Here is a 69,488-nt window from a genome sequence, read left to right as displayed (position 1 = left end):
CTTTGGTGGCTACTACGACGAGATTGTACGAGGAACAATTGAATAAGATGGTGAATCACATAGCGAGACTCATCTCCGACGTGACCAGGATGATGGTCGTCAATACGTTCAACTATGTCATCATTCAATCATTCCATATCGATCCAATCGAACATGGCGGCTTCTGGATATGTTTCTCAAATTCTTAATCATATCTTGTGTACATGCGGTATTTTTTGTTTGGATTTGTCACAGAACATGTCTCATTTAATAAAAATCAAAGAATAACTTTCGATGAAGGGTACTTTTTCGTCGGGGCAAATTCTAGCGAAACATTGAGATTAGACATTAAGAATGATGAATGCCCGGTTGGAGCTTAGATACGTGAATTGAAAGCCATTGTTTGCAGTGCCCCAAATATTTTATAAATTCTAGCGCCCTCGTCTTCTTTTTTTTTTTTTTTACTAAATCGTGCAAATTAACATGTAATATCCAACATAAACGCATTTCATTTGCCCAAACATATTATTTTAAGCTGTTTATTCCTCTTAATCTCGCGTAATTTTTCAAAGCTGACTTGACTTACAGGCCGACTCAGGCTGAGCAAGTCGAAATGGACAGGCCCCTTGGTCGGGTCTTGGACGGGGTAGGCTTGGGACGGGATCCTACGAACACGTAGAGGACCCAGGGAAAGGCGCCGACATGGCGACGGTGGAGAAGTCGATCGGGAAGCTCCGGCTGTGGCACATGACCTCGAACAGCCGCGACGTGGTGGTCCTTGCACGATGGTAAGGAGTCGATGGTAGGTGGTGCTTCTTTTGCAACAGCCAATGAGATTATCTCCTGCTGACATTATTTGGACATATTCGGAACTTCCGCCGCCAAAACATCGGAATATCGAACGGGACAAAAGTTGTCCTACCCACCAAACGATGGGTAATACTATGGGCGGGCACAGTAGGCCATGCGATCAATATAGGCAATACTTTGTCTCATCGACTAAGAGAGCACGTTTCCTCTTATTATATTTTTGAAAAATATTATCCCAAAAATAATGGCTTATGAAATAAATTAATCAATAAAGAATATTTTCATTATGGACGATACTTTATGTCATAATATTCCGTGGACAATGAAAATCTTTTTGGTCATTCACTTTTTTAAGAGATATAAATAATTATTTTCAGAAAAATGATTTTTCAAATCGTTTATATTCTATTAAAATAAACGAAATCTAAAGTTAATTCTTCGTACACTAGCTCCATGAGCAATGCATCAACAAAAATCATTCCCCGACACAATCAAGACAAATAGTAACAACCTTTACTAAACGAAATATGTACCTCATGTCGTCTATCGATGTAGCCGAACTCCTCTTGTCTTCCCATTTCCGTCCAATTAAAAGTTACGTGCTTCAGAAGCTTCCGACAAGCGCTCAAGGCAAGCCACGTGTCGCGACATGAGGTCGCGATTAGTCTACTAATTCATACTTATCCACGCCCCTCGCTCTTAAGAATTTAATCTTTCCCGCACCTACCATGCCCAAATTTGTTCAAACGAATAGTTTAGCCAAAAGAACGCGTTTTGGAGGCGCTTAATGGAGCGGATTATTGGAATTTTCAGCACTGCTCGTCCTTATTTAAGAACAATTTTGCCGATCGTTTGGTCAAATTGAGGATTTTCAATATTTCATCCGCCGGTGGAATGGAACCGGACCGGACAGGTAATCGTTCGTATTTTCCGCACCCACCACTAATAATTGTAAGAACAACCGACGTAGCAAAGGACTTGCGTCAATCGGAAAAGGAAAGGATGAAATGACGGGAATTAACTAGAGTATCATCGAATTTACATGCGCCACCATTACCAACACATCTCGACCAACCCACCCACCCACCCAACCCACCAACCGGGCACCGGCCGCCGGCCGACGACTCCACCGCCTGACCCTACCGCCAGCCGCCGTGGCCACCGGGTTCTCTCGCCAACGACGTCGAATCCCCAAATTCCAAATCACACAGATGCAATAAAAGTTTTTTTTTTTGTTTTTAAGTTGGACAATAATCGTTAAAAGAGAGCTTGCGCATCATATCTTATCCAGCTTCTCGGCCTTCACGAGCGGGTTGGCCTTGGAGATCTGTTCTCTCCCCAAGCCTTTGTAGTCGAACCCGCAATCGTGCTGCTCCGGGTACCGGTGCGACCCGCAGAAGGTCATCCCGCACCTGCACTTGAACCCCGTGAGCCCCACGCGCCTCCTGCACGTCGAGCACCGGTTCGACACCGCCGGCGGCGCCGCCGCCACGGCCTCCTCCTCCTCCTCCTCCTCCTGGGGCTTCGCCTCGAAGGCCACAGGGGGGGCGGCCTTGCAGTCGACGGCCGCGGCCTGGGACGGAGCCGACGCGAAGGAAGGGTCGAGGATCGAGGCGGCGGCGGCGGCGGAGGAGGAGGAGGAGGTGAGGGTCTGGGTGAAAGCGAGCTTGGCGTTGGAGGACTGCTGCTCCTTGAGCTGCAAGTCGCGGTAGCACTTGGAGCAGAGATCCTGCGTGGCGGGGCTCCCGAAGAAGCCGCAGTTGTTGGCGCAGAGGCGCGGAGCCTGGCACCGGTGCTCTTCCGCCATTTTTTTTTTTTTGTTTCCTTTTCCCCCTCTCTCTCTCTCTCTCTTTCCCGGGGAACCTGTCAAAAGAAACACATCGGAAATGGAGATCGCGACCTCAACAACACGTACGGAAACCCAGCAAAGAAACAGATCCAGATCTACCGATCTATCAATCAATCAATCAACAACAACAACATCGAGACCTGCAAAGTTCGGGGAGACGGGCTTTACCTCTGGGGTTTCGATACGGGGGTGGGTCTTGATGCTTTCTGCGAGGAGAGGGGATGAATCGAGGGGCGGAGCGAATATGAAGATGGGAGGAGGGAATCTTTTTGGGAGAGCGGAGATTGCGAAATGAAGATTGCGAATGAGGGAGGGGTTAGAGGAGCTAAAAAGCAAAGCGAAGCACCTCCTCCACACAAAGGCGGTTTTTGGGATACCTTTTCCCTCTCCCCCCAACACCCCCTCGGTCCCTCGCGGTGAAGATTCCAGACGCCTTCTCCCTCTCTCTCTCTTCTTTGAATTTCCCCCCCTTTTCTTTTTCCTTTTTTTTTTGTCCCGTTTCTCTCTCTTCCTTTTGGTTAACCTTATTGTTTTTCCTTTCCTACCAAACAAAAGGCCCCCAAAAAAAAAAATGTGTAATTTCCGTGTCTCTTTCTCTCTCTCTCTCGCTTACTTATCTCCGCGTTGAACAATGTCGCTGCCGGGGGGGCTCCTCGTACGGCGTCGTTTTTGTTGGGGGGGACGTCTTCTCGAAGCCGTTCCTGCCACGCCAATGCCCGACGACGAAGAATCAAACGTGGAGTAGTAAAACGCCCGACATTTGTCGTCCTACAGAAAGAGATAAAACCTTATTGAACTTCGAAAATGACGTATTTTTTTTTTTTTATTTTATTAATATCACGAAAAATCTCAAACTGATACATTTACGATAAATTTACCCCAACGGCTATGACGGATGTAACAGTTTGTGATTTTTTTATTATCAAAAATCCTATCGCATAGAAGAAATTAACGTCGAGCTTTTAATTTTTTATTTATTTTTATATCTTTGACAACACCACGGGTTTTGGAACAGAATGAGAACGTGGCTGACTGTTAGTAGATCCCCCACCCTTTGATGGGAAAAATCTTTTCGATCTGTTGTGTGTTGCGATACTCCTGTCCATTGCGTTAAAAATTTGGACAAATGAACTATGATGTGAAGAAATGAATGGGGATCGCCATTATCAGGGACGTGAAATAATTTAAGCCAATCGGTTCCCCAATTTAGAGCCAAGAATCGATGTTTATGATCCTCAGTACCGGCAAAATTAGAATCGAGGATGAAACCGATTGGTTGCCGGGCTTCTCTCGATTCCGATCGCGAAGCCGCCTGCTTCCTTCTCGTTTTTTTGGGTGAACATTAATATGCTGTCTTTTTTACCCCAGAGAATGTTTCCAATTAAGTGATTGTGTCATTGTTTTTGCATATTTAATATCAGAGCCGAGGTCGACGTCTTGATGAATATAACTTCCTCTTCTTCTTCTTCTTCTTTCAGAAAAAAAATGAATCAAATGGTAGTTGTTTATCCCAGGAATTGGCCTGACGTGAACTTTCGGCTTGTTCTGGCTGGCTGTCGAGTTGAATTGACCTTGATGCTCCCACCTAACACTAATAAATCTAATCCTGTAGTGCATGCCCTTTGTTTTGTTTTTATTTCTTTATTTTTTTAACTCGAGATACTTTACCTATTACACTAAAAAAATTTCGATTTAATAAGAGCGTGAATGGTAACCATTCTCTTTTCGAAAGCTATTTCTGATCAAAGCTAAATTTTTCTAGTCTACTCTCTCGACGAGTTTATGAGGAAACGAATGCATTTGATAATGACGAGACGGCGGGACCAAAGACCGGCACCACATGCGCGAGAGAAAGAGAGAGTGAGCAAGTAGAAGAATTATAATTTCCGTTTTTGCTGCAAAAATAGAAAAGTGAAAAATTTCTACTTCTCATTTATCTTTCCAACCTGTTTTTGGGCAAAAAATTTGTTCCGAATATAGAAAAATAAATTTATTTTACCAAACGCATTTCAATTCCAAACCTATGTCCAATATCATAAAATAAGAAAAACAGATAAACAAAATTGTTGTCATTTGCACCCTAAGCAAATCCCCGTACAAGCTGGGGCAAATTCACCTTATCCGACCTAACCGTGGGTCTCTTCCGGCTAGTTTCTATTTTCTTTTTAATTTTCTCTTAAAATCCGTTTTCTTAGATTTTATTACCTTTACTTTCAAAGTAACAATATTTAGATATTAAATTACGTCTTCATCTAACAACTTATGTTTTTAAAAAATTAGTAGTGGTCCCATATCCAACCCCAAAATGATCTACGCATGGGTCTGGTTAGTTTCTCTTTTCTTTTTAATTCTTTATTTAAATATGGTTTCTTAGTTTGTATTAAATTTACTTTTGAAGTTAATAATACTTGCTAAAATATTTGAATATTAAACTACGCATTCATCTACCAACTTAAGATTTTAGAATAATTGCTAGCAGTTTCACAAAAATGGAAGTTTTAGAATATTTAAACATTAAAAGATGCATCCATCTAATAACTTAAGATATAATATGCAATTGGTCTAAGCCTAACGTGGAAATATGCAATTCGCTAAGGCAAATAGGGGACTGTAAAGATTCGAATTGGGACCTCTTACTCTCATACTACGTGATATTTCATGAGATCATTGCTAATTATTCTAAAAACCTAAGTTGTCGGATGAATGCGTATCTTAATATTTAAATATTCCAACATTTCTCATGCATATACTTTTTATGATCAAATTTTCCCTCCATAACTAGTCATGTACTGCAACATGGTCCATCCCCGAGTGATATTGTGGCGTTCCGGGCCTACCACATATGCTGACGCTATGTTTAGATTATCTACATATTGTTTGTCCCTTACATTATTTATGTTTTACGGATCTTCAAGAATAAGTAAACGAAGCAAGAATACTGCGAGCTACCATAAAGTCCATGCTTTATTGACATAAGTAGACCATTACATCACTAGTTCATATCGACTAGGATTGAGTCACTTTTAGTACAATCCTAGGGGATCAACCTCGGGGGGCTTCAAAAATGTGCCTAATGCCTCTACCCGGCATACCCAACTAAGCATGTATGTACAACATCATAAAACCCAAAAGCTCCCTAGATTTGAAGTCGATCAATCTATGGTTCAAAAGTGTCGGTCAACATATACACATAAGCGTAGTCCGGGATCCCCTAGGCCAAACCGCCACTCGCTCCTTCGTCACCATCGCTTCCCACGTAATTGAAACTTAGAGGATCGAAGAGTCCACTCTCCAGCCGGCCGTAGACGGCCATGAAGCGGTGTGGGATAATTCCCACATCTATCCCTCCATGGACCCATAGAGTGCAAGTGAATCGCACGAGTTCGAGTCCCGGAGCCTCAGGAATAGTGAAGAAGGTGAGGTCCCACGTAAGACAAATGGGTGCACCATAGAGGGCAAAGCGGAGAGGTTGACCATAGTCAATTACCAAAAAGAAAAAAATCGATAATAGAGTGAGATAAATCCCGGCAAGTTGAATCTCTAAATCGCTAACTAATCTATCCAATGAGATGAATGAGCAAAGATAAAACAGGTAAGCATCAAGATTCCAAGCAGCCAAACTTAGTGTTCACCCGGAAACATACAATAAGCGGTAACATAAAAGTACGCTATGCTAAGAAATATGATTATGACTATATGCACGGGAAACATGTTAATCGTCACTATCGTGACCCAACCATTTCAGCCATGCAATTGCGATGTTGTCTTGTACTGCCTCCGCCTAGTCATACAGTAGGGTATTCCCATAAACTCCATGGCTTGCATACATCCGAGCATGAAGCCCATTTCCACAAACCTTATTCGGTCCGAATTCATGATATGCGAGACCATGTCTATATTTAGGACAAATGCGTGCCTAATGCCATGCCATGCCATGTTTCACGGTAATGAATTTTTATACCATACAAGCAATACCACGTATTAAGCGAATATAGAAATCTCAACCCATTCGGTCCAGCCGTATTAATGTCATTCACAAGCATTTTCCAAAATGTCAAGCCAAAGGTCGAGTAATGTACTAACAAATGCAACACGGGTAGCATAGAGAACAATCAATGACAAACCTCGTTACTTAACTCGAATTCCACCCCCAAGGGCTTCTCGACCACGAATCCTTTACCACACATCTGCAAACCATCGCTTGACGTACTAAATTAACCCATCAACTCAACCAATTTCAAAACCAAATGAAGGTAACTCTAGCAATAGCAATAGCACAATAATACCACTAAAACCGAACCTATCCTCTCTCGGCCAAGCTATTCGTCACTCAATTTCAACGATCCGTTCTCCAAATTCACAAACTCGTCTCCAAAAGAAACATATCTAGCTAGAGTCTGTGACATGCAACCACTTAAGGCCAATGCCGCCTACACTTCCACCTCAGGTCCTATGCGCCCGAACCAACAATACGTCGCCTTTTACGGTGATCCAACTTCCAACCAGTTCACCCATTGCCTTAACTTGACATGCATGAGGTCAGCTTCACTATACTACTATCCGCTACTCTAAGGCCGAGACCATCCAGAACCAGTCCGCCGCCCAGCTCACCGATGTCGACTCGCATTGCCAGGATTAGTAAACGGTTTAGAGAAGCAACTTGCCTTAGTCCTTGTCGTCACTTCTTGAGCTTGCCGGTTGACGTGGAACTATCGAACGCCTGACCAGACGAAGGAAGCTGAACCAGAGGAAAAAGAGGGCGCTTTCGCTGGTGACGCCACCGAGGGAATGGAAAAAGGAGAAGATGGGTTCACTTTCCTTGCTTTTGTTGCCCAAAATGGGCCATGATTCTAGTTGTAAAATTGGGCTCACTTCCAAACTGGTGGGTGGGGTACTTGGGCCTTGCTATTTTGGGCCTACGGCTGCTAGCAGAAATAAAAAGGCCAGCCATTCAATTGGGCTGGGTCGGTTTTCTGTGGGCCGAGCCCGCCGCACCTCCTCGTTGTCTCGAGTCGGATTGGGCCGTACTTCTTTAACGAGTTCGACACGGTTAGGTTCATTTAAACCGAGCTTTGATGATGGGCCGGACTCAACTTTCTCCCTCTTGATCCCGTTCTCTTTTTAGACCCATTAACTAATTCAATGACTATTAATCCGATTCCGCCTGAGTCGGCTTTCCAATCCGTTTTGGCTATTTCTAGCTAATTTAGATCTTATTCAGGGGCGTTACTTATATGTGCTCAAAGTCAACGTCATGCGACACATTACAAATAATTTCTAAACATGGAGGGCAAATTACAAAAATTGAGTAATCTTTTCCTCCGTTTATTTCACGAAAAATGTGATATGTTTGAAAAATATTTTCCAAGAAGTTGTTTCATAAAAAAATGGCAATGTTTTTCAATCTTTGGCTAAAACATGAAAATAAACTGGAAAATATTTTTGGCCTTTTGGTATGAAAAATCTTATTTAAATTTCCTAAAGAGACATACACAAATTGGGATTATTGACTTACGAATGGGGAGTTAGGGAATAGGGTATGGATACTAAAGTTCGTGTTTTGACCCCAATGGACCCTAACAAGAGAGTGGGATTGGAGCGGGGGCACCTAGGTCCCGGGTTAGGCCTTGATGGACCCGAGCTCGAGTACTAGGTCTCGAGCTTGGCATCGATGGACTTGGGCATGACCTTTGTGGACTAGGACCCGGGTGTTGGTAATTCGAGCTCAAATACTAGGATCTTGCACTTGGCTGTTGTGGACCTACGCCAAGGTGCCGGGGCTTTGGGCCCGGCCTTGATGGACCTTGGTGTGGCCTTCGAGGGCACCAACACCATGTTCATGGGCTCGGACCTTAGCATTGGAGGCTTGGTCTTGGACATTGCGGACCCAAGCATCGGAGACCCGGTCCTAGACATGGGGGACTCGAGAACCATCATTAGAGTTTTTATGCTTAAGCGCACGAGTTTCGGGTCAAGTGCTAATACCTATTTATATTTTAGAAAATAATTATCGATTTTTCAAAGAGGAAATATATTTTTTTTCCTGAATTTAAGCATAGATATTTCATCAACTAGAAGAACATTTTTCATGGACTAATTTTTCTACCTGATACCGAAAAATGAGGAAAGTTTTTTTTTCCCTCTCTTTGGTCACAGGGTAGAAAGCAATTCGCCCTCTTCTATTTATGAAAATCTATCCGAAATTCGAAAATTGAAATAGCATCTTAAATTTTCTAAAATATTTGAAAATAAAGAAGATGCAGTTTCCACAATAATATTCACTTATGACAAAAAAAGGCTAAGGTATTCTAGTTTTAATAAATGTATGCAGTCTCCACAAGTGATCTCTTTCGTCGCGAAACAGGAATCGTGGAAAATCAAACAAGGAAACAGGCAAAAAGTGACCAAAAAAAAAAAAAAAAACACAGGAACTTTCATCGTTCAAGAAGAAATGCTCTTCCGTCACCAATTCCCACAAGCAACTGATTGACGAACGGGCCAAGCAATCGGGGCCCCGAATTCCACTCCGAATTCCGATTCCCTTCGAACTTCGTCCGATCAATCCATCGCCTTCGCCGCCTCTCTCTCCCCTGCGATCTCGAAATCTCTCCGTGAGCGACTCCTACTCCTAGGAACCCTCCACGATCAAGCCATGTACAGCAACTTCAAGGAGCAAGCGATCGAGTACGTGAGGCAGGCGGTCCAGGAGGACCGTGCCGGGAACTACGCCAAGGCGTTCCCGCTCTACATGAACGCGCTGGAGTACTTCAAGACTCACCTGAAGTACGAGAAGAACCCCAAGATCCGCGAGGCCATCACCCAGAAGTTCACCGAGTACCTCCACCGCGCCGAGGAGATCCGCGTCGTCCTCGACGACGGCGGAGGCGCCGCCTCCAACGGCGACGCCGCGGTGGCTTCTCGGCCCAGCACGAAGCCCAAGGATGGCGGCGAGGGCGGGGACGATGCGGAGAAGGAGAAGCTCCGAGCCGGTCTGAACTCCGCGATCGTGAGGGAGAAGCCGAATGTGAAGTGGAACGACGTCGCGGGGCTCGAGAGCGCCAAGCAGGCGCTTCAGGAGGCCGTCATTTTGCCGGTCAAATTCCCTCAGTTCTTCACCGGTAAGTTAGAATTCGTTGACCTTGGACTTTCCCTTGCCCGGTTGGAGCATTTGGTTGCTTATGTCGACTTCGCATTCTTTAATATTTCTGGGCCGGCTCTGCAATCGTATTTTGCCCTTGATTTTAACAGATTGTAATGCTAAATTCGTGTTTTTCTTTGTTTCGTCGATTGATGATCTTATTGCTGAAGTATTGCTCCAGAGCATGCTTCCGAATTTACCGGACTGCCTTTGGGAAGTCATTACTTATCCATCTTAAAGTGAAATTAGCATGTTTGAAGTGTCCTATTTATTTTCCTGGCGTATGTTGCAATTATGGTATCGCTGTGAGATGAATTAAGGTTTGCACATTGCTGTTTTATGAAAGTCAAACCGTGGGGCCGAGGTGCTGGCTAAGTATGCTCAAAATGGCTATCAGTATCCTTGATATTCAATCGAGAAGTGCACTCTTGTTCTGGCTTGCCATGCATTGGTTTTTAATGTTTCTGTATTCAGGAGCACCTGTGTCTGATTGTAAATGATAAGAACCTGAAAAGCAAATGGTATTCCCGTCTTTGCTTACAAGGGCTTTTGCAGACTCTTGTTGGGGAAGCAAGTCGCATCATGCTGCTTCGTGAAGGCTGACAATGTTTAACTTTCAGTTGTTGGAAATGTCTAAGCATGGAGCCCTCTTGGTTATAATAGCTGCCTCGTGAGTCGTTGCATGAACTCTATGGGAGCCTCATTTTTGGTGTGCTTGCTCTTCTGATATGCTGTAATGTAACTTATCTTCCTTAGATAAGTGCAATTTACCAGTTTCATTTATCTGGAGAAACATTGCCAGCCTCATTTTTGGTGTGCTTGCTCTTCTGATATGCTGTAATGTAACTGGGCTTTTCTTTTGATGAGAATCTTCTCATCCGAATTACTACCACAGTTTCAGAATTTTTGCCCGACGAGAACCTCTCTCCGCTGATGTTTGTGAACTCCATTATCTTGTTGACATTGTATTATTTCACATCACAAATCATTGAGTGGGGTATTTAAAGTCACTGGTGGTAATACTTATTGTATTCATCGACTATCATTTCAGGGAAGAGGCGGCCGTGGAGGGCATTTCTTTTGTATGGTCCACCCGGAACAGGGAAGTCATATTTGGCAAAAGCTGTGGCAACAGAAGCAGACTCCACCTTTTTCAGGTAGCCATCATCAGGCATTTTGACTATTTTATCTTTCCAAAAGGGACCATTTACTATACTTTGGGGGGATTTTTGGTTGAAATCAAACTTTAGTTAAGGTACAACGTAGTTTTGCCTACACTCATCCAGATTTTGACATTTGAGATTCTATGCTTGTTCTACAAAGTGGGACTTCACTGATCTATTAGGCACACATTCATATCCATATGATGGTTGATAGGACAACACCATGGTAAGCCCGAATGATACAAGTTTTTGGCTGGTACAAGCATGGGTCTATGTTTCCATTTATTGGAGCTGTTGATACTGAAGTATGTCTTAGAGAGGGGCATTTGATGTTTATGCTCTTGTAGAAGTACATTGTTATGCAGTGTGACATAGTCCAGATTTCTAGTTTATCTTGTTTTCTGCAAATTTTCTTTTGCCATATTAAGTTGCAAGTAATTTGTTCTGTCAGAAAGGCTTACATTTCCCTTATGCACTCAGGTCAAGTAATAAAGTAACGTTGGAACTTGCAACATTCTTGCAACATGAATGGGCATATGCTTTATTATTGAATTCGTGATTTGCAAGAGAAATTGAGAGAAACTCCATCAGTATTTTTCCCTATATCTTATCTATTTGTTTAGGAGGGATAGTTTTTAAGAAGTTTTCTTCACTTTGTGAAATCCTATTAATCCTCCTTACTCTAGAATAGTTCAGACTGTTTTCCTTCTTTTAGTGGTTGGTATAGTTAAACTTTTGCAGAGGCAAATCTATTCTCATCACTTTGCATGTTGGATATTTCATCATCCCTAATAAATCTCCTGGACCCCCTTCCATTAACTCCGCATCCTTAAAAACATCTTTCTGGTGGTCCTTTCTCGCAGAGTTCACTGGCAACTGCCTGTGGATATGTGCTTGATTCTAGTTGCAAGCACATATGATATCATTTTATTCTGCTAATTGAAAAGAGATGGTGAAATGTGCTTCTTTGCAATTAGGAATCTGTTTGAGCTGCACTTGTAGCTTCTCTAATCACCATGGCAACATATACTACGACAAGCTTTTTCATATTAAGCCCACTTCTTTCAGTGGATATCTGCATTTAAATAAGATCAATTTTTGTCTGGTAATTGTAGGTGCATTTGTGTACGTTTTGAGTCTCTAATCTCTACGCCACTGATGGAAATTCTGTAGATTACGTGATTTTTATGAGTCTTATGCCAAGATTGTGTCATTTATGACCTGACTTTTTGGTGGCTAGTGTTTCTTCTTCAGATCTGGTATCAAAGTGGATGGGTGAAAGTGAGAAGTTAGTTTCCAATCTTTTTCAGATGGCTCGTGAGAGTGCTCCTTCAATTATCTTCATTGATGAAATAGACTCTCTAGGTGGCCAACGTGGAGAAGGAAATGAGAGTGAGGCTTCTAGACGTATAAAAACAGAAATTCTAGTCCAAATGCAGGTTAGCAGAGGTGTCTGTTGCCACATGGTTTCTCTCTTTTATATTGTATGGATGCCACTATTCGTTAATAGATCTTCCTAATGCCTTCGCTGTTGCTTGTATTATTGAACATTGGTGGACTGAATGGTTGCATGATGTGGCGGTTGTTGATTATTTGGAAAGTTGTTTTCCTGATCTTGATAATGTGGAAAAAATCTCCAGAACCGGTTACCGGATGAATTAGATCCTTTGCTTGTCCGAGACTTAAAACAGTTTTATATGAATCTGTTTCTTTCAGGGTGTTGGAAACAATGATGAGAAAGTTCTTGTCCTGGCAGCAACAAATACTCCTTATTCTCTTGATCAGGTAAAATGGATAATATGATGAGATATTTTGGTGGTTTTACTGGGTCGCCCATCACATGGTTGTTTCTCATGATTATTGACAAACCACAGGCAATTCGGCGGCGCTTTGACAAGCGCATATATATTCCCCTACCGGATGTTAAGGCTCGGCAGCACATGTTTAAGGTATTGAAGTTCTTCTGTAAGCACATTGTTTTGAAAATATTCTGCGAGCTAAGGAGAGTTTATTCATGTCTTTCCTATGGCTTTGTCAACGTGAATAGGTGCACTTAGGAGATACTCCTCACGGTTTAGCTGAAAGTGATTTTGAGAGCTTGGCTCACAAGACAGAGGGATTTTCGGGTTCAGATATATCCGTTTGTGTAAGCACAACATATAAAATCTTTCCTACCTTGTTCAAATTATTAGCTTGTCTCTTGGCCAACTCCATCTATTTTCGCAATGAAAGGTCAAGGATGTCCTCTTTGAGCCTGTTCGGAAAACTCAGGATGCCATGTTTTTCATAAAGACTTCAAATGGAATGTGGATGCCATGTGGACCAAAGCAAGAAGGTGCTGTTCAAATCACCATGCAGGAGCTGGCAGCCGAAGGGCAAGCTGCTAAGGTATTAGCGATACCTTTCCTAGTATGAGGATATCCGTTTTGAAAAATGAGAGGATAGAGATTTTAGCTGATGCTTGGAGCAATAGACAGAATTTTTGGCGATCAAAGTGATGCTTGATATGAGATCCTCCATGGTCTATATTACTAATAAATGCCACATTGGCAATGCACATCTGTTATAAGTCATCTTTGATAAAATGGTGACTAGTGACAAAACATAGAAAGTTTCATAGGTTAGTAAAATGCATATGATCATGTTAGGAAGTTCAACCTAAAAGTTTAAACTAATAGGTGAAGGGATATCAAGCGATGTGGGACATACTGCAATATCTCCTCTCATGCACAAGCTGGCTTACGAGCGTCACGTGGAATTTTGACTACACAAATTCACATGGAATTTTGATCACACGTTTTTCGCGAAAGGGATAGTATTGGCTCTGATACTATATTAGAAAGTCCAATCGAAAAACTTAAGTTAATAAATGGAGGGAGACCATATCAATATATAGAGCATTTAGGACCCTTTATCAAACGATGTTGGACATACTTCAACAGATTATAGTCATTGGAGAGACATATAGTCTGCAATATGAACATGCTTGTGCGTCTCAGAAACATTAGAAGTAACTGCATGCAGTCTGACTATTAAATTGTTTTTGTGTTCATCAACCGATGCAGATTACTCCACCACCGATCTCGAGAAGGGATTTTGATAAGGTGCTTGCAAGACAAAGGCCAACCGTGAGCAAAACTGACCTCGAGGTTCATGAGAGATTCACAAGGGAGTTTGGTGAAGAAGGTTGATCGTGTTTTGATTGATTTAATACCGAAAGCAAGCTTGATCACCTGGATTTGTATGTAATCGATACTCGTCAATCCCCGTACCATCAAATTTCATTTTTGCTTCTGCAATCTGGCCTATGATTTGCTCTTCCCATTTTCTGTAGTCACAACCGCTGAGTTTACCTTTTTTCAAAGTGCTTCTATTAACTCGCAGAAAAAGTAAATCAAAAAGGTTGTCGTCGGGAATACACACAGGATCTCTTTAAATTATATGCTGCTTGTCTTGTATATCTGCTCCAGCTGAGAGATAAAGGCGGGCTTTGACTTCAGTTTGGTTATCAGGCATTTGGAAGCTGCCAACTCGAAGAGAAGCCTCTTTCTCTGCATGCTTCACTTCTTCCTGCTGCTCTTAGACCATAGAACCTGCTGCATGTCTCAACAGCAATTAGACTACGGCAATAAAACATAAAACGGGCTTGAAAATTTCAAATCAGTGTGTACAAATTAAACTAGTAGGCGCAGAAATAAATTAAGCGTAAAGCATATTCTGGGTTTTTATATCGCAAACGGTCAATGCGTAAGTATGATCGACACATATGACTATGGATGTGCCTTGTGTAATCTAAAGCAGTTCGTGTAATCCCTTCTCGAATATGCCTTCAGAGTGTCTGGTGGAGCACCTTTCAACTGGTTCATCCGAAATTTACAGCCCAACTTAGATGATCCTTCCCAATCTCCTTTTTGGGGTGTCAGTCTTCCCTTTTTGGCTTTCCACTTGAACACAACCAGTATGCAGTTGTCCTCGGTTGCGGTTGGATTTGACAATCTTGAACTCCACTTCGAAAGAGTGACCAAGAATTTCAGTTACCGTTCAACAAAATTCGGTGCTAACTTCAATAGTTGCTGGATATGTCGAAGCAAGCTTTGTTTGTGTCAACAAGCAATGCAGTCCAGGAGAACATCTTTCTTGTTAGAAAGAAGAGTGATCTAACCCCAGAAGGAAGCAAAGATGCAAAGGTATCACCAGTAATAATCAGAGAGGAGTCATCAGTCATGTAGAACACCAGTCACCAAACCCGGGAGGGTGGAGGATATCCAAATTTCGGGTGATCGACCTGCCAACTTAACCGAACAATCGTTACATGCCCAAGTGATTGTAAATTCTTCAATTTGTTTATCCTTCTGGTCGAATAGCCACAAAATTAATGCTCAAGTAATCTTTTTTCGATTGAGACATTGAGCAGTTGATCTTCGCATGTCTTCCTTAGATTAAGACGTGGAAAGTAAACGAGCCCTGGCTTAACATGGAAGGTCTCGATATCACTTTTCAATGTATCTCTGAAGTATTACCAGTAATCGCCACAAGAGCATGAACCGCCATTAAAGTGATGGAATCGGTTTGAATCCCTAACGATAATCTCTCTACTTTCGATCATGGACACCAACTTTATGACATTATGACAGTCTCCACAAACTCTAAGATTCTTCGAAATGTGGATGGGAATTTCTGGAGATGTAGCGATCAGTCCAAAAGCAAGAGCCAGCCTCTCACTATGTTGAGACAAGATTGCTTCTTTATGTTCCTCTTCAACATCGTGAAGAACGTAATTTGTATCAGGCTGATAACCATAATCCCGGAGACGAACACCCAACTCTTCAAGTTTTGCATAAATACTCTCCTGCAATGGATGTAGTAACATCACTGGCCAAGAAATAGTAGGTCTTGTTCTTAACCTCAATCCAGCTATACCCAGCTTCCTTTCTTACCTTCCTTTCATCCATCATTCTCCTTACTTCAGCTCTCTCTCTCCATTTCCCTGCAGCCGCATAAATATTGGACAGCAAGACATATGAGGAAGAGTGATCAGGCTGAAGGGAGATGAGCTTCTCAGCTGCCAGTTTACCTAGCTCCAAATTCCGTTGAACGTGACAACCAGCTAAGATAGATCGCCAAACAGACACACTTGCTGGGAACGGCATCCCATTTATGGTATCCATGGCTTTCTCTAGCATTCCTGCTCGACTGTACAAGTCAACCATGCAAGAATAGTGCTCCATTGTCGGACTGATTTGGTGATTATTAATCATCATATCATAGTATCTTTCACCTTCCTCCACAAAACCGCCATGAGTACAGGCAGAAATCACAGCAATGAATGTGATGCTATCCATTGTCATCTTCTGCCTTTGCATTTCCTTGAACACCTCTAGAGCCTTCTTTGCGTGACCATGCTGTGCATACCCAGATATCATGGAATTCCAGGATACTAAGTCCCTCTCCCTTTGTCTCTGAAACAGTTTGCTTGCGCTCTCAATATTTCCTCTCTTTGCATACATTGTAAGAAGAGCACTACTTACACATAAAGCATCACTATATCCTGATTTGATCGAGCGTGCATGTAACTGCTTCCCCTGTTCCACTGCTGCTGAAGGAGCTGCGCAAGCATTAATTACACTTGAATATGTAAACTCATTTGGTCTGACCCCTTCTTTGCCCAGCTGAAGATAAACTTTTACAGCATTTTCTGTGTCCCCTGATAGTGCATAACCAGCCAACATTGCCGACCATGAAACAACATCCTTCTCGTGAACTGATTTAAAAACTTTGGCAGCAGTATCAGTGGACCCTATCTTGACATAAGCATCTAGAAGTGCAGTTCCTACAGTAGACGATGACTGATAATTGTTTTTGATGACTTGTGCATGCACTTCATGAGGAGCAATCAGGGGCTGGGCTCCAAGGATCAGGGAATAAGTAAAATCGTTAGGCTTTACTCCTCCTCTTCTCATTTGACAAAATAAATCAACCGCTTGTGCAGCTTGACCATTTTGCAAGTACCCAGTGATGATGGCTGTCCATGAGACCACATCTTGATATCGAGACACTGACGAAAAACTCTTGAAGGCATCATCCATTTCACAGCACTTACTATAGGCAACAATGAGTGCCTTCCCAACTTTATCATCGAATTCAAGCCCCACCTTAACTACCTGGCAGTGAAGCTGTCTTGCAAAACTGATTTCTCGAACATTAGCACATAACTTGATGACATTAGCAAAAGTCAATTGGCTGAGGCTAACTTCAGCATTTCTCATTGAATGAAACATTACAAGAGCTTCCATATCATGTCCATTGGCAACATAGCCAGATATCATGCTATTCCACGAGACTACATCCTTATTTCCCATCATATTGAAAACAGCTCTAGCATCTCTAATCATCCCAACCTTTGAGTACATATTGATCAAAGAGTTCCCCGAATAAGTAGTTGATGCAAAACCGTCCTTAATTACCATAGCATGTAACTGGATCCCCTTTTCAGCTAAATCATCATCCCCTAAAGCTCCAAGAACGGCTGTATAAGTAAAAGCATTCGGCTTTATACCTTCTACTTGCATTCTACGGAACAATTCAATTGCCTCTCCGTTCAAACTATTTCGTGCATAACCAGACAATAACGAAGTCCAGGACACAACGCTTTTGTCCGCCACCTCGTCAAACGCTCTCCTTCCATCCTCAACGCTTTCAGTTTTCATGTACATATCAACGAGAGCAGACCCAACGCTGACATCCTCCAAAAAACCTGATTTTACACATTGACAGTGCACTTGTTTGCCAGCGTTCTGGTCAAACGAGTTTGCGCAGACATTGATCACACACGACAGAGCAGATCCATCCACGGGTAAACCCCACCTGTGGACACTTGCGAAGAGATCGAGAGGACCCTGGTTTTGATAGTAGCGAGAATACTCAGAAAGCGAGCGACTGTATCCTGTTTGCGCTCGTTGGGGACTTCTGTCGAACAAACGGCGCGCTTCGGGAGAAACTAAAGTCTTGGGACATGGCGGGTTTGAAGAAGCGTCGCCAGTGGAATCGGGTCGACCAATTATGGCACGCTGATGCAAATTCCGAGATGGGTTTTCGAAGAATCGCGTTCTTTGATATTTTCCTAGAGTCCTTATGGACGAACTCCCAGTCATGCTCTTGGGGATGGCAGGGTATAACCAGGACAACCAGTGTCACCAAAGGTCGGAAAAGGGTCGCATTTTCTGAGGAAAACAGAGGAGAGGGTCACCAGCGGACAGAGGGACAACGTGATTTCACGCAACCCTCTACTACGCTTCGTTTCCCCGCCAGCCAGTTATATGCGGGTTTTTTTCCAATTTAATTTTTTTTTAAATATTTACGAAATTATTTTTTAAAAAAAATTATTTATCAATTTGGGCCTCGTTCGGCGGGAGGCCGCAGCCCAACGCCAGCACGCCCGTTAGGTGGGCTAGCGTTTTTTTTTTAATTTCGTATTTTTAACATGTTTATATTTATTTTATTTATAATTTTTTTCTTGTGAAGCTTATCTTTATAACATAATTAGCAATAATTAATGTAAAAATTTATTAAGATCTATAATTAATAAATAATGTTGTAATTATGTAATTAATTTAAAATATTCATAAAATAAAATTAGTAAAATAAATAAAAAAATGAGATTTTCATGATATATTCATCTATTGGATAGACATAAATCCAATCGGAAGCAAATGGTGATGTGTCAAGAACCGGATCGGGTCGACGACATTGGATAGGGCTCAAATTCGGTCGGTTGAACGAAGCATCCTAATCAATATCACCCGTTGGCGGTGACATGGATTTTGCGATTCGAGATCGTCTAGATGGGTTTTTCTATTTTTTAGTATTTTCGGAAACCGCAGAAAAAAAACGCATGGAAAGATTAAAAACCGCACGAAAGAGTGGAAACGAGTAAAGAAAGGGCAAAACTTTGGAATAGCATATCTCATCTCGGCCGTTTGAGAAAAATTTTTTTATTTCACGTAATTTTTCTAGACGAATCCACTCCAAATTGCCATAGGTGGTTTGGTCGCTTTTCCCAAAAACGCCGTTTTCCTTGTCAATTTTGCATTTTCTCTGGTGCCACTTCTCGATATCGAACCCTCATTTCCCTCTTTCCTCTTCCTCTTTCCATGCCATACTCATTAAATCACATATTTTGTAGTGGGAAAGGGGTCATAGGGTTTTTCATGTCCAAATTAAAGAGGAGAGAGGGAAAGGAGGGTTCGTTTGATATCGAGAAGTGGCAAAAAAATGCAAAATTGACAAGACATTTTGAGTGGATAAAATTACGTGAAATAAAAAAAATTCGCTCAAACGACTCTTCAAAGTTTTGCCATTTCTTTACTCGTTTCCACTCTTCGCGGTTTTTAATCTTTCCATCGGTTTTAACTCTTTGTTCGGTTTCCCGTCTACCCATTCTAGTTTCCAACATATTCTTGACTATATTACATTATATCACAACATTATTTATTAATTATATATCTTAATAAATATTTACATTAATTATTGCTAATAATGTTATAAATATAAGCTTCACAAAAAAATTATAAATAAAATAAATATTCTAAGTATCAATAATTTAAAAAATACGAAATTAAAAAAAAAAGAATTGGGCCGATTACGCCTTGCTCGGGCACGACTCCGGCAATACTACCGCGAGCGAGGCCCAAATTAGTAAATATTTATTTTTAAAAAATAATTTTGTAAATATTTATTTTAAAAAAATTATTTTGGAAAAAAACCCGTTATATGCTCAGGCAGCAGGAGGCTCTAGCCTCTACCCAGTACCCATGGCTTGGAAAATTTACGGTTATACATATTTCTTTTTTCCGACAAGAGTTCCCAAATTTTGAAAAATTCCAAATAAAGACACAAATAGTCCAGCCAAATGTTCGGGCTAGTCAACGGCATTTTTGTCCTTTTTTGTTTTTATGAATTTTTTTGTTTCCTTTTCTCTAGTGACCAATCTCAAGCGATGGTTGGCCAGTGATGATGCCTAAAGAAGGCTGGGTGAGGGCCGACCTCATCTGGTCGTGACCCTTGCCGACTGCCAGCAAAAGCTTGACCACGACAATGAATTTCTTGTTAGCTTGGATCAAACTCATCATATCATTGGCTGACGTGACATTAAAAAAAAAATTGATGCTCGGGAGAATGGGGCTATGGTTTTGTCAGCACCCATTGACAACTCATCCCAAGCTTGGCAACGGTCCACCGACCCGCTTCAAGCTTAAGCAAGGCCAGCTATGAGGGGTGATAAAAAAGAGACGAACGGACCGAATTGGACTGTCCCATTTGATCCGGTTCTCAAGGGCATTGTTTCGGTTCCTGATGCCAAGGGTGGAACCGCTCACCCGGACCAAACCGACAATATATTTTTTTTAGTTTCAATTTTATTTCTTAAAAATCTTTGAAAAAATCATTCAAATTCTAAAATAATTAGGGTACTTTTACACATTTAAAATGTGAATTCGTGTTTAAAGCACATACAATCGATTTCATTGTATCACCTGATTTCAAGTTCAGAGATGAGATTGAACTGAATTGGGAACTGATCACCCCTATTAGCTACACACGTTCATTTTTCACGCTGCACAAACACGAGATGGCCTAGAGCCAATCAAATATCGGGTCCGGACCTTGAGATTGGGCCTAAAAATTGCCTAGGCCCGTCCATCACGACAAGATCATACAAAAACCATGCGGGCCGGGCTTTTACGCCCTCGGCCTCATAATGAGATCTAGCGACGGCTTCGTCTTGTGGGCAAAGAAACGGGCCGAAATTGTTTTAGTTTTTTTTTTTATTGCTCATTTCTCTATCCATTTGTGACACGTTGAATAATCAGGGGTCTTAATTAATTTCCACGTGGAATGGAACCTTGCTTTTTTATTTGCTAACGGGGAATTCAATCAATGGGACCCACTAAAAGCATACACGCACTTTACCTTAGTTTTTGGCTTCTTCTTCTTCTTCTTATTCTTTTTTTTTTTTTAAGAATAAAACATTAAACTTAAATAATCGAACATGTATGAACAGATCGATTCTAGATTTTAGAGAATTTATAGTAAGCTTTAGGTTTTAAAAAACAAGAATATGTTCCGATGGATAGAATTTAAGTTTTAGATGGGTCCTATACGAAATGTGATCGCTTACCCATAATTTTATTGTAAAATTATGTTATATTTTTATTTCTCTCTCCTTAATACCGGCATAAATAAAAATAGGAAAAAAAAAAAAGCAAGATGTTCCCTTCATTTTCTATCGTCGCACCGATCAGGCAATTTAAGGGGAAAAAAAAAGAGAAAAGAAAAGAAGAAAACCTAGGCGCACATTCCTGTACGGATACGTTCCGGTGAGAGATTGATTTCTCTGGTAAGAGCCCCCCACCTTCTTCAGTCTTCTTCTTCTTCTCCGTCCTGATTTCATTCTTTGGTAAATTTGCTCGCCCATGGTGACTGTGATTGACCCGGAAGAAGAAGAAGGAGCTTTCAAATTCAAACCGTCCTGCGAGAAGTAGCGCTTGCACGCGCGCGCGCACTCGAGTAAGTGAAGTGCTCGACGAAACACGAGGTACTATGCGATGCCCATTCCTGTCCCTCGCGTCTCTTTCAATCTTCTTTTGCGTGCCATTGGCAATTTGGGCCTCGTCTTGTTGCTTAAGCCAGCTTTTTCTTCTCACTGGGTTCCCCTGTCAAGTGTTCCGAGTCTCCGACGTGGAAAGCTTCCAGTAGTTTGACCGTTACGAGGGAGTCGAGCCTTCGTCTTTCTTCTTCTTCTTCTTCAAGCCTGGGGATGACCCATCTAGGGTTTTACGTTTGATTCGTTTCGCGACCTGGAGTTCTTTAGGACGGTACTCATGGTTGGTTGAATTCGGGTTTTTTCCTGCGTCGTTCGAGTACCTTGAATTTGCTTTTTTAGGAATGACTTCTTCGTTTGTTTTCTCAGTTCGGGATTGCTAATTCCAGTAGTTTTTGCGGGTTCAAGGGACGAGTGAGATAGTTCGGGGTTTTGTGTTGATTGAGGAGCTGAATTGGTTCCTAGTAAGGCTCAAAATGAAACGTATCTGTTTTTCAGAGACCATCAATGTGTGTGCTTTAGGGGTGGCTACTCAAGATTAGCGGGGCAAGAGGGAGGTGAATAGGATCGGAGGCGGAGATGATTGCGGAGAAGCCAGGCTGGGTGAAGCATGAGGGAATGCAGATATTCTCAATCGATGTTCAGCCTGGTGGGCTCAGGTTTGCTACTGGAGGTGGTGATCACAAGGTAATGCGCTCTTGTCTTGGTCCACTTTTTTGCTCTGTTTGTGAATGCAAAAAAAGAAATTTAAGGTATATGTGCCAAGTCATATCTCAAGTCTCAGGTATCTCTCACCTTCCAGCTTACAGTTTGCTTGAATTCCAACTTGGAAGCTTTCCTGTCAAAAGTTTTGACTGTGTTTCAAAGCCTCCTTATGGATAAAAGGCTAAGGGAAGTCAGATATTCTATCATATGCAGTGCTCAACTATTTGTTTTCATGGTGGTTGGTAATTCTTGCTTAGGATAATGTGAGACGAGTAAAATTGGTCATTATCATTATTCTTTTATTGGAAAAGTGAGGCCTTTTGGTGTCTTGATCAATGAATGTAGTTATCTCTGGTTTTCTGTCGGAATTGTTTTATTTCAAAACGTGAGATGATGCTGTTGCACATGAATGAGAAATTGTCGTGCATGGGGAAATTTTTTTCTGTTATCATGCATGTCAGCTTGTTCCACCCTGCGATTTTAGAGGACTAAAATTGCTGCAAGTTGCGATGTATATCTTGACACTTTTTTCGCTTTCCCACTTGATGTAGGTTCGGATATGGAACATGATTTCTGTTGGCAAGGATGTCAAGCATGATGATGTGACGCAGAGGCTCCTTGCTACCCTCCGTGATCACTTTGGGTCTGTGAATTGTGTCAGGTGGGCTAAGCATGGACGGTACATAGCATCCGGGTCTGATGATCAAGTAATTTTGATCCACGAGAGAAAGCCTGGTTCAGGAACCACTGAATTTGGTAGCGGAGAGCCCCCTGATGTTGAGAATTGGAAAGTTGTCATGACTTTAAGAGGACACACAGCAGATGTGGTAATGAAATTGCTTTTGTGTCTGGCCTAACTTATGCGGAATTTGACTTCTCCCAATGGATATTGTCAAGTTCCTCTTCGACCAGGATATTTGATATTTTTCTTTCAATTTATCCTATCTGATGTACGAGTTATCCTTTGTTTTAGTTAGGACAGCTTGTTTCTTGGAAATGTTGAAGATGCCTTCAGGTCTTGTCTAACTGCGAGTTGTTTTCTGTGTGCTTAAAGTAGGTGGATCTCAACTGGTCTCCTGATGATTCGATGTTAGCTAGTGGAAGTTTGGATAACACGGTACATATATGGGATATGACCAACGGAATATGCACTGCTGTTCTTAGGGGGCATTCTAGTCTGGTAAAAGGTGTTGCTTGGGATCCAATTGGCTCATTCATAGCAAGTCAATCAGATGATAAGACTGTTATCATTTGGCGAACAAGCGATTGGAGTCTCGCTCACAAAACAGATGGCCACTGGACAAAATCTGTATGTATATCAGTGTTGTGTTTTTATTGTTCTCCTACTTTCTTTTTAATGAGTTCTAATTGTTTCCTTTTTTTCAGCTTGGTTCAACCTTTTTTAGGCGCCTTGGGTGGTCTCCTTGTGGTCATTTTATAACAACTACCCACGGCTTCCAGAAGCCAAGGCATTCTGCTCCTGTTCTAGAGAGAGGAGAATGGTCTGCTACTTTTGACTTCCTGGGTCACAATGCGCCTGTTATTGTTGTGAAGTTCAATCACTCAATGTTCAGAAGAAACTTGTCTAATAACCATGAAATGATCACCGCACCTGTTGCCTGGACCAATGGGAACTCAAATAATGGAGGAAAAGAATCGCAACCATATAATGTCATTGCAATTGGGAGTCAGGATCGTACTATAACTGTATGGACAACAGCGAGTGCTCGCCCTCTCTTTGTGGCTAAGCATTTCTTTAGCCAAAGTGTCGTCGATTTGTCATGGTATGTTAGGCTTAAAACATCTCATCTTCCATGTAGCCAGATATGTATGCTACCTAATATAAAAATGCACTGAACTTTCTGCTGCGTGCTTTTCTTTTTAGCTTCTTTGACTTTTATTTTGTGGACAGGAGTCCCGATGGTTATTCTCTTTTTGCCTGTTCTTTGGATGGGACAGTGGCTACGTTCCATTTTGAGGCGAAAGAAATTGGGAACAGACTAAGTGACGACGAACTGGATGAGTTAAAGAGAAGTCGTTACGGCGATGTTAGAGGTCGGCAGGCCAACCTAGCGGAAAGCCCAGCTCAATTGTTGCTTGAAGCAGCTTCTGCTAAGCAAACTGCTAGCAAAAAGGTGGTCTTGGATGTTCAGCAAAAGCAAGCAACTGCCAAACCTTCTGTCGATTTGGGCGTTCAAACAAAGGCATCTGAACCGCAAGTTGAAGCTGTAAAGAAATCCGGAGCAGCTGATGCTGATGGCTTAAATAAATCTGCAACCTGTGCTCGTGTTTCTAGCCCTGTGAAGCAAAGAGAGTACAGACGCCCTGATGGCCGAAAGAGGATAATTCCAGAAGCGGTGGGAGCTCCCAGCCAGCAGCAAAATATCTCTGGTGGAACTCCATCTCAAGCACTAGATTTCCCTCTTATCTCATCTGAGCAAAAGAAGGATGATAGTGCTGTTGTTAGAACTGACAATGGCTTCAGGGAGGTTTCTGTTGGGGGCACAGCTGGCAGAAGCTCAAATATAAAGGATCGCCCTGGAGCAACTGCTAGAGTTACTGTTACTGATAGTCTGGTTATTGAGAAGGTTCCAGTGTCCGCTGGCAGAGACGGGAGCATTAGTGTGGAGCCGGTGGGAAGTGTAAAATTCTCTCGATCTCCCAACAGTGGTGCTACTCTTATCGTCAGGGTTTTTGATAAGAAAGAAGGGGAAGACTCCTTACCTGTGTGCTTGGAATCTCGCCCACGGGAGCGTCCTGTAAATGATGTCATTGGAGTGGGGAATCCACTGATGCTGAAAGAAACAGAAATTGCTTGCACGAAAGGAGCCCAAACTCTTTGGTGTGATAGGATCTCCGGGAATGTCACTGTTTTAGCTGGAAATGCAAACTTCTGGGCCGTTGGGTGTGAGGATGGATGCTTACAGGTAGCCTGAGAGACGATTATTTTTTTTTTTCTGTCTGTTTCCTTTTCCTTGGAGATCTTGTAGCCTAAGCCCACTGCATGAATGAAGTTTTGCACATGCAGTAATTGATATTGACTCTTTTGAGTTGGTTTCTTTACCCTCCTTGCCAAGTATGATTGTTTCCAGTTTGTCCCAAATGGCAAGCTAACTTTTATGCATGATCTGATGCTACTGGAACTATAGTTTGTTGAGTTTTGTTCAGTCCCTTCTAGCTTTGACACCATGACAAGCATCTGTCATGCGAGTTCTCTCATTTTTGGTATGTTCTCAGATTGTGCTAGATAGCATTAGCAATGTCATGTAATGCAGAAGATCAGATCTTGGAATTCAGCCTTTTAAAGTTGTTTACCTATAAAAAGTTATGCAGAATGTTAAGAAGCCAACTAATCGAAGTAGGTAAAAGAAAAAACAAGAAAGTAATAAAATTATATGCGTCTATGAGTAGAGTGATCAATTGGTCGTGGTTTAATATATTCTCTTATTTTCTCAGGTGTTACCTTTAAGAGACGATGTTTCCTAGATAGTCAGACTAATAGAATTTCCAATCAAAATGCTATCTTCATTTTATCCGAGTTAGTTCAAGTTTAGGTTGTGGTAGCGACATTTTCAATTTAGTTTGGTGATGGTCCTAGTTGCTACTTTTCCCCCTGAGTTGACGTATTTAAATCTGTCTTGTAATTTCATAAAACTTTCAACATGGCATATGTGTTATGATATTCCCTTTTTGCTTTGTATAGTTTGTATAGAATGAAAGTCCAATTCTATCATAAGTGGCACAATGCTCGTTCAACCTGACAGTAAATGCTAATGGATGGTTGTGTGAGTCTCGTGTCTTGCATCCTCTGTGCTGGTGTGGTATAATTAGTGCTTCATCGTGATAGTTTCTAAATTCTTTAACCTCTAGTTAGGATATATGCACACATTGCAACTCTATAGAAGAATTGAGCGTATTACCCATATATGTAGGTGTTTGTTGATTCGAGGAATATATCATTGTTAATTTACTGTTTGTTTGTTTGTTGTGAGAAGGTTTACACAAAATGCGGGAGACGTGCAATGCCAACAATGATGCTTGGATCTGCACCAACATTTGTGGACTGTGATGACTGCTGGAAGTTGTTAGTTGTTACAAGGAATGGGTCATTATATGTTTGGGATTTGTCCAACCGGAAGTGTATTCTTCGTGGCTCACTAGAATCTCTCATTACATGTGATCCTAGCTTGTCCGACAAAGGTAAAGGTTAGGCTAAGAAGAATGTCCGTCTTTTTAAGTGGTTAAGCCTTTTTCAAACTTTATTCTCACAAGTCATGTGCCTTTGCCGGGTTGTAATTTTTTCGCCAATGCTATCAGGGACAATTAAAGTAATATCTGCAAAGTTATCAAAGTGTGGTTCTCCTCTAGTTGTTCTCGCCGGCCGCCATGCATTTCTGTTTGATATGAGTCTTATGTGTTGGTTGAGGGTTGCGGATGATTGCTTCCCTGCATCAAATTTTGCAAGCTCCTGGAGTCTGGGTTCCATCCAAAATGGTGAGCTTGCTTCGCTGCAGGTGGATGTGAGGAAGTACATGGCCAGAAAACCGGGTTGGAGCAGGTTTGCACTCTTTCTGAGCCATGAAAAGCAGATTTGTATTTCTGATTCGTAAGTGCATGAGGTTTCGATGGAGCAACTGCAGAGGGATGATTTTCCAAATCATTGTTAACTTGTTCTATGTTTAACATGACTAAGTGGCTCCTAATGAAATTGTCTTTTTATGCATGTGTGCTCTGGATAATCTTAAATGCCTATAATCTAATTTTGGGGGTTTCTCTTGCAGGTTTACCGATGATGGCATGCAAACGCGAGCTCATTTGGAAACACAGGTTGCATCTGCACTTGCGCTGGAGTCACCTAATGAGTATCGTCAATGCCTTCTGTCTTACATACGGTTTTTGGCAAGGTAAGTCAGATGGCACTTGTTCTGAAGTCAACTAATTATTGACAGTGGCTTTAAGTCGTTAGCAATTAGACAAAAAGCGAATACCTCTCATGTCCAGTACTTCATCAGAGCCATACTCCTATGTGGATGGTGTAAATGTGATTTTGGTTCATTTGTTTTGTCCAAGGCAATCAGTAAGCTTCATTTTGTGACCTAAGAAGCTTCAAAACTTTTCTGGCTGGAGTCGAGTCATTGCGTTTTGTGTGCCTCATGTATAATTTATGGTTCCCCACCTTAGCATTTCCTAGCTGAGTTTTATTGCTATTTGATTTGCTCCTGCAAGGTAAACTTTAGTATCTCAGTGGCATGAATTACAAGTTCCTTCAGGAAAGAGTTGTGGCTTGGAGAAAAGGCTGATTAGGTCCAGAATTTGAGAATGCTCACTTTTCTCTGACTTTCTTGTATTTCCCTACCATTAACTCTTGGAGTAGATTGGGTTTCTCCTCTTTCCATAGCGCATTCCTACATAATTACCCTTAGGCTCGTCTTATTGCTATAATTGATTGGTCAAGTTAGAAGGATCTCAACTAGTGGGTTATTGCAGTGCTACTGTGACATATATTTGGTTCTAGCATCTTTTTCTGGCCACTCTGCTTAAAAAATTCCGGCCTGCCTGTACTTATGGACATGGCAGAGCTCTAAAACCATGTTGACCAGCTCTTGTTTGAATCATCATCGACACAGCTTTTCTTCCTATTATTGTTTGAGGATTTTTTTCAACAGGCTGGCATCAAGGAGTAGTACTTTAGTTAATGGGTACAAATGTACTTATAGTGTCATGTTTCTAATAACTCTAGTTGTTCAGACTTTAGAGACTACAAATTTATTTGCTTCAAGATGCATTTCCTGTTATATGCTTGATCATTATCATGATGTGTGCTCTTTAGTGTGCAGAAATTGTTTGAAGCAGGAAAAGAATATCAATTGTTTAGCATATTGGTGAGCATAGTATGTGTCTATTGATTGCAGGGAAGCAGATGAATCTAGACTACGAGAAGTTTGTGAAAGTTTTCTTGGACCTCCTACTGGAATGGCTAATGCTACCCCTTCAGATAACAAGACTGCTGCTTGGGATCCTTTTGTACTTGTAAGGATTTCTGCACTCAGTTATCTCAATGTTGATATTAGTAAGTCTGATTGTTTGTCCCTTCTTCCAAGTACATTGTCTTGGTTTTGTTTTTCAGTTGTAATCATTTCACCAGTCCCAGAAGGACCCTTAACCGCCTCTGAGGTCCTCAGTTCATTCCGTAATATGATGTTTGATCTACCTCGTCGTAGTTGCCAGAAATGGAAGTTCTCATCCTGCTTTAATCTTGCTTTAGATCTTGGCTGTGATAAGGCTCCACCATTTTGTCTTATTATCTTATATTGTATGGCTAACTCAGTTAATTTAAACGATGGAATGGCCTTGCCAATTGCATTTGCTGAGAACTCCTGGTTTGTGTTGCTCAGAGCAAGGCATTGACCTCAATTCATTGGATGGGAGTCTGCATTTTCCTCTGAATTATATTGCAGTTTTTGGGTCTCTGGAAGATACAAATGCTTGTTTTCTTCTTTGCAGGGAATTGAGAAGCACAAACTTCTGCGAGATGACATTCTCCCAGCAATGGCATCAAATAGGAAAGTTCAACGATTACTCAACGAGTTTATGGATCTTCTATCTGAATATGAGAGCATCGAGACTATATTGGACAAAAAAGAAACTGTATCAGACCGAAAGGATCCTGATTCTCCATCACCTGAACTTCCGTCAACAAATGAGAAAAACCAAGCGGATCCTCTCTTGCAGGCAAAAGATCAAGTAAACTCAGTCATTCTGGAGGCTTGCCTGCAGGCAAAGGATCGGTTTAATTCCATTGCGCTGGACAATCAAGCAGAATCTGCCTCAAAGGCCTCGGAACAAGTAAATTCCCATGTGTTAGCATTGGATCAAGGGATTCCACGTCCAGCAGAAACAGATTCACTAAACAGAGATCCTCCAGCGACCGAACATGTTGAAGAGATTGATCCACCGAAAGATACAGGTTCTTGACTACCATCTAATCTCGACCTCAACTGAACCCACCTGTAGAACCAACTTACCCTCTCTTCAATTCCCAAAAAAGAGATGCTTCCCTCATGAGTGGCATGTAGAATACGCTAATGAACCTTGCTCGTCTTTGTTCCGGGATGCGGCTTACTTATGAGCTTCAAGGATATGGAGTGCTTTGGGGTATCAAACAGACATCTCATTTCGCTCAATTGCTTTGAGAGATGTTAAGCGCGGTTGTCTTTGCGATTTTCTTTCCGTCACAGATGGCGATTGGAATTCTTAGCTTGTTGTACATCATTTAGTTTCTTGATCCTTATTCAGCACTAGAGATGATCCATGCTTCCCTTGTAACAATTGTAGCAAACTATTTTGGACATGAACCCTTCGATTTTTATAGTTACTGATTGTAGAGCTTTTTCTTTTGGCCATAGTAGTTCGATCATAGATCTGATGCTCCTTTGAAAACAATTGTAGCAAACTAATTTCTCGCTTTTGTTTTTCCGGGAGAATTACTTAGTCTTCTAAATCGAAAACAGTGAATAATTCCAATTCATCAGAATTCTTTTTTTTTTTTTTGCAGGCATGGCTTTCCCTAGTCTTTCGTTGATGCATGTGCTCTAGAAGCAAATGTTGAACAGTACTTTCAATATCCTATGTTTGCATTTTTGAGAAGTATAGTTTGGTGCTCTGTTATCTTGGTTTTCTTCGCGTAGTCGGAATTAGACGCGGGCAGCATATCTCTTCGACTCGAACCCTTTTTTCTTAAGGGTATTGACCGAAAAAGAAAATCTCGAGAGAAATAAAGAGACTCGATAGATCTTTGAGAGTCTTTCCGAAAGTTCATGTTGAGCACGATGGGATACGACGGTGAATTGATCCCTCGAGGACGTCGTGAGAGTCTTGCCGAAAGTTCAAGTTGAGTACGATGGGGTACGACGGTGAATTGATCTCTCGAGGACGTCGTGGCCGGTAGGGATTGGGAAGAGCACGGCACTCAAGATGCATCCTCCTCCCTGTTCTGTTATGGTGGTGACCAACCAAGTTGCTGATCCTGAAGGGTTTCTAGCTGGCTTCAAGCTCGATGCGCCAATAATTGCATAGACGAGAACTTTGAACGAGACGAAACGTATCTTTCTTCGACGGGGCCGGACGCATTGGAGTGTTGCCTTGCGTCTAGCCACTTGATCATAAGCATAAAAAATGAACAGCTGCATTTGGACCTATCATCAGATTGGAATTGCTAATCCCAGCACGTTAGTAACGGGGTCCTTTCCTTATGTCTGACCTAGATATAGGTCGGCGAATCGACTAAGGTTACGAAAACCACTACGATCAAAGTGGGTTGCAAGTGCACCGGGGACTGACAAAATGATTGTTATCAAAGCACGCTAACCACCTATGCCAAATTTGAGTAGAATTACAAAAAAAAGTTCTAAACCTATTGCAATTGTACTTATTTAGTTATAAAGTTTTCTTTTTTTGCCAATTTAGTTCTAAACCTTTTGCATTTATACCAATTCGGTCCGTCCAGTAAATTTTAGCCGGTCGGTAGTGACGTGATATTGCTTGGCATTGATGTGGATTTTTTTTTATAATAATATTCCAATAATTTCTTTGAATTGTAATTTATTTTTATTTTCTTTATTTTTTTTCCCAACTTTAGGGATGGCCGGCCATAGGCAAAGGTTGGGACACCCCTGCCGACACTGAAAAAAAAAATAATGAAAATAATGTTTTTTCAAATAAATATTAAAATATTATTAAAAATTACTATATCAAGATCGGTTGGCCAAAATTGGCTAAATATATTGAATTGGCACAAATGAAAAAGTTTTAGAACTGAATTAACAAAAAAATTCTTTAGAATTGAATTTACATAATTGTAATATATTGAGGCCTTTTTTTTTTGGTAATGTTGGTCAAATTTGGGAGACAAGGAGGGGAAGAAAAGGCCACAACCATCGCATTGAAATGCACTGTTTCAGAAGGCAAGAGATGTTTCAATTACGACCTCAAAAGACCCTTTTGCGACTTGGCTTGCAATTGGGATCACGTGTTCCTTACCCTTTCTCCAACCACAAAGCACAGGTCCTTTTCAGGAACAAACAGTTCCGGGTCAAACACTGAATTGTCCTTTTGCCCTCTCTCGGGGCAAGCATCATCTGCATTGCAAGCCCCTCGATTAGCTTGAACGAGCTTCCCTCGGGCATGTGATAGTGGCACAATTTGGCTTCTTCCCCTTGTTGAGAAAACTTCCTTATATGTTTTGAAAATTGACAAAACCTTCCATATTATCTATCGAATCTGATGAGAGTTACTTTCAGGCAGTGCTCGTGAATAAATCAGGTTCTGACTTTGTTTTATGTCATCTGGGTATTGCAAGCTTTGTGTTTTATCTCGTGTATATAGTATACAGCATGGATATCATTAAAGTGATGTAAGAATACTTACAAAGCTCGTACATTTATATTATCAAGGCGTATGTTGTCTTCAGACTCTATCAAAAAATTATTCAGATTTAGAGAGTGTTCAAATTCGGACAGTAGCTTCTGAAAATGAAGTTTATTCACACGCAAAATTGAAACGGGGATAAATATGCATATATAAGCTCCGAATTCATAATTGGAAAGAATTGATCCTCAATCTCAAGATATATTTTGGCAATACAACTTATCATGCAAAACATGTTTGGTTGATTGATGAATGTTCTGAAGGTAAGATATTATTTCCACTTGAAGAACTCTATTTATAGAAACCTAATTTTAAGTTGTATGGGGGACTTAATCAAAAGGATTGTGATTTCATTTTGCAATGGCTACTCGATCTTTTTTAAGCATTCGTGTCCAAATGGGTTGATTGGAGAATAATTCTCGTCTAACCGCTAAATTGGAAATGGGGAAGTATAAAAGGAGATTTGGGTGCTGAAGTAGAGGTGTCATGAGTCTGAAATTCCAAAGTCCAAGAGAGCTTCTACTCTATACACTTTATCTTGCTTTAAAGTTGCAATTTTTGAGAGGTTCTGAGAAGAGTAATTGTGTGAGATAGTGTGATCTGTCGAGAAGCTTCACTCATTGTAATCTTTTATTGACTTACTAGCGAAATCCAACCAGAGTGGACATAACCTTGCACTAAGCCGAACTACTGTAAACCTTGTGTGCAAATTCTTCTATTTCTCGACTCTTATTTATTGCATATGATAATATTCTGCACACAAGCGAATTTGATTATGGCATAATCCCTCTTACGGACTTCGACTTCATGTGATACTTATTTTGATTTTTTTAATTCCGCTTTAATTTGTCAGGATTTGTTAAAATCACCTATTCACCCCCTTCTAGGTGATTAAATGCATGATTTAATCATACTTTACTATGCCTCTTATAACGGAAGCAAGTGACAGAGAGGAACTTGAAGAAGGTCCTTACGCAATGATACAAAGGGAGCTTTGATTTTGATGCTTCTGGCTAACAAGATCTTTTGGATATAAGCAAAAAAGTTTGATGCCCCGCACGATCATATGTCAAAAAGCAGTGGTAGGACAGACACCACATAAGATTAAGATGCTTATGGCCATTGCGAGAAGTTATAGATGAATCAAATTATAAGAAGTACGGTTGTGGGGGTGTTGTAAAAGGTAAGCACATGGGGCGGCTATCTCCAACCAAAAACCCCAAAAATGACTGATCACCTAATGCAATTTCTAAAATGATTGGTATGATGAGATGTGTTGAACTGAAATTCCTCCCGAGATGAACAAACTGCAATGTCAACCTCACGCCCTTTTGGCGACAGCGTATTGCGTTGAAGACATTATCTGGCAGGCACATGCAATTTCTGCGAGCAGCAACAATAATGATTCATGGATCAACTACGGTCGCTAGTTGCTTATCTGTATTCATCTCAATGTGTGGTCGAGACTTCATTATCTGTGGCCATGAATAGACAAAAGACACCTAACCGGGAATTAAAGTTGCCAAGTGATTGTTTTTGCACCGAAAAAATTGACCAAGTCATCGATTTGTTGCCATGGTGACTAGTGTCGCTAGGCATGTGACCGATCAATAAGAATAAAAGCAGCATCAGTACTTATGCTAATCGATAATCAATTACCGACTTGTTGTTGATATACGACGACGGATGATCAAAGATGGTCACAAAAGATATCGATTGGTAGGAATCGGTAGGAGATTGGGAAGAAGGTAGATACGATGAGATACGGTTACAAGTTTAGAGCCACTAAATGACAATGTTATTGCAATCATGGGGCAGCCGACAGACGCTTTTGAACGTGCAGCCGCTTAGGAACAAGAACATGGCATCGTGACAACATGGGAATGAGATTTTCGAACCGTTGAAAATCCCTTGAGAGCAGTCACAACACAATCACTTTGAATACCATTGTCTATCCATTGGAGAGCCCCGTATAACCTTTCCTTATTTTAATTTTCTCGCACTGTATTTTTATTTTCTAGACTCGTGTCGTCAATTAAGTTTCGCTGTGTTTCTTCACTGTAACTTATAGATTTGCGCCTTTCAATTAAATTCCAGCGGAACAGTGATATTTGAGGGAAATCAAGGCCTTTTACATGATGAGAATCGAATACCAACTCTTTAGTCGAGTCAGAGGCGAGCCTTACTTTCAATCTTTTGAGATCCATTCTATGCTTCTTGAATTAGGTCGACAAAAATTTTCTTTGTTTGTTAATTTTTCAAAACGATATAAATTACTATTTTTAGAAAAGTATTTTTTAAATTATTTATTTTTTATAAAACAAAAGAAGCCTAAAATAATGACAACCTATCATTCGTCATCGTACTTGTCATCATTCTCCTTGTCCTTCCAGCACAATAATCCCAAAACACCTTTCTCAGGCTTTCTGACATGTATGGTCAAGAATTATGATTCAAAGATCCAACATCATTCACAAGGATCAAGCTCGCCAGCATATGCTATTCCAAAACAAGAAATTCCATATTTTTAAGTAACATAGAGAAATGTCTTTCGTCTACACTTTTTGAAGCAAAATCTTATGGGCCCGGATCTTGATCAAATCGATCATTTTTAACGGCAGTTGCGTCGGCCTCGCCCAACTTGATCCTCAATAACCGCAATCAACGATGAACGGTGCACATCATGAATAAAATACACAACTACAGCTCATGCGTGAAATTTCTCCATAGGATATAGTTCTGATTTCATAAAAAAATGCATGACGTATCATACTTACTATACTTACCATGAGATTCATATATCTTTCGAGTGGTCATAACTTAATCAGTGTGTTCAACTCCACATCGAAGGGTGGTCGAGAAAATTCTTCAGGAATGGCAGTTGGAAAAAGTGGGGCATTCGATGCTCGACATCATACTTTAAAATTTCCAAAAATAGATGTGAAATATGTTGGCACATCGGAATAAATAATAAGATTAGCTAAACCTATGAACTCCTAACACGTACAATTACTGGTCCAAAAAAGACATGATCTCTTCTTTATTTGATTGCCAGACTAGTCAATGACATTCTCATGAAATCAAGATTCCAAGCTGCTCACTACACTATTCATAGTGAACCTACTATTTTTTTTTTCATTTTCCCGCAAAATAGCAGCGTCCTAGGTTATGCATTAATGTGTGGTTAGGAAGATCTAGTTAGGGTTGAGCGGTTTCAAGTTTCATCTACATTCTAGGTGGAACAATCGAAACCGGTTCTCCATTTTTTAAAACTTGAAACCTACCTTGCATACACTGAAACCCGAATAGACCCTAGAACCTACCATGTCATAGGTGTTGGGGTTTATCCAAGTACCATCCGTATTTTTAATTGAGCCATTGCAGTGAATTATCACCTATAATGACCACCATTTGTTGATGCTATAATCAATCGATCATAACTCATACGCAGACATACGAAAAATATGAAATATTAACAAAGTAAAAGTCTCAATCATGAAGTCATGGATATCGCCAAAAATAAAAATTCAAATTAATGGTTCTAAATTACATACTCATCATCATACGGCATGGCGCATCACAGGATTACGCAAAGACATAGAACAATAAAAAAACATAGACCTGTTCTAGGTTTAACAAAATTCTAAGTTCTTAGAATTTACCCGTCAGAACCGGTTTCCTAATTTTTGAAACCTGATGTTTACCTTACATATCTTGAAACCTGTTTTTATCGGTTAAGTTCTCGATTCTACCCCGAAACCCTACTTATCCCTAGATGATTTAGTGGTGTCTTTTTTTTTTTTTTTTTTTGACGAAATTTAGCAGTGTCTTAGGTTTATGTAGATATGTGTGGTTTGGAAGATTTAGTGACTGGGCACATATTAAAGAAATGCATGCAGTTGAGCAGACATGAACCCACGAGTGCGTGAGGGACGAATCAGAACAAAGACAGAGACAAAGACAAGAGACGAACCGTGATATTTTGCTCGCATTAAGGGAAGTGAACGAATTGACGTTCAACCAGACGAGGAAAAGAAATCACAGGAAAACGAAAATGAGAAACGGATCGCGTGCACTCCAACATCGTTTTCGATCACGCTCTTTTCCGAACAATTTATATGGAGATGCAAAGGCCATGTTGCTTTGGGCCAAACACTTTGTGGGTTGCTGCTTTCTGGTTTCACTCCCCTCGCTCTCTCTCTCTCTCTCTCATAAAACGACAAAGTCCTCGAATTCATCATTGGAATCGCCAGTTTCTCCTCCTCTCAACGATGAAGTTGGAGAGCGTGCTTCAGTTTCTTGAAAACAAGACCATCTTGGTCACCGGTGCTGCTGGGTTTCTTGCCAAAAGTCTCTCTCTCTCTCTCTCTCTCTCTCTGGAGTTTAGTGTCTGGTTTGATTTTGATGTGGTTATGGTGTGTTTGTGTTTTGGGAATGTGCAGTATTTGCGGAGAAGGTCCTGAGGGTTCAGCCAAATGTGAAGAAACTCTATCTTCTCCTAAGAGCTGCGGACGCAAAGTCAGCCACACAGCGTCTGCACACTGAGGTACACACACCAAACAAAAACGGGATGAAATTTATTCAAAGGAAGAAATATTTTTGTTGGCTAGTGCAGGGAAAGGTAACCACGATTCAATGTAACTTTAACTTTGGGATGAACGAGGATTGGCCTTGTGTTTTGTCGATTTATACGTTATCTTCAAGTGTCGATGTTTAAGATCACATTTTAGAGTTTCCCATGTTAATATCCATGTTGGCTTCAGGTGTTTGGGAAGGACTTGTTCAGAGTGGTCAAGGAAAAACATGGTCCGAACTTCGGTTCACTCGTGTCGGAGAAGGTGACTGTTGTTCCTGGGGACATCACCTGTGAGGGTTTGGGAGTGATGGACTCGGATTTGAGAGAGCAGATGCGGGCTCAGATTGATGTGATCGTCAATTTAGCCGCGACCACCAACTTTGATGAAAGGTTTTAACTCGATTGATTGCACGAATTTTTCAATATACTGATTACTCGGTTGAATCTTTGTTTTCTGTTGTTAGCAACACTTGTTTTTTCGAACAAATTTACTCGATTTCATGCACGTTTGTGTATATATATATAGATATGACATTGCGCTGGGTGTCAATACATATGGAGCAAAATATGTGACAGACTTTGCCAAGAAATGCCCCCAACTGATGGTCCTTCTCCATGTCTCAACATGTAAGTATACCAATCATTCTTGTATCCTCTTTTAATGCTTTCTGATTACTTCTTGTCGAGTAACAAATGTCGATGTGCCGGAACAAAGAAGGGGCATGAAATAAGCTCATTCCGCTTTGTCTATCAAAGATTGACTCGGTCTACCGTGTTACGTAGCGTCGTGAGTTAAGGTCTCGGATTTTAGTTGATGCGACCTGATACGAGACCGTTCTTGCCTATTCGATCGCAGCTTACGTATCCGGGGAAAGGGGGGGGCTCATAAAGGAGAGTCCATACCGGATGGGAGAGACGCTAAATGGGGTTTCCGGGCTGGACATTGATGCGGAGAGGAGAATTGTGGAGGAAAAGTTGGATGAATTGAGAAGAGAGGGAGCCTCTGAGAAGGAAACCAGAGTGGCTATGAAGGAGTTGGGCATCCAAAGGTTTGTTAATTACTATCTCCACAACAAAAAAAAGGAGAGAATTTCTTATGGACACAATGCAATTCTAGGGTTTCTATTGCTAGGTATTCTTAGCCCTTAGGCATGCATCATTCTATTGAAACCAGGAAAACAGACCATCAATTTTAAACCTATTATTTGGATGTTGATACAGTTCTAAACTTTTAAATCCTTCCCAATTTAGTCCTAAACCTTTATGTGAAGTTTTAATGTAGTTCTCTTGGTCAAATTTCACTGGAAATCGCTTACGTGATGGTTTAGTCATCATCGGTTGTCCTACGTGGCATATTGCCAATTCAACATTTTCAGGCAAAAATTGACCGAAATGATTACATTGAAATTTTGCACAAAGGTGTCAGACTAAATTGGTAAAATTAGAAAGTTTATAACTGAATTTATATATGTACATTTAGTTTGGGGCTGATTGGGTAATTTCGGGGGATAAAGAGAGAAACAAAAAATAATTACATCAGAGACTAATGCGTTAATACAAATATTGGGGTCTCATTCCTAGGGATGAATGAATAGTCGTAGGCTTGTCGATTATTGCTGCATGATTGATAATTAATACTTGTCCACTAGTTGGTGAAGTTAGCGATGCCGCTAATTAATGTGATAACTTGCTTTATTTTCTATTCTCTAATCTTCCTTGTAATTTCAAGTATCAACCAATTCATTTAGACGATATTTCCTCGGTAGCTAACCTTAGGGACTCTCCGAAGTTTCGAAAACTTACCACGAACCGACAATCTCCGAGACAAGTTTCTCCAAAGCGAAATCATTAGGGTAAATTCCATCGGTTATCATAGAAATTTAGCGAAATCCATAACAAGGTCGATTACTCGATGAGCTAAACTTTAATTAATTAATGAGCGACACCTTGATGTTGACTCTTTTTAATTTCATTAATTTTTTCGTTATGGCAGGGCGAAGATATATGGATGGCCAAACACATACGTATTCACAAAGGCAATGGGAGAGATGCTGGTGGGGGAATTGAAGGAGGATTTGTCCGCCGTCATCGTCCGCCCAACAATCGTCACCAGCACTTACAAAGAGCCCTTCCCCGGTTGGGCCGAAGGAGTCAGGTTTTAACTTAACTACTCACTTAATCTTCGCGATTAACACAACTCTCGCAAGTGAGCAGGATTAGTTAAATGTTGAGTTTTCACTCTTCTGTTTTCTCCAACAAAAATTTCTTGGTTGCAGAACCGTGGACAGCCTCGCCGTGGGCTACGCCACCGGAAAATTGACGTGCTTTCTCGGCGACATCAACGGGGTCGTGGACACGGTGAGTTGTGTGATCGATCATTCGATTTCACCTGCTTCCCGACGCACATGTTGGGTCCTCGGTTCGCAACCTATGGATGCTGACTCGACATTCGCCATTCGAATCCAAGCTGAATATCGTTCGGACGAGAATCCGGAAATTTAGTGAAAATATTGATCAAAATGGCCTTGCAGATACCGGCGGACATGGTGGTGAACTCGATGATGGTGGCGATGGTGGCGCATGCGAATCGACCGTCCGCCGACGCGATTTACCAGGTGGGATCGTCTGCCAGGAATCCGATACGGTACTCGAGCCTCCAGGACTACGGGCTACGTTACTTCACCCAGAACCCGTGGAGGAACAAGGATGGGAAGCCCATCAAGGTCGGCAAAGTCACCGTGCTAAAGAGCATGGCTAGCTTCCACCGGTACATGGCCATTCGTTACCTCATGTGGTTAAAGGTAAATTTCTCTTGCTATCCCCGACATAATTGCTTTGATCTCCTCATCCGAATTGTACTAATCTTTTCTCCTCCTTACAATCTATTAACAGGGATTGGAATTGGTAAATATGGCATTCTGCCATACTTTGAACGACATGTGCAATGATCTCAACAGGAAGATCAAGTTCGTGATGCGACTCGTAGAACTTTACAGACCTTATTTATTTTTCAAGGGCATGTACGTTTTTATACATAATTTTTTTTTCTACATAATCCAATTATTCATTTTTTTGGTACGAGAAAACTAATTCATTACCCGATTATTATTTTTTTTAATGCAAATGTTTTGTTTCTGGTTTGTATGCATGCAGCTTCGACGATACGAACACGGAGAAGTTGCGAGCAGCGGCGAGAGAGAGTGGAAGCGTAGAGACCGACCTGTTTTATTTTGACCCCAATTCTATAGACTGGGAAGACTACATCATGAATACTCACATGCCTGGAATTGTTAAATACGTCTTCAAATGATTCTTCCCGAAACGACGTCGTTCAACATGTTATCCCCGATTCAACTCGTGCTCGAGTTTTGAATTTTTCCTTTTTCTTTTTACGCTTAATGTCGTATCGCGTGAAGCGATTTGCCGTGTTGTTCATCATACTACGGTCGTGTCCATTTGGACGCAGCTGTCCAAGAACCATTGGATCATCAGCCAAAATGTACTCAATGTCGTACTATGTTCTCACTTATTTCTGCGATTAAATCTTCGTGTATGCACACAAAAATATATTTATATATAATTTAAAATACCCATTAATCCATTGGATCATGTTGTGGATATATCCCTCACAAGACCTATAAGATTCTTCTGTTCCATGATTTTTCTTTTTTTTTTGCTCATATCAATATCGATAGATTCTTAAAAAAAAAAAATCGGTAAAAGGAAGTACCCGTCCCCTGGTTATCCGATTGCTCATTAGGAAATCAATGACGCTTTCATGAAATTACCAACCTTGTTTTATAATTAAATATTTTTCTCTCGGATTGTTTTTTTTTTTTTTCAGATTTTATTTAGATCAAATGGTTAAACTTATGATTAACTTCAAACATAACTATAGAACGTGATATGAAAAATTGAGGAAAAATTATTCAAAAGTTGGTGGATGCTCTACTCGATGTGTTTTCTCTATTGCAGTTTATAGAAGATTCTACACTATGATTATGATGATTTTTTGGCTATTTAGTTTTTTTTTTAATTTTTTCGGCATAAAAGTCTTTCCGTTACTTCAAGCAACACGAGATGAAAAAGCGTGAGAGTTTTCTCATAATGCTAAAGGTGGGTTAGGAACCTAATTACAAAGACGTGTCTAGATCTCTGAGCCTTGACGATCCAGTCTAGGACTTGGTTGGATACTCTTAGGCAATGGGCTACTATTCTCTCTCGAAATTGGCCCATTAAACTTCTGGATTTTGTGACCCCCAAAAAAAAAAAAAAAAAAAACTTCTGGATTCGGCAATAACGCACCTGGCAACATTTCTACTCGAGAAGTTCATTTTTCTACCTCCGAAGAGAAATAAATTATTTTACTTCTTTTAATGGCTCTAGAATTACTTTTGGAGCAAAAAAATGCTCGAGAAATAGAAAAATGAAGTGACGTAATCGAACGGGTTTCTATTCCATAAATTGCATTGTCAAACGAATTTCTGCTCTATAATTTTTTTTTTTTTGACAAAAAAACATACTACTTTCATTCATAGTCATAATATAAAGGATAACATTTGAGTCACCACAATCCAAACATATCAATAACCAGAGGTATTGAGGGGGCCTAATAAGCCAATTTGGGTTGAGGGAGTCATTGCGATGGGCCTTGGCCACCTAGTCAGCGGCTTGGTTTGCGGAACGAGGATAGTGGGTCAGAGCAACTTGTTTGAGTTGGTCCATTGAGGCTTTACAGTCCTTGATAATCGAGCTCACAATCACGGGCTTTCATCCAGATTCAAGACCCATCATACAACTGAGAGACAGTCTGTCTCAATCACTAGTCTTGAGACCGGAAGATCTAAGCCACGATGACTTCTAGTTTCCTTTCCACTTCGTACTATCAATAGGAGCTCCAACCCTTCCTGCACGGCTAGGGCTTCCGCTACACAGGTGGGAGGGGCTCGAATCTTCCTCGCGAAGCATGATATCAGTGGCCCGAAGGTGTCCCGGAGGATCCCAGCAACTGCGGCCTCGCTCAATTCGGAGCACCACTTGCGCATTTATTTCAGCAAGGGATGCCCATAAACGTTGAAGAGGAATCTGTCTAACAAATTGAGAGTCCCCATCTTGGAGAAAAAAGTCAAGTGCTTAGGGATCCCATCAGATTGGGGCCAAACCAAGAAAGATATGTTCAATTGGGTGCTTGCGAGGATGTATTCGAAGCAGGAGGGGTGGCAAGAAAAGCTTATATCAATGGTAGGAAAAGAAATACTCATCAAAACAGTAGTTCAAGTTTTGCCGCAGTACGCCATGTCCATCTTTAAACAACCCATTTCTATATGCAGAGCGATTGAACAGAAGATTGCTGCCTTTTGGTGGAAGCAAAATGCTAACAAGAAAGGAATTCATTGGAGGAGATGGGAGCATTTGAAGATCAGGAAATACATGAGTGAGTTAGGCTTTAAGGACCTGATCGCCTTTAATAAAGCGTTGCTCGGTAAACAGGCTTGGCGCCTTGCTCAAGCCCCTAACTCCCTTTGGGTCAGATCTTGAAAGGAATTTATTTCCCTCAAGGTGATGTATGGCAAGATAAGAAAGGCCACCGACCATCTTTGGGGTTGCAAAGTCTACTTGCAGGAGGAGACGTAATTGTATCAGAGACTAGATGGGCAGTAGGTGATGGTATGAGGATTAAGATTAGAGAGGATAAGTGGCTCCCCTCCGGTAAATTTGAAGGTCTAGTGAGCCATTCAGAATGGCGGTTGGTAGCGGGCCTGATAAATTAGGAGACGCATGAGTGGAACTCTCAGCTAATAGCAGAGCTTTTCAATGAGGATATAGGGCAGGAAATTTTGGCTATTCGACGTAGCCAGAATCCCTCGGAGGAGTGTTTGGCGTGGACCGGTAATAGAGCAGGAACCTACTCTGTTAAAGCAGGGTATAGTAAGATCCATCCACTAGATGATAAGGAATCGATAACACAGGCTTTCTCATCTTACAAACCCACCCAGGAAACTATGGACCAACCTATGGCAGATCCAAACCTATCCATAGGTACGTTATTTCCTTCGGAGTGCTTGTAATAATGCCCTTTCAACAAAAGAAAATCTCTTCAGAAGGAAGATGGCCTTGGATCCTCTGTGTCCCCTTTGTGGCAATGCCCCGAGAACTCACTTCTAGAGCATAAATTTTACTTCAGAAGTATTGTCACACGCCTTCTAGCTACTGCATTCGAGAACTATCTTCAGACCAGAACGGGAACTGAGTGCTTCAGAGACCGTATACATGCTAAAGATCAAATAGATGTTTAACAAGGAATGATAGCATTCTGCGGTAAAGAAAATAAAATTTTACATCAGTCCCTAGTAAACCCATTTCTCAAACCATACATGATTTATAGAGTTGTTATATGGGCTAATTATATTAAATAGATGAGTCATAAATTAATTTAAACATAACATGAGTATTAAATGGGTTGTAATGAGTTTACAACTTATTTAGACACAACCCACGCCTAAAACTCTTTATTCAATTTTTTTCCTCCTTACTTGATCTCGCGCTCACTCACTTCACATTTTCTCCTTTTTTGGTATGAATTTTCATAAATTGAATTAATATGAAAGTATTTTAAAAATATGAGTTAGGTCGATTTGAGTTAGGAATGAGTTAATAGATTTGCATTGCAATAAATGAGTCTATTCAAATCAGGTGTTGAGCTAGTTATGACCTGACTCATTCTGAACTCGACCTGACCATTTGACGTGTGTGTGAGTCATCAGCCACATCTCCACAGCACCATGTACTCTACACCTGACGCACCTCCTGGCGTAACCACTCACTAAGACCGAACACATTACAAATACGCATGCGCACGTGTCGTCAGTGGGGTCGGCATCATGTCATCAATTCGGCGGGCAAAGAGACAAATCAAGAGAAGACCCACCATGTGGAACCACAACTGTTTGATCATATGCCGTCGGGGGTTAGATATGAATCCTTTGCACAAAACAAAGCACGGATGCCGTCAAAGCTCGCGTGTCGGATAGCGTTGTATGAATATGTATTGCGTAAACAAACAGACGGCCGGCATCGCTATAAGGTTTTATAAAAAACTCAAAACTGTTTTATGGTTGAGATTCCATCAAGCAGTTGGTGATTACTTTTAAGGAGTAGTTTCTTCATTGGTTATAGGGCACATTCAAGAGATTCTTTCCATCATTGAAGGGTATGCACATGCGATTGTTTGGGAATAACATGCACGCATTTGATACACGACATCTTGGTAGCTCCAAATAGTAAAACGTTACAAAAAAGAAAAAAACCAAAGCTACAGACATAAATATTTTCTTTTTTCGGTGAAAACAGACATAAATAGTTAGTTTATCAAGAATATGACATATTTATCTGGAATTTTGCCACATCATTACTTTTTTAATTCCATCTTACGATTATGGAAGAAAATAACATGAATATTTCCTAAACTTTGGCACAATGAGCAATGTCGTTCTTGATATTTTAATTTGTTCAAAATGATCCTTGAATCATTCTTAAATGTTCAATCTAGTCCATCAACTTTTCATAAAAAAAAATATTTTTTGTAAGAATTACGCTATTGCCCAAATCTTTGCATATTTTTGAATTTCACTCTGTTTTGTAAATCAACAAAAGAAAAGGAGATTGGGGAAGACGTTTACTATTGCTTGTGAGCTAGACCCACCTATCCGATCACCTTATATGAAAGAATGAAATCGACCAGCGTTTTCACTTGATTAATTTTTTTTACCTTTATAGTTATATTTAAGTATATTTTAGCTTATGATCTTATAATAGTTAAAGTAGAACATCATTTAGAATCGTATCGGGTCGATAGACCTACTATTTTAATATCATAGTTTACAGATTTAACTTATGTTAATTAAGGAAAGGTAAAGTAGGGTGTGATGACTAAGGTAAACCATTTAGAATTGTGTCGGGTTGGTATACCTACTATTTCAATTTTTATGATTTGCGGATTTAACTTGTCTCAATGAAAAAAAAGTTAAAGTAGGTTGTGATGACTAAAGTAAATTAACTTCATTTAGAGGCTGGTTTTAATGCCAGCGGTTGGATCACTGCCCCACCGCAAGATCCTAATTTCGCTTTTTCCACCCAAAAAGTCAACAAATATTGACGGGCATGAGTATTTCAAGCAAGTAATTTATTGCCCACCGGGTCTTGATTTGGATCTGAATCTTTTCAATGTGGAACTTGTAAATTGACCCGATTGGCTTTTTCAAGATCATAACATAGGTTATTTATTGAAGCCGTTGAATTGCCCGTGCTCGTTACCAATTTATTTTCTTTCATTACAAAAATTTTCTGTGCATAAAGAATAAATAACTTGAGAAACAATCAAAGTTGTTCTATTTTTTCAATGAATCGATGATCGAGAATGATCGAGGCATTGTATGGAGAACAAATGAGGATAGAGGACCTCTCAAATGGTTATGGAATCGGCTTTTGGCTCGATGCTATAACGAGCATATGTGTACCGCAGTACAAAGTAATTTGACCTTATGATATTGAGAAAAAGGTTAATGATTTGGTTTTAACATTAGTATTTTGGATATTCCTAAATCTTCTAAAGATCAAAATGGGAGTTGATAAGAAAGACAATCTAAAACCGGCTCATCTCTATCTCTGGAGCCACGCAATGTTGCAGCCACCACACTTGTGCCACGTTGGAGTCGACATTAGGAGGAGAGAAGAAGATATTACATGCAGTAAAATTGTACAAAAAGTCTTTAATCTATTGTACTTTTCTTGGTCAATGGATTTTCCTTCCTTTTATCGCATTTCATTCAAAGGATTGAATGGAGATAGTGCATCAAGCTGTTCGCAAGGACCAACTTGATCCTCTTTCTCAGGGATCTCAGATGAGAGAACCTTGAGAGAGCTGCCAACTCCAACTACCGTTCATGTACAATTCATACTAGATTTGATTAACTATCCATCCTACCTTCTCTACGTTCTTGGCAGCCCGTTTTTGTCTCAATAAAGTCTTTTAGTAACATGTTTCGATCCTCTTCCCCATTATTTAGAAAAAGTGAGCCACCAGCTCAGGTACAAGATACTATCATTACTGTCTGAACAATTAGACATTCAACCCATCATCGCAATTCGGTCATAACCTTTTTAATTTTGCCAATTGAGTTCTAACCTTCTGACAATTTGTTAATCAAGTTCTACTAGATGGAAATCACTAATGTGGTGCCGGTCATCCTATGTAGCATGGCCAATACCGACGTGGATATTTTTTTTTAAATTGATCTTTTTATTTTCTTTTTTCTGTAGATTGTTTTTTTTTTTTCAATTGTGTTGCGCAAGGGTCACAAGCAAGGCGATCCTCGTCCCAATCTGGGCTTGGCTGATGAGTGTCGTCAGTGACTCTCGCTAGCACAATGAAAAGAATAAAAACAAAGAGACAAAAAAAAAAATAATGTGAATTTTTTAATAAGAAAATATTTATATCGGTATCGATTGTGCCAAGTAAGATGACCGGTATTCATTTTAACAATTTCCAACCAACATGACTCAATTGATAAATTTGTAAAAGAATTATGACTCAGTTGATAAAATTAAAAGATTTAAAACTCAATTTTAAATTTAAGATTTTTCAGATAATTTTTCGCATTGCGATTGAAGCACACGCGTGGCGGCTGCCTTGAGCCGCGCTTTGGTTTCTTTCAAATTTGCCTCAGCTTGCGATTGAAGCACGTGCGTGACGGCTGCCTTGAACCGCGCTTCAGCTTCTTTCAATCCTCCATCGACCCACGCGCTGCTGAAATTCATCGCACGCGTTGTTCTTGCACTCGCATGATAACTCCAGAGAAAATATCCATGTCTGCAAGTTTGTCAGATATGCTTCGAAAAGCTTTATATGGCATCTCAAAGCAAAGGAGGGGTGCAACAAAAAAAAAAAAAACCCACCGTCGAAATGGTGGATCGAATTGGATAAGGCTCGTTCAATCGAAAATTTGAATTCCTGGGTCGCCTTTCGATTTCAAAGAAATCCCACTCGTCTATGGCACAGTTTAGATTTGTGTCACGAGCCTAGTATGACTCTAGCTTTTGTCTAGTTACAGTTCAAACTGGACATTTGCGCCGCGGCGTCCGTGAAAACTATGGTTATGTTCGTGGGGTACGTACTCTCGTGGATCATGCCACCCTTTACATCCTCAGCCTATCAAAGCACACTTAACACGGTGGACAAGGAAATGTTAACATTTACCTTTTAACGATTGAAGTTTGACTTAAAGACTAAAGAGTATGGATATTCATGGTCTTGTAATCACATCAAATGTTTCTTTCATTTTTAACGATATAGTCGATAAATAATAATTTGCTAAAAGAGTCTGGAGCTAACCGGGTCTATGAAACTTATATCAATTTATAAAATGATTATTATACGGAGCATGACATGTATAATCTTTTCTAACTCAACTCACATGCGTCGTAATTTATTGGGCGGTTATAATTTGATAAGTTGACCAACTAATCGGATAATAGCCTACAGGCTTTTACATGGTAAAATAGCATGTGTAATCTTGTTTTATGTACCCCACTTGCATCTCCATTGATCGAATAGTTGTAACTTGAAAATTCGATCAACTATCCAAATTAATGGCGATAAATGCGTATTGTGCAAGACAAAGAGCACATTTATGGTTTTCCTAAAACATCTCCTTTGCAAAGATGATATACTCAATTGGTATGCAAGAACTATTCCAAAGTGTACTTTCATAATAGGATTTTAAGTTGTGTTAGAAAAATCTCACATCGAAAAATTGATGTGGTGTAGAGCAATTAATATATCATAATTTACCTATAACTTATTTGTTTAAGCTTTTGAATAAAAGTGAGCCATACCGAATATGTTAACAAGGTCGGACTTTGATTCCTTCTTGACAAACTCCTCCGGTGTATGTATTGGACTTATGCTGCCGGAAATTTTTGAAGGAATTGACTCACAATAATTTGTAATTATTTTTTTCAAATTAGATTATTAATCTCACGATGGATTAATAAACAAGTAGATAATCATTTTTCTTTTTAAATCACTCTCACTGTCGATCTAAAGCCGGCATTATTATATGCATAATGACCCACTTCCCCCACTATCTCTCACAGTATTTAATGCCTCCATTTTTCTTCTCTCTTGATCTCATCTGAACAATCTCTCTCCTTCTCTCTCGTCCGCAGTTGTTTCTCAATGGAGCGTTTATCTTCACTATGGTTGGACACCCACCATGCACTCCACAGTCTGCTTCTGCTTCTTCACCTTCGCCATCATCCTCGCCCTCCTCTCTCTCTCGCTCTACTCGTTGAGATCTTTGCAAGCGCCGCTCTGCAACTGCGACGTCTGCGCGAGCTACCTCTCCTCGAGATGGTCGTCCCAGTTCGACAACCTCTGCGACTGGTACACCCACCTCCTCCAGAACTCCCCGACCGGCACCATCCACGTCCACGTCCTGCGCAACACCATCACCGCGAACCCGGGCAACGTCGAGCACATCCTCCGGGCGCGGTTCGACAACTACCCGAAGGGCAAGCCCTTCAACGCCATCCTGGGCGACCTTCTCGGCCGGGGCATCTTCAACGCCGACGGCGAGTCGTGGCTGTTCCAGCGGAAGATGGCGAGGCTCGAGCTCGGGAGCGTGTCGGTGCGCTCCTACGCCTTTGACATCGTGAGAGGCGAGATCGAGACCAGGCTTGTCCCTCTCCTGACGTCGAGAATGGACTGTGGCGCCGTGGATTTGCAAGACGTGTTCCGGAGGTTCTCGTTCGACAGCATTTGCAAGTTCTCGTTCGGGGTCGACCCGGGTTGTCTCCAGCTCTCCCTCCCCATCTCGAGCTTCGCTCTGGCCTTCGACCTCGCGTCGAGGCTCTCAGCCGAGCGCGCGGCGCACGTGTCGCACGTGGTCTGGAAAGCGAAGCGGCTGCTCAACGTGGGGAGCGAACGCGGAGGTTGAGGGACGCGGTCAAGCTGGTCAACGCCCTCGCGGAGGAGGTGATTCGGGAGAGGCGGAGGCTCGGGTCGTTCGCCACCCGCAACGACCTCCTGTCCCGGTTCATGGGCACAGTGGACGACGACGTTTACCTCCGCGACATCGTGATCAGCTTCCTCCTGGCAGGCCGCGACACCGTCGCCTCGGCCCTGACCGGGTTCTTCTGGCTGCTGTCGCGGAACCCGGAGGTGGAGAGGTTGATCCGGGAGGAATCGGAACTGGTCATGGACGGCTCGACCGGGGATGTGCTGGCAAGCTACGAGCAGATGCAGCGCATGCACTACCTGCATGCGGCTGTTCACGAGAGCATGCGACTGTTCCCACCCGTACAGTTCGATTCCAAGTTTGCTTCGGCGGACGACGTGCTGCCGGATGGGACGGTCGTCGGAGGTGGGACCCGGGTCACGTACCACCCGTACGCCATGGGCCGGATGGAGCGGATATGGGGCCCCGATTGCCTCAAGTTTCAGCCCGAGAGGTGGCTTCAGGACGGCGTGTTTCGTCCGGAGAGCCTGTACAAGTACCCAGTGTTCCAGGCCGGCCCTCGGGCTTGTTTGGGCAAGGAGATGGCGGTGGTGGAGATGAAGAGCGTGGCGCTCGCGTTGGTGCGGAGGTTCGACGTCCGAGTTGTGGGCACGGCCCAAGGAGCCCGGTTCTCTCCAGGTCTCACTGCCACCATGAACGGCGGCTTGCCGGTGATTGTTCGGGAGAGGGGTGCCTCATCAAGGCCGCCGCTTTAATTTGTTGATTAGTTGCATCAACAAATTAAAGCTTGTGGACTCGACAAAAGAAAACATAATTGGAAGTAGATTAAGGTTGACGTAATCTAGGTTAGTCTAACCATTGTGGAACATGATTGCAAACGTGGGTATATAAATTAAGTGGGTGTCTTATCGTTATGTTAATTTCTTTTCTTTTCCATTCTCATGTACATTGGACATGCATTAGCAAGAGATTTTATTAAACTTGGTCTTTTAAGATTTTTTTTTTAAATTCCAGTTGCAATTTTAGAAAAAGCGAGGGGGAAAAAAACATACACTAGATTGCTTAGAATACACACGGAAGTCTGTGCATCTCCTTGTCAGGAGCCGCAAATCAAATTGCATTTCTTTGAAGCAACAACTTTTTAAAAAACTAACCCTAGAGCTCACATTGGAATCTCTCGTGGTAGCGCCTAGGATTAGAAACAATAATAGAATATAGGAAAAATGAAACAAATAATTTCTACTTTAGTTCAATTTGTAATGTGGTCCCTAAACTTTGGCTAAATGTTTAATGTGGTCCATGAACTTTAGGTGCATGTTAAATTTAAACTTTGAACTATATGAAAATGTTATATATTGTCCCTAAACTTGAATTAATGAATGATAAAATTGAACGTTTTCATGTAATTCGGGGATTAAGTTGAAAAAATTCAACTCACCCATGGGTGACTCAGTTGGTTAGGGCACACTGGTCCCATGTTCGATTCCCCAACTGAGCACCTGTGATTTAAGTGGGAGGCTATGACGGTGGGTTGCTGTGTTAGTCTCCCCTGAGAAATAGTTGAGATGCACGCAAGTTGACCCGGACACCTCGGTTATAAAAAAAAAAAGTTGGAAAAAATTCAGGTTTGTGTCCTTGAAGCACGAGCGAGGGAGACCAAGCCTTTCACCAACTACATCGATGTCTCTGTCAAATTAATTGCCATTAATAATGCGGGGGCTCAAGGCACCACGAATTTGGCATTTTTTCCACGTACATGTCCGAATGGATTAATTTCTGTAGTCATGGCCTTTAATGTCCTAAATAAAAGAGGTGTTACATATTGGGAGGGTCGGTGTATTAAAATACTAAGTTACGCCTTTCCTGACCGCCCCGTTCGTCTAAACTGTAAGCAAGAACGGAAACGATAACTTCTCTCTAAATTATTACCACGAGATTTTTTGTAGTAAATTGTGCCTGCGTATAGTGGAGATCATAGTGCATGGATAAAGGGCAGCTTTAATGAATTAAATCGATTTGCAGATCTAAGTGGATCGGATTGGAATTTGGAAGTTTCATGATGAGGCCGCCTTTGTTATTTTTTTTTCTTTTTATTTGGATACGATCTTTGATGGCTTCATAAAGGAGGCTCATAGAGTTTGTGAAGTCATCTCCGACATGATTAGATTAGTCCATGAAATTATAAACTATAGAAAAGCAATCCACCTTGTTAATGGTCTCACTCCCTTCTTTAAATTAGTGATTTGTTCATAGACATTTTCGTTCACTAAACAGTTTGTTTGACGGCTTTTATGGCCATCGCTGATGTTTACTGTCCAATAAGTCATCGTAAATGATGTTTTTGTTAATACAAAAAGAAAGAGGCTATCATACCGTCCACCCAGTGGCGAAGTCCGGATTCCACCATCGGTGGTTTAAATTAGATATAATCGCTCTGATAAAATATATATTTTCATTCTTTAGCTCTTTTTTTAAGATTGATATAGCCACTTTAAGCTTTTATTTGGAGTAATGTCCATTTTAAATTCTTATTTGAAAAAATGAGAGGTTCACTTTAGATCCTTATTTAAGAAAATGAGGGCATTTCGGATCTTTATTTAGACTTTTTCCTTTTTATAACAAGCACTCTCTAGACAACTTCTCTTAATATATTAGTAAAAGATCCCATTTACCATTTGGTTTGGAAAAGGTTTGAGTACTACTTTTGTTGTTCGTCTTAATACCGGCGAAAATTTTTTGGACTAAAGTGATCGTCGTACGAAAATTATGACTTTTTAAATGTCTTTTTTAATAAGATGTTTTTTTTTTTTTGGTCGGAAATAAGATGTTGATTCATATGTGGGTTTTTTTTTTTACTAAGAAGAAAACGAGTCCAACGTGGGTTATGACGTGGCCTTTCTATTCCTAAATGACACCATATCCTCTTCAAATTGAAACTCTGCCTCAAACGAGTCCCTCGTCTGTCCTTCCCTCATCTGCATGCTCTTCGGCTTCTGCGATGACCCCACTTTCTCTCCCCACCACGGTTGGATCGACACCATCCTAGGCTCCAACGACCGTGACCTTTTATCCTGGGTTTTCAACCTCTTTGCCACCAACCAATGGTCCTTCCATGAGCTTGATTTTCGCGGTCCATCGGCTCGGCCTCGTGAAGTTCGTGTTCCCGATCGAGCTGCTGCCGGAGTGGGTCTGCTTCATGTTCGACAACACCAAGGACTGCCGTGTGCTAGCTGAAATGTGCTCTCTGTGTTTGGACAAATTTGCCTTCCAAATCAGGGATCGAAGAATTTAGGGAAATTGCTTGTCCAAATTAGGGATTTGTATCTGGGGAAAATGTTGAGCGACATCGTTTAGAGCTATCAATGCTGACTTGGAGTGCCGGGAACCACATCGGTTAGAAAAATTGATAAAATATTGACACTGCTAGAAATATTTAGATTTCATCTAACCTAATCTAAATATGTGATATAATCTAAATATGTCTAACAAACACATTGAATTTTTGGTGTCCCAAACCAATGATGTCACGTAAGTGATCTCTTTCTTACAAAAGTGGTACTGATTGAAGGAGAATATTGCCATCCCATCCAGCTACAAGATAAGAATTATTGCAATTTTTCCTGAAAGCGCCAGTGGAGCAGAATATTCTCCGGACATGATTAATCACCTAAGTCATCACAAATCATTCCTCTTCATCAAAAATCACTATTCCACCATTAGAGCATGCAATACAGTGCATTAGTAGTACAAAGGCTTTGTTAATCAGGGCACTTATAAAGTAACCAAACTTAAGAAAATTATGCAGCTTCTTATGAATTGGACGCTCGTAACACGCTAATCAACAGAGTTGTTTAACAAGTGTGTCGAGAGCACACAACAATATGACTCGTTTATATTAGTAAAAGACAGCCTTAGGAAGATAACCCTTGGCCCACGACGTAACCCGCATCATATACAGATCATATTTCTCGGATTGAGACTAAATTAATACTGTCTGGACTGATTCTACTGAATCGAACTTATGCGAAGGTGAAGAACATTAGAACAGATTTGGTGCATCCTTCGCTGGAACCAATACCAACTTCAGCTCCATGACACGATTCCTTCTTACTTATGTTGGGTCACACAGCACTAATCGGTGTCCAAGTCTCGCAAAGGCAAAGATTAATTGCTTATATTAATATAATTCTCTTTAAGTAGCACTAAGCATATTTCCTGCAAAAGCATCGCGGTTGGTGAGAGGATGACGAGGACGACCATCCACTTTGGGAACACTGGCTAGTGTGTTCGTACTGACCCACGTGTCAAGGGATTTGTACGAGGAAAAAAATTCTTGTACAAGGTTTAGCTATGATTCCTTTGTGTTTGTCGTGCTTTTTATAGTGAGGGGTAGACTGTAGAGAATTGTCTAGTCTGCCTTTGCTTGTTTCGCATGTTGTAAATGTGATCTGGCGATTACTTATGTTATTGATTGGCTAGCTACTCTGTACGAAAACTTCTCGCCCAGTAAACAAAGAGCATTCGGACGTTTCCACTGGGTTCAGAACTCAAATCCTACAGTAGAATTATCGAAAAAGTTTCAAACCTATTGTAATTATGCCAATTCAACATATTTCCTTAATTTTGGCTTGAAATCATTGATATGGACACCGGCCGTCCCACATAACGCGACCAACACTAATGTGGACAATTTTTAATAACATTTTAATAAATTTTCAAATTATTTTTTTCTTTTTTTTCCCCTTTTCTTCCATTTTTTCTCTAGCTGGTCACCAAACCTCGGTAACCAGCTAAAGACGAGGGCCGACATTGACCTTGCCGGCCATTGGCAAGGTCAACGCCAGGCAAGCAACGGTCGGCCTTGCCCGCTCTTGGCAAGGCTTGACCTCGCCGGCTAAGAACTAGGAAGAAGGGAAGAAAAAGAGAAAGAAAAAAAAAACAAAACAAAACAAAATATTATCACATCTGTTCACGTCAACTTCGATTGCGGCTACATGGGACGATCGGAGTTCATATCGATTTCTAGTTAAAATTGGTCGGATAAAGTGAATTGACAGCATAAGTGCAAAAGGTTTAGGACTCAATTAATAATAATAATAAAATGGGTTTTAAAGAATGAATGAGCATGATTGCAATAGATTCGAGCTTATGATTCGGTGTCTAAATACATGAACATCATCCACATTTGTTCGGTTTAAGTTCGTACGCCGGGATGACGTCAGCACCCGTGTAGTCTACCAATAAGAAGACTAGTCTTTCATTTTTAACGTGGGAGAGCAAAGTAGAGAAGGACGAAAGGAGCCCTGTGCTGCCAACATCTATCGAACTCATGTTTTGCTCGTGCACGGGACAGCGTTAAGACGTTGTCGCCAATATGTCCGGAGAGATGCTCCGTCTGCGGCTATATTTTGTCCATCGTGACATTGGTGGTGGCCAATTTAGCAAAAGAAAGACCCAAGGACGATCTTCCTTTTCATTGCATCGCCTAATTGATGGCATGTGCCCACCACCCGAAACTACAAAACAGGAACCACAAGAAGAGGCGGGGCAAGAAACGTGAAAACGACATGCCATTTATTTCCTTGCGTCTGTTTGCACAGGAAAAAAAATAAAATAAAATAAAAAGACAACCAAGTCGTAGATAGATGGCCATGACAATTGTATCTGTACGGTCTTATTGAAATTCTAATTGTTAACTTCCTCGTTTGCCTGGATATCTCCGGTCCGGAGTTGTCAAAGAAACTGTTTCTCTTTAGCCAAAAGCTGAAAAGCTACTTCCGATGATAAATGTTTCGTTGGATAAGAAATTCGCTCAGTCGAACCGTACAGGCAAATGTGAGCACACTCGGTTGCACGATCTTTCTTTCTATCGTGTTATTCCATCAACCCCAACAGTTAGATTCTCACGCTCTTCTTCGGCTCTTGAGCTTGCATTACATGTTCAATTTCGTGTGTCTTACTATTTATGCATGTGGATCACAAGCATCGGGCGAATTACAAAAAAACTCCTAAATCTATTGTAATTGCATTAATACAATTCTAAACCTTTTTTTTTCGGCCAATTGAGTCTCAAACCTTTTAGTTAAACAAATAAAAAAAACCAAAACTACCTAACTTATACTTATTATATTACTTATATCTCATAAACAAACATTTATTCTTCAAAAATTTAACCTTAAAAATCATATAAAAATAAACCCCAATAACCCAATATAATTACAAAAAATTTAATTTTCCAAACTACTCTATACCATACCTCAATAAATATAAAATAAACCAAAAAAAAAATATCTTCATAAGATATGTGCCAATTCATGATCCATCTAGTCAGTGTTGACCGAAAATCGCTAACAAAATCACCATATGTCCTATGTGGTATGACCAACGTTAACATGGATAATTTCTAATAATATTTTAAATTATTTATTTTTTTATTTTTATTTCGGTGATCAACTAGAGGAAGAGGGAAGAAGGGAAGAAAAAAAGATCATTAAAAAATTCAAAAAATATATTATTAAAAATTATCCTTGTCACTGCCAGCCGCACCACGCAAGATGCTGATGTCATTGTTAGCGATTTTCCATCAAAATCGGGCGGAAGTAGTGAATGTACACAAATACAAAAGGTTTAGAATTCAATCGGTAAATAAATATTTAGAATTGAATTAACACAATTGCAATAATTTGAGGACTTTTTGGTAATTCTCCTCACAAGCATCTCCAGATGGATCCTCGCCACTAGAGTGGAAATCATCTGTTTGTCTCAAATAGATTAGCTATAATGAATAGCTGGTTTTGTACATCTTATGTAATAGGCTTCATTTGTTTCACCAAAATCGGAAAGTCATTTTTCAGAAAAATGACAATATTACTTAGTGCTTGACTGAGACCTGAAAATGAACTGGAAAATATTTTACGTTGTTTGATAAGAAAAATCTCATTTGATTTTTTGTGTAGTCTTTTATTGAAAATTGCTGACATGGACCCTACTATTTTACATGGTATGACCGGCACCAACGTGGACAATTTTTATATTTATTCATAAAAAAATTCAACTTTTTTGGGTAATTTTTTTATATTTGAAGTTTTAATAATCTCACTTCTTTTTCTTTTTTTTCCCCTTTTTTCCTCTCGCTGTCGCCTGCCATGACGATGGCGGGTTACTAGCCATAGGCGAGGGAGTAGCCTCGTCAGCCTTGGGTGAGACTCCATCTCCCTTGTGGCTAGTCGCCATGGTCGACAGCCGGAGGAAGAAATAAAAGAAAAGAAAAAATAATTAAAAAGAAAAAGAAGGTGAAGGACTATAAGAGTGAAAGAGATAATCATTTTTCCCACTTTTAAATGTGTATTTTCCATTAGTGAAAAATGTTTTCTTTGACTAGTTTATTTTCTGTGAACCAAACATTGAAAAATTCGGAAAAACCTTTCCTGGAAGTATTTTCATTGAGTCAAACAGAGCCTAAGGATGCGTTCGTTTCGCAAAAATGAGCGATTTGAAAAATATTTTTTGAAAAATAATCATTTATATCGTTTAGAAAAATTAGTCGACGGAAAATATTTTCATCATCGATAACAACCTATGCCTAACTATTTTCATAGGCGATAAAAAAAATGCATTTATTTATTTTATAAGCCAAATAAGCGATTATTTTTAAGAATTTCTTTTTCAAATCGTTCATTTTCCTCGAATGAACACACCCCAAGTGTTCATCCATTCTCATTCATGGAAATTGATTCATCTGGAAGAGCAGCTGTTATGTGGGCTGGTAATAGACCAAGAAACAAGCTTGGTAATGCTTATGAAGTTGCAAAGCAAGTGACGTTACGATGGACTCTCCATGTAAGTTATTACATAAACTTGGTCTAATAGATTGGTGATGGGTCTTTTCGGAATAAATAAGCGAAAAAGGGACCTTGCACTTAAAATTAGAGGGCATCAAGGCTTTCGCATAGACTATTTTGTTCAGACCAGTTTCTCAATCAGGACACAAGAACAGTGCCCACGGTTGATTGGTGCACGCAAAGATGCGACAATTATTGCGTGAAATTGGAATAATCATAAACTTACATTGGTCGGTGAAGCTTGATTTTTGTTCTGGTTCATTGCTTCTGCTCTGACCTTTATTGTATACATCAATATCAAATGCATAAACTTACTCTCGGGCTTCATTGTTATTCCCGAGTTGGAGATACGAGAATCTCTACCTCTTGCAAACCACCCCACGGCCACCTCCTCCGCCGGTGCAGTTGAGGTCGCCATACTCGAGATTCTCGGTCAAGTCGCTCGGGCTCGGCATGCCCAAGAACCGGGCAGTGGCACAGTCAGTCGCGAAGAGACCTGAGGAGCCGAATTCCCTCTGGCCGCCCAAAACCGGCATCGCGACTCCCATCTTGGCCCTGCTCACGTGGTTCTTAGCGTAAGTCTGGCCCAAAACGCCGCTCACGTCGGCGCTCAGCGAATAGAACTTGAAGCTCAGGTCTAAATGGGCATAGCAATTCCCTTGCGTGATGCCGTAGTTATGTATCAGCGAGTCTTTCTCGGTAATCGGCACTACAACGGCTTTGATCTTGAAGTTCCCTTTCGCTTCGATCTCCACGGCATTGGTGCCGCGCAACCTCGTGATGGATACGTCGGGCGATGATTCGGATTGCCACTTTGCGCCCTCGTCTTCGGGGAGATAGACGCTCTTTCCATCAAACGCTATGGATAGGCGGTCCACAGAGTCGTCCCAAGTCAACGTCTTCTTGGCGCCGATGAAGAGACGGTGCACGTCGAAGAGGATTCCTAGAGATTGGACCCATGTGAAGTCTCTCTTCATACCTGGGTTTTTTCTTCCGATGAAGCGAGCGTTGATGTGGATGTTGGAGTCGGAAACCAGGCAAAAGTCACGGCCCTTTTTGCCATGGAAGTAGAAGGTTATGCCGTCACCGCCGATGAATCTCGGGTCTTGACAGACTGCGCCTGGCTGGTCGCAACCTAATCATGTTGGGACACGTTCACCGTTCAACCCTTAATGATCTCATACAAATTGAATAAACTAAACTGTCAACAAAATGATTTCCCATGCATATGACAACATAAAAGAAGTATTATTCAAAGACATAAGCGGCATGCCGTTGCCCTAGAGTATATACATGAACCTTTTTTTTTCCCTACCGTTGGCAGGGTGAATCATGCCACAGGTAAAATGACGCGATGACAAAAATTGGCATATGATTATAGACTAACAGATTCAAATTCAAGTTATAGCAGAAAGTAAAAAGCACTCATATATATTCACACGCACGTGTATATACCAGAGATTTGCTAGTTTGATGGATTTCATTTGGCAAGAGACTTGCTGCAAACAGGGCTGCAGGTGACACAATCCACTTCACACTGGGTGGGGCAAGTAGCGGGGCAAGTGAACTCAACGCCATAGCAAAGAGGGTACTTCTTGTTCTTGCACCTCACTCTCTTCTGTCCCAAAACTTCTCCCGAAGGAGGCGGTGGCGGTGGCGGTGATGATGCAGGGGGAAGGAGAGGAGACAAAGGTGGAGGGGGCACAGCTGGCACCAGAGGAGGTGGCGGCGGAGGGGAGTAATAGGGCGACTTTGGTGGGGGCGGTGATTTCTTGGGTGGTGGGGGGGATTTCTTGGGAGGCAGAGGCGACTTCTTGGGCGGCGGAGGGGGTGATTTCTTGGGTGGTGGTGGGGATTTCTTGGGCGGCGGAGGTGATGCTGGCGGTGGCGGGGTCCTCGGACAAACCAGGGCGCATGTCTGGCAGCTCATGGTACAAGTTTGAGGACATCCGGAGGGACAACTGTAGTAGCCGTTGGCAACGCAATCCGGATATTTACTGTCCACGCACTTCACTCGCTTAGCCGGGACGGCCTCTGCGGCGACAAGGAAGAGGAGGAGGGGCCAAGAACACGCCTAACCGTGCCGTTGGTTTAGCCATTCTAAACCGGTTAGGATTGTTCTCTGTTGGGTTATTTGGCGAGTAGTGGCTCTTAGTTTGGTTTCCTTTTATAGTAACTAGGAATGTCCAAAAAAGAGACATCGACATTGCTTTTTGCGGCAATTGATTGTGGAGTACGGAGTAATTTTGATTTCGTGCCAAGTCTTTATGGGGTCCTTTTTAGCATTGCAAGTCAAATGCCCTCCCCTCCCTCTACTGTTTGACCTTTGGAAACACTAGGCTCAAGCGATCAATAAACTTATTAAGTTGACATCTAGAGTATTTCTATTGGACTCAAATTTCGTACGCAGTCGATATATATAAGCTCTTTCGCTAGCTAGTTGCCGACTTGCCATGATATTGTAATAATGAAAAAATAGGTGGAAGCTTGAAAGACTTGAGCATAGATGCGTTCGATGCTTCACTTGGCGAAAGCTTGCAATTTACTAATCCCTCCCCCTTCCAGCACTCCAGCACCCGTCCTCTTTTACAGCCATTCTGGATCTACAATTCATCCCGCAAGACTTATCCAATCTTGTAGCTTAATAAAGCTTTTTTAGAACGTTCATTCGAGGCAATTTCATCTACAGTATTAGGCTTTGACGGTAGATTTTGCTATTTCTTTCCTTTCTGAGGAAGATACTTATGCTCTAGTATGCATATAAGATCTATCTATATGGAGGGGCATTCAATCTAGTAAAGCTTCCGCCTGAGTTGTCAATTTTCGATATCCTACCGACACGAGTTTTCAAAAACTGAAAATATCAACCTTCGGATGTGGGAAAAAAGAAGAGGATAGTCTATGCCGAGACCATGATTCTCTTGTCGAGGACTCGAACATCTTTGGGAAGGTTGGATATTAGTACGAACATGACCTCAAGAGTAAGAATGAAGATGAACCAATCAATCTCCGAACAAATATAGAGAGGCAAAGTGTCGAACTCAAGCGGACGAAAGGTCTCGGCTTGGATTCAGCTTAGGGGTACGGGGAAAATCCAATTCTCAGAAAGACATGAACTGGCAATGATAGGTGCAAGATGGAAATGGACAACAAGTGAAAGCCAAGAGTTTCTGCTGCCAAAAGAGAAGAAAAAGGTTAACTAGTGTGCAACGTGAGATACTCGCCTCACGTCTTGAAGTGGAGGTCCTTCATTTGGATCACCAAGAGGACGACGTGGACGACCATCACTGTGGGACCATGCGACACGGCCGGACCAAGGGATGACATGTCAAGCCCAATGAGAGAGTCTCCTGCACACATCCGAGGCATGCGAGCTCGCTCCACCTCAACCATCAATCTGTGCATATCCAGCATGATCTGATATCTCAACCATCAAACCATACCTCATTAACGTTATTTATCCCCTGTCTACCGGAACAAATCAAAAAGAAGAAACACTCCACGTTGAAAATAACCATTATAGTCCGTCTCACATGCTACGAAACCCAGTGGCCTTAAACATGCAGTCTCGCAAAGCCTATCAAACTTCCAAAATTGTTCATAGAGTAACGAGACAAATGAGAAAGTGAAGAGCACGTAAAAGAAAAAGAAAAAGAAAAATGATGAAACCCAGTGGCCTTAAACATGCAGTCTCGCAAAGCCTATCAAACTTCCAAAATTGTTCAGAGAGTAATGAGACAAATGAGAAAGTGAAGAGCACGTAAAAGAAAAAGAAAAATGATGACAATAATGTACAAACAAGACAAAGAAAAATGATGACAATAATGTACAAACAAAACGACCGAGGATAAAGAGAGAAACAGAATAAACGACAGTCCTATTAAATTTACTTCTTCGATCCCCACTCAGTCTCCAACACATTCTTGATTCTCCTCCTTAACAGGAGCTTTATCGTTCATCACTTGAGGCATTTTTTTCTGCCGTCGCTCATTCTTTAATCTTCTCAGCTCCTGATCCTTCTCTTCCAGCTTCTCTTGCAAGATGAGCACCTACATTTACAGGAGCTCAGTTGTCAATTTCTTCTCTGGCCTCCTACGAAGCATATGACTAGTACAACAACTATGCAAACACACACACAGCGCACCATTTCATTTGACTTTTCAACGTCATTTGTGAGTCCTTCCATGTGTTTATATAATCCTGCATGCAACAACCACAATATGAACTCAGCGAGCTAGTAGCTCATCTAAGACATTTGAAGGAAGATCCAACGGAACAGAAGAAAGAAATGTATGGACTATCTAATTAGTGATACACATACAAATTCCAATTCCTTTCAAGGACAAAATTGACACTGCTCGTGCAAACAGAAATGTCCATTTAGTGGAAAAGTAACCTTTGCTAGCAGCATTGACACGTAAAGGTTCTCTTATGCTAAAAAAGTTACAAAAAGAGCTGTACAAATTCCAAGAGACATGGATGAGCCACATTCAAACCTTCAAATTGACTCCGCAGCTCTGCATTCTGCGACTTTTGTAAAGCCAGTTTCATTGCTAATTCATGCATCTGCAAGCCAGATAACAGTGGACAAACAATTAAATCAGCCCGAACTATCTTATTCTCAAGATAAATTTTAACAGAACCCCTATACCACATAGCTTTTCATGTATGAGCGCTATTCTAATTATACTCATAAGACAATAATTAGTAATGGGTGTGTCCTCTCTGTTGCAAAAACATACAAATCAAGAATGTCAATACAGGACTCAATAATTGAAATTTGCAGGATATCATGATACATATAGCAGAACCTTTCCCTCAGCTGCTTGATTCCCAATCTCCTCATTTTCCTCTTGTAGGGTCCTGCATTTAGCCATGAGCATCTTACCCATTTTGCTCTGTGGAGTAAAACTAACAGCTGCAATATTATCCTGCAACTCCTTCACCCTCTTGTCCTTCTCCTCTACCAAGTTCTAGCATCAGAACAACATTCAAATCTTAGAAGCATTCGAAATAGGTATCTCCTCCAAGATCCACACCAAGGACAGAATTATCCAAGTCATATGTGGGGTCAACATGGATATTTATATAGCATATGCAAGAAGCCAACATAGGGTAATACAGGAAAAGTAGAGCTACAAAAGCAGAAAATGTTAATGCTGGGTAACCAGCCAGTCCAAGACCTTGAAAACTGAGGTGTTGATACTGACAATGTACTAAATAACGTTCTATTTTTCACATATTAAAAGGAAAATATAAGCAAACATTAAGAACTTGCACATGCAAAATAGTTTCATTCAGTTCACTTTTGGCTTTATAGAGAAAGCATATCCTACTATCAGGAATCCTAAAATCAAGAAAATCAAATTTCTATTAAATTTTAAGAGAATCAGAAAAGTTTTAGCAAAGAACAGAAAATCTCCACATAAAAGAAACAGATGGACTCCTCTCCAATCATTGGAGGTTTCTTATCAAAGGACTTCAAAAATTTCTAGAATTAAGTCTCATCCCCATGGCACCTAAAACAAAGGATGCTTGTACCAAGAAAAAAATGAAGAAGTGTCTTCAGGCAGTTTGCAGACTCATTAAATGTGCCATGGAATGTGAACTAACCTATGCAAGGTAGACATTTTTTTTTTTTTTTGGTAATATGCACATTTCCAATTACATGCACCGCCAAGTTTTCCCAATTAGTGTCTTTTTCCCTAAGACATATATTGACATGATGCTTTCAGTAATACCACGTCCATAAAAGTTCAATGAAAAAGTTAAAGTACAGACCTTTAGACGGGTAAACTCTTCATGAATTGCTGGATCTAACAATAAACGCCTTGCCTGTCAACAAAGAAATATGAACAGGTGAAGTTTAAGATGCCAACACCATAATAATAACTGGCACATGTTAGTGGCTCAAAAGTTGGCCATTTTTAAGGATTACCCAACTGAAACAGAAAAATTGTTCCCTCCAAGCCACCAAAGCTAGCCAATCCAGATTTTTGCCATAATGAAGGTGTAACCCCTAGCTAGAGTCTACACCCAGGAAATCCTTGGCAAAAACAGACTAAATCTACCATGGCAAGTAAATGCAAGAGGATTAACTGGCCAAGACATAACATTGTAGCATCATCACCTGAATCACAATATCAAAACACTGTTTACAGCCTGAGCCTTTCCAGTCCAACCCAAAAATCATCATTCGAGCAGATTTAACAGATAGCAAAAACACTAAAAAATGTGTGGTTAGTCACCATATTGTAGTCATTCATGTCTGAGAGAATTTGTAAGACAACTACCAACTATTCTAAAAGCTTAAGCTATTAAATGAAGATGTCATTTAATATTTAATTACTCTAACACTCCCCTTCACGTTTAGTCTAGTTTTTTTTGTCTAGTACTAAGCGTGGACATACTTAATTGGGGAGGCAAATGGAGCCTAGAAAGATTTGAACTCAGGACTTCCAGCTCTAATATCATTTGAGATTTTGTGAGACAACCACCAACTGTTTTGAAAGCTTAAGCCGATAGATGAATGCATGGTTTAATATCTGATTACTCTAACAATGTCTAAACCGGAAATATTGAAAGCACTCTTTTAAAAAAGTAGACTTCATTCTAAGAGAAATCATACACAAGTTACCCGGTTAATTGATAATTCACATGCATTCACTCGTTGCCATACCATAGAAACATATGTTCAAGAAGCAAGATATATTCTGCCTCACCTGCATAGATGGTGGCTTGAGTTGTGCTTTTAAGTCTCGAACAGCAGACTGAAATAAAGGGTAAATCTTGCGTCAGTCAAATGCCACCCAGATATTAGAAATTTGAAGCAATTTTAAACAGCTACCCAGCAAAAATCAAAAGAATCCCAGCCTAATTTGTGAAAGAGGCCCTTAAATTGTGCTGCCTATTTACTCTTCCTATTTGTGGGAAACCCCTTTTTTGTCCCTAAAAGTACACAATACATATTGTTTTCTCATTAAGTACCTTAACAAAAGGTCTACAAAATATTTTGTAGCGGTCATAACCTATGCTGCACCGGCACGACATGGGGACACGGGACGACGACACGACACGACAACACGTGATTTCTCAAAAAAATAGAGAACTCCGACACCCTGGGTCACGTTATATATTAAATATATATTTTTATATGTACATGATAAATTATCATTTTTATGATTCCACAAATAAATAAATAATAAAAAGAGCCCTAGAATGAATTGACATAATAATTCTCTTAAACTTTGTTTTTAGTTTCTCACAAATAATTTTTTCGCTTGGCCATGTTCAACGCTTTCTAGTGAATCATCCAGTGGATTTATATACATGATAAATCCAATCAAGTGCTCTTTTTGGATTGACTCAAAATCCACAGTTTGTCTCAGCTGTTTGTCTACTTTTTCTTCTTCCCTGTCCGCGCCCCATATCAGGAGAGAAATAGAGAAAGAGAGGGAAAGCTTCTTATAAAATGGAGGCTCAATGCCTGAAGCAATATATTGAGCTGAGCGGGACTGGGTCGATGGGCCATCAGAAAGGCCCATGGGACTAGGGCAAATTTTGGTTTCAAAGTATAAGATTTGCCTAAATTAACCCTGGGACACCCGAGTCCCAGCGTGTCCCATTCCTTGACTGCATGTCGCTCGGACACATGTTGACCGCGTGTCGGAGTGTGTCCAACCGTGTCCCAGCGTGCTGGGCATGTATGCTTGCGGGGCCGTGTCCGTGTAACATAGGTTATAACTATATTACAAAATGTACATGCAATATGACAGATAAGGCAGAAAGATAATCAATTGAAACAATCCATCTTGGTAACTAGAGTATGAATGCAGCCACCATCATATACAATTGGTTCTCATCTACTTTACACCTAAGTGCCAATATACTTAATGATAATCAGTATATTTGTAAAACAAAGAGATACAGAATGAAACAACACTATACTTACAAACATTCTGATATCCTACATAACCACAACAAAAGATTCACCTTTAACTCAGCTATCTCCTGCTCCCGTTTTGCAAACGTTACTATGAAAGCAGCTTCCTTTTTCTTTGCCTTTTCCAGCTAATATAGAAAAAATGAAACAACAGATGATAAATAACTTCTGATTGCAAAAGAGAACAAAGGGAAAGAGAAACATACTTCCCACAAACCAACCTGCTCTCTCAATGCCTCTTCTGAAGATCTAAGTGTCTGAAGGTAGTTGATTATCACCTTGGGTTCTGCAAGGATGAGGAGAGTATCAGAATATACAGGAATAAGTTTGAATCAACTCTCTCATGCTCATGTCTTACATCAAGTTCCGATAATTACATATACAAGTAAACAGAAGACTAACCAGGAGATGTCCCAAAAGGTATGAAGGACTCATTTTGGAATGAAGAATGCCACTTCTGAATCTCAGATTTTGCAGCTTCAAGTTCTGTCTGAAAAAATCAAAAGGGTAAGAAAGAAACCCCAAATAATTTCAGATATGAATATATGAAAGAATAGCGCAAAGATCACAAAAGTGCATACAACGTCAAAAACATAAACAAACTATTTTTCAGTTCTGTTGAGAACATTGATCATTGATTTATATGGTCGAGCTTGAGCATGCTGATTGCCTCATTATGTGAAGCTAAAGCCAGATGGAGCTTAATTCAAACATCATACTTGAATCAAGTTGCCTCCACATGACTACAGCCCTAGACTCCACAATTCTCTTAATCGTTAGTGAAGCTACAGCACTGAATGTTTTGCAGTGTAAATCTACCTTTATTCCTTAAAACTTTCTTAATCACATTAAATTATGAATTTATTGGCTCCATTAGGCTAACAAGGAATTAGGAAAGATAATTACATCTCTTTCTGGCTGAATGATGAAAAGGCTATAGCATTTTCCAGTGACAGAGCATGTTAACTGCGCCTAATTCCATGACGAGGATGACGTTCAACATGATTTGAAACCATTTCAAGCTTCTAGAGATTTAGAGTTGAATAGCAATGAAATTAATTTTGTTGAGAGTACCAATGACAACAATGACAATGGATCCGATAATGAACTTGATGAGGATGATCATGATGACAGAACTGACTGCAGCCTTGATGAAGACGTGGTAAAAGCTGCTGAATATCTATTCTAGATTTATTTAATTGTAGTGGGTTTGTGTGTTCTGTTGTTAAAATGGATTGTCAACTGCAATTAGATTGCATCTGTTGTCTTTGTTCAACCTTCGTTCATGCTTGAACACTAGACACTATAAATTAGTAAATTCGTATTTGCATAAGGCTTGTACCTTACTGGACTTGTTTCAATTGATCTCGCATTGTGGCCTTTCATTGGGGTCACTACTTATTGGGGATGATGTCTTTCTAAGTTATTCAGTTGTTAAAATCTTATGATCTCATAATCCACTTTTAGGGACCACTTAGCGATTCTATTTAAATCCTAGTATCTCCAACACAGCTCTCATCAATGTTAAAGCTTCATGATCAACATGTTTCTTGCGCAAAGAAACATTAGCAATTGAACCAAAGTTGCACTTGCATATATGGTTCAAAAAGACACGACAAAGGACAGATGATGACACCTATCGCCGAATACATACTTGGCATGTCATTAGAGTATCCTTACAGTTCTGAAGACTGCAAAATGAAAATAAGAAACTCATGAGATTTTAAGCTGAAAGGTTGCCAAAATGTTGGAAGCATGCCAAATGTACACGACCACTATTTATCCAAAAAAGCATACAGTAAGAATTTAAAGTTCTTACTTACCTCTCACGAAGTGACAAAATCATTCCTGTAGCCGCACCAGGAGCATTTTCTTCGGCTTTTTTATCACCCTGTAGCAAGAAACTCAGAGAGAATAAATTTCTATGCATCAAAAATAAGAAAAAGAAGGGGCCCTTTAAGCATTAAAGGCCTGAAGAAAATGAAACTAAAACAGCAGACTTATATGTGAAGCAAGACTTATATGTGAAGCAAGGCAAAACTTCCAAGAATTACATCAACTAGCTTAAGATGCCGGGCATCTTCTGTTTGATTATAAGCATACCGCATAATAAATCTAAAACACACCGTAAAACAGCCTTTTAAGTTGAAGAGTAGAGATGGGAAACAATGGAAAATGGCTCAATGTTGTTCCACACGAGAACAGAACGAAAAAACCAGCGAGCTAAACAACCGTAGAGTTAAATATCCCGCAAGGAGCACTGGGTGGCCGTTGTGACCGTGTGCTCATGCTTGTGGAGGAATGCGTCCTCTTCTCCTTCAGACGGAATAAAATTGACTAGTTTATATTGGAGTAATTTCCGGCCAACAATTGAAATGCTGGAACTGTCTGATCACCAAAAGACACACAGGCCTTCAAGAACTATAACATATGCCTTGCACATTTATAACTTATAATTGAATGCCATACCAATTACTAGCATGCATAAAGTCGACAGACAGCCCAAAATTCAACAAAATGGAGTGTCTGCTCGACACTCTGGGTACCTTCTTGGATCCAAAGAGATCGTCTTCATCGTCCTCAATGTCTCCAAAAGTTCTCTTATTACCTGAAACAACAGAAAATCACCACCAACTTCGCCTAAACGTCACGCAAATCGGAAGAGAAGAAACTGAAAAATCAACGCGAGGAAGAAATGCCTGAACGCCTAGCATTACGAGTCCCAGAAAAGTCTCCTCCAAAATCGTCGTCCTACAGTGAGAAAACGAACCATTAGAAATGCCGCACCAGTGAAGCTGTGGTAGCATACAAGAGGTAGCGTGGTGATGACTTGCCTCGTCGAGATGGCCATGAGAAGCCATGGAATTGGGGCGACAGAGCTTGAATTTGGAGCCCCACACGAGTTAGAGCAGGTGGAGGGTTCGCGTGAGGAAGGTTCTGACACTGGGTTACCAAACCCGCTCGTGATTTGCCATCTCGAACAGGCCTGCCGGAGTGTGTCGCGTTCAATTGTTGAAGGAGGAAGAAGAAGAAGAAGAAGAGGAGGGCGAAACTCAGTCGAAACCCTCGCCGGTGAGGAAGATCACTATCGTTCACGAGTGGCCGAGTCATTTGTTTATTAAATTTCAATTTAATCCCGAGTTACGTGAAAGAATTACATTAAGCATTTACTAATAATTCAAACACCACATTAAATAAATTAAAAAATCATAAACTACGATATATATTTGGCCAACAAATAAGGACCGCATTACTCAAATTAATAATTCAAAGGCCATATCACAGCTTGAAATAAAATTCAAAAGTAATTAATATTTGTTTTATCAATATCTTAACACACTTCGCATGTTAGAAAATTCAGTTCATAAATTTAAATAAATAAGCAAAGAGATAACAAAAAATATATAACCCATTTCCTTCTTAAATTTTTTTGAAATTTAAATATATTTAGATTTTTAATTAGAAATAGAAAAAGCAACTTTCACTTTTATTTAAATTTAAACGAATATATCTTGAAATTTCGGATTGAACTCTCAAACGTCCATCCAGTTATAATAGAACTCCTTTCACTTTAGTGAAGCTTAATTTTATTGGAAGGACAATTAGTGAAGCTTAATTTTTATCCTGCTTCACTTAAAGGACAATTAGTCCTCATCAATCACGTTCACTAAATATTGTTGTTCGAGAGGAAATACAAGAAGACCGTATGAAACTGGTCACGGGTCAGGGACGCAAATATCATTGCTTCGGCTCTGACCTGTATTGCATACATCAAATATCAAACGTCGAAAGTACTTGAGCTTAATGGTTGTCCCTGTATTGAGATGCGAAGATCTCTACCTTTTGCAGACAACCCCAGGGCCATCTTCTCCGCTGGAGCAGCTAAGGTCGCCGTGCTCGAAATTCTTGGTCGAGTTGCTCGGGGCTCAGCTCGCCGACGAACCGGGCGTCGGCGCAGTCGGTTGCAAAGAGACCCGAGGAGGCGAATTCCCTCTCGCCCGCCCATAACCGGCATGGCGACTCCCATCTTGGTCCTGCTCACGTAGTTCTTAGCATAAGTCTGACCCAAAACACCAGTGACGTCCGCGGTGAGTGAGTAGAACTTGATGCTCAGGTTCAGATGTGGGTAGCAATTCTCGTGTAATGCCGTATTTATGTATCAGCGAATCTCTCGGTTATCGGCACCACGACTGCTTTAATCTTTGAAGTGCCCTTCCGCTTCCATTTCCACAGCATTGGCGTCCCGCGACCTTGAGATGGACACGTCGGACGATGTGGATTGCCATTTCTCGCCCTCAGCTTCGGGGAGGTAAACGCTCTCTCCGTCGAAGGCTATGGACAGGCGGTCCACAGAGTCATCCCAGGTCGACGTCTTCTTGGCGCCAGTGAAGAGCCGGTGCGTGCCGAAGAGGATTCCTAGAGATTGGACCCATGTAAAGTCTCTCTTCATGTGCTGGTCGATGAAATGAGCGTTGATGTGGATGCTGGAGTCGGAAACCAGGCAGAAGTCCCGGTCCTTCTTGCCGTGGAAGAAGAAGGTGACGCAGTCGGCGCCAATAAATCTTGGGTCTTGACAGACTGCACCCGGCCGATTGCAACCTAATCACGTTTGAACCCGTACCACGACATTAAAGCCTCGCTTTAAAATCCATCACAAAAGAACATATAACAAAACTTGAGAAGGAAAGGACACTTCGTAACCTAATTATCTTGACAGCATTCTCGTACTTCAATTAAAGGTCTCCCATGCTCATTGCAACATTCATGAACATGTATATTTGACATTTTGTGACGTGCCATTGCCCTTAGACTCTCTAGAACATATTTTTGATACCGTTGGCTATGTGCATCGGGCAATAAATAAAGATTAAGAATTGTTATCTACATAAAGGATGATGGATCCAAACGGGCAAAGAAATACGAACTGCAAACCGGTCCGCAGATGGTTTGATAGTGGGGGGAGGAGGAGGAGACAAACGTGGGGGAAGCACCACAGGCGCAGGAGGGGGCGGCGGCGGAGAGGAGTAACGGGGCGTAGGGGGTGGAGGCGATTTCTTCTTGGGAGGCGGCGGAGATGCTGGCGGGGGCAGGCTCCTCGGACAAACAGGGGCGCATGTGTCGCAGTTCATGGTACAGGCTTGAGGACATCCGGAGGGACAAGAGAAGACTGCTGTCGGAGATGCATTCCGGATACCTAGGGTCTGTGCACTTCACCTTCTGGGCCGGGACTGCCTCAGCTGCGACGACGAAGAGGAGGAGGAGGAGGACCAAAAACACGCCTAACCGCGCCATTAGTTTAGCCATTTTTCCTTTCACTATATCTCAAGCGGCTAAGCTTGCTGTGCTTGGCTGGGGTTGCTTGGTGGGTATTGGGGGTCTCGGCATTGGTTTCCTTGTATGGTAACTAAGGATCGTTGCAGAAGATCTACTGCACCTTGACGCGAT

At 41.0% G+C, this 69,488-nt stretch overlaps 8 protein-coding genes across 13 annotated transcripts; 4 read left to right on the top strand and 4 right to left on the bottom strand.

Annotated features, from left to right (window-relative positions):
* Positions 1-1,779: 1,779 nt before the first annotated feature.
* On the bottom strand, positions 1,780-2,608 carry LOC115734299 (zinc finger A20 and AN1 domain-containing stress-associated protein 3-like). Its single transcript, XM_030665022.2, has one exon. The coding sequence runs from the start codon at positions 2,594-2,596 to the stop codon at positions 2,066-2,068; it is 531 nt and encodes a 176-aa protein (XP_030520882.2). The 5' UTR covers positions 2,597-2,608; the 3' UTR covers positions 1,780-2,065.
* A 6,468-nt stretch (positions 2,609-9,076) lies between these two features.
* On the top strand, positions 9,077-14,352 carry LOC115734297 (protein SUPPRESSOR OF K(+) TRANSPORT GROWTH DEFECT 1-like). 2 transcript variants are annotated; one of them, XM_030665021.2, is made up of 8 exons: positions 9,086-9,756; positions 10,828-10,933; positions 12,180-12,378; positions 12,656-12,724; positions 12,814-12,888; positions 12,987-13,085; positions 13,172-13,327; positions 14,005-14,352. In XM_030665021.2, exons 1-8 carry the CDS (start codon positions 9,291-9,293, stop codon positions 14,128-14,130), a joined length of 1,296 nt encoding a protein of 431 aa, XP_030520881.2. In that variant the 5' UTR covers positions 9,086-9,290; the 3' UTR covers positions 14,131-14,352. The 2 variants fall into 2 exon arrangements, with proteins under 2 accessions (XP_048136225.1, XP_030520881.2); XM_048280268.1 differs by lacking the exons at positions 10,828-10,933; positions 12,180-12,378; positions 12,656-12,724; ... (2 more) ...; positions 13,172-13,327; positions 14,005-14,352 and adding an exon at positions 10,332-10,469 and having other exon boundaries at positions 9,077-9,756.
* Positions 14,353-14,531: 179 nt separating this feature from the next.
* Positions 14,532-18,253, bottom strand: LOC115734296 (pentatricopeptide repeat-containing protein At2g27610). Its single transcript, XM_048280267.1, is given in 2 exon segments — positions 14,532-15,800; positions 15,802-18,253. Coding segments are annotated over 2 exon segments (2,634 nt in total). The 5' UTR covers positions 18,091-18,253; the 3' UTR covers positions 14,532-15,455.
* A 3,291-nt stretch (positions 18,254-21,544) lies between these two features.
* Positions 21,545-29,642, top strand: LOC115734261 (protein HIRA). Of its 2 annotated transcripts, XM_048280281.1 has the most exons (10): positions 21,545-22,223; positions 22,793-23,068; positions 23,299-23,550; positions 23,628-24,025; positions 24,154-25,168; positions 26,237-26,441; positions 26,559-26,799; positions 27,023-27,145; positions 28,154-28,271; positions 28,746-29,642. In XM_048280281.1, the coding sequence occupies exons 1-10, from the start codon at positions 22,116-22,118 to the stop codon at positions 29,214-29,216; spliced, it is 3,207 nt and encodes a 1,068-aa protein (XP_048136238.1). In that variant the 5' UTR covers positions 21,545-22,115; the 3' UTR covers positions 29,217-29,642. The 2 variants fall into 2 exon arrangements, with proteins under 2 accessions (XP_048136238.1, XP_048136239.1); XM_048280282.1 differs by lacking the exon at positions 21,545-22,223 and having other exon boundaries at positions 22,927-23,068; positions 23,296-23,550.
* Positions 29,643-35,770: 6,128 nt separating this feature from the next.
* LOC115734334 (fatty acyl-CoA reductase 3-like) lies at positions 35,771-39,615 on the top strand. Its single transcript, XM_030665069.2, has 10 exons — positions 35,771-36,017; positions 36,110-36,213; positions 36,431-36,633; positions 36,770-36,870; positions 37,100-37,292; positions 38,237-38,398; positions 38,520-38,601; positions 38,775-39,044; positions 39,136-39,263; positions 39,397-39,615. Exons 1-10 carry the CDS (start codon positions 35,786-35,788, stop codon positions 39,551-39,553), a joined length of 1,632 nt encoding a protein of 543 aa, XP_030520929.2. The 5' UTR covers positions 35,771-35,785; the 3' UTR covers positions 39,554-39,615.
* Positions 39,616-47,446: 7,831 nt separating this feature from the next.
* LOC115734426 (cytochrome P450 94C1-like) lies at positions 47,447-49,237 on the top strand. Its single transcript, XM_030665205.2, is given in 2 exon segments — positions 47,447-48,227; positions 48,230-49,237. Coding segments are annotated over 2 exon segments (1,497 nt in total). The 5' UTR covers positions 47,447-47,516; the 3' UTR covers positions 49,016-49,237.
* A 7,223-nt stretch (positions 49,238-56,460) lies between these two features.
* Positions 56,461-58,031, bottom strand: LOC115731351. Its single transcript, XM_030662006.2, has 2 exons — positions 57,602-58,031; positions 56,461-57,236 (listed from the first exon to the last, which is right to left on the bottom strand). The coding sequence occupies exons 1-2, from the start codon at positions 58,029-58,031 to the stop codon at positions 56,461-56,463; spliced, it is 1,206 nt and encodes a 401-aa protein (XP_030517866.2).
* A 1,551-nt stretch (positions 58,032-59,582) lies between these two features.
* On the bottom strand, positions 59,583-67,156 carry LOC115734528 (FKBP12-interacting protein of 37 kDa). Of its 4 annotated transcripts, none has more exons than XR_007198815.1 (15): positions 66,878-67,156; positions 66,743-66,794; positions 66,590-66,651; positions 65,867-65,934; positions 65,698-65,734; positions 64,446-64,533; positions 64,265-64,329; positions 64,094-64,171; positions 62,824-62,871; positions 61,883-61,936; positions 60,913-61,074; positions 60,598-60,667; positions 60,246-60,301; positions 59,915-60,150; positions 59,583-59,754 (listed from the first exon to the last, which is right to left on the bottom strand). XR_007198815.1 is itself a non-coding variant. In XM_030665370.2 (14 exons), the coding sequence occupies exons 1-14, from the start codon at positions 66,902-66,904 to the stop codon at positions 60,007-60,009; spliced, it is 1,011 nt and encodes a 336-aa protein (XP_030521230.1). In that variant the 5' UTR covers positions 66,905-67,156; the 3' UTR covers positions 59,780-60,006. The 4 variants fall into 4 exon arrangements, 1 of the variants encoding a protein (XP_030521230.1); XR_007198814.1 differs by having other exon boundaries at positions 59,583-59,757; positions 59,918-60,150; XR_007198816.1 differs by lacking the exon at positions 59,583-59,754 and adding an exon at positions 59,780-59,878.
* Between the last annotated feature and the right edge of the window lie 2,332 nt (positions 67,157-69,488).

Source organism: Rhodamnia argentea, chromosome 6 (genome assembly GCF_020921035.1).
Source record: "Rhodamnia argentea isolate NSW1041297 chromosome 6, ASM2092103v1, whole genome shotgun sequence".
Taxonomy (NCBI): Eukaryota; Viridiplantae; Streptophyta; class Magnoliopsida; order Myrtales; family Myrtaceae; genus Rhodamnia; species Rhodamnia argentea.
Note: the sequence above shows the minus strand (reverse complement) of the source record. Positions and strands in the feature narration are given on the sequence as shown.

What these genes read in the sequence shown, in the direction of transcription:
- LOC115734299 (XM_030665022.2), bottom strand. Translation starts at nt 2,596, where the DNA reads ATGGCGGAAGAGCACCGGTGCCAGGCTCCGCGCCTCTGCGCCAACAAC.
- LOC115734297 (XM_030665021.2), top strand. Translation starts at nt 9,291, where the DNA reads ATGTACAGCAACTTCAAGGAGCAAGCGATCGAGTACGTGAGGCAGGCG. An exon ending in AAATTCTAGTCCAAATGCAG is followed by an intron (nt 12,379 to 12,655) that starts GTTAGCAGAGGT and finishes TGTTTCTTTCAG; the next exon opens with GGTGTTGGAAACAATGATGA. An exon ending in GTTCAGATATATCCGTTTGT is followed by an intron (nt 13,086 to 13,171) that starts GTAAGCACAACA and finishes TCGCAATGAAAG; the next exon opens with GTCAAGGATGTCCTCTTTGA.
- LOC115734261 (XM_048280281.1), top strand. Translation starts at nt 22,116, where the DNA reads ATGATTGCGGAGAAGCCAGGCTGGGTGAAGCATGAGGGAATGCAGATA. An exon ending in GAGGACACACAGCAGATGTG is followed by an intron (nt 23,069 to 23,298) that starts GTAATGAAATTG and finishes TGCTTAAAGTAG; the next exon opens with GTGGATCTCAACTGGTCTCC. An exon ending in GTGAGGATGGATGCTTACAG is followed by an intron (nt 25,169 to 26,236) that starts GTAGCCTGAGAG and finishes TGTTGTGAGAAG; the next exon opens with GTTTACACAAAATGCGGGAG.
- LOC115734334 (XM_030665069.2), top strand. Translation starts at nt 35,786, where the DNA reads ATGGAGATGCAAAGGCCATGTTGCTTTGGGCCAAACACTTTGTGGGTT. An exon ending in ACCACCAACTTTGATGAAAG is followed by an intron (nt 36,634 to 36,769) that starts GTTTTAACTCGA and finishes ATATATATATAG; the next exon opens with ATATGACATTGCGCTGGGTG. An exon ending in AAGGAGTTGGGCATCCAAAG is followed by an intron (nt 37,293 to 38,236) that starts GTTTGTTAATTA and finishes TCGTTATGGCAG; the next exon opens with GGCGAAGATATATGGATGGC.
- LOC115731351 (XM_030662006.2), bottom strand. Translation starts at nt 58,031, where the DNA reads ATGAGCTGCCAGACATGCGCCCTGGTTTGTCCGAGGACCCCGCCACCG. An exon ending in CACCTGCAGCCCTGTTTGCA is followed by an intron (nt 57,237 to 57,601) that starts GCAAGTCTCTTG and finishes CAACATGATTAG; the next exon opens with GTTGCGACCAGCCAGGCGCA.
- LOC115734528 (XM_030665370.2), bottom strand. Translation starts at nt 66,904, where the DNA reads ATGGCTTCTCATGGCCATCTCGACGAG. An exon ending in CTCATGGCCATCTCGACGAG is followed by an intron (nt 66,795 to 66,877) that starts GCAAGTCATCAC and finishes TTCTCACTGTAG; the next exon opens with GACGACGATTTTGGAGGAGA. An exon ending in TTGAAAAGTCAAATGAAATG is followed by an intron (nt 60,151 to 60,245) that starts GTGCGCTGTGTG and finishes CTGTAAATGTAG; the next exon opens with GTGCTCATCTTGCAAGAGAA.